General features: G+C 47.1%; 1 protein-coding gene and 1 long non-coding RNA gene across 4 annotated transcripts in view; one reads left to right on the top strand and one right to left on the bottom strand.

Moving 5' to 3' along the window:
- Positions 1-7,068, top strand: part of LOC146602097 (uncharacterized) — a 63,001-nt gene extending 55,933 nt beyond the window's left edge. Inside the window, exon 3 of the long non-coding RNA XR_014898067.1 lies at positions 6,888-7,068. This is a non-coding gene — a long non-coding RNA (uncharacterized LOC146602097). The remainder of the gene's footprint in view (positions 1-6,887) is intronic.
- Positions 7,069-30,970: 23,902 nt separating this feature from the next.
- On the bottom strand, positions 30,971-59,536 carry GPR20 (G protein-coupled receptor 20). Of its 3 annotated transcripts, XM_085326383.1 has the most exons (3): positions 59,453-59,529; positions 45,373-45,469; positions 30,971-32,330 (listed from the first exon to the last, which is right to left on the bottom strand). In XM_085326383.1, the coding sequence occupies exon 3, from the start codon at positions 32,307-32,309 to the stop codon at positions 31,248-31,250; it is 1,062 nt and encodes a 353-aa protein (XP_085182509.1). In that variant the 5' UTR covers positions 32,310-32,330; positions 45,373-45,469; positions 59,453-59,529; the 3' UTR covers positions 30,971-31,247. The 3 variants fall into 3 exon arrangements, with proteins under 3 accessions (XP_085182509.1, XP_085153814.1, XP_085153894.1); XM_085297688.1 differs by lacking the exon at positions 45,373-45,469 and having other exon boundaries at positions 59,453-59,536; XM_085297768.1 differs by lacking the exons at positions 45,373-45,469; positions 59,453-59,529 and adding an exon at positions 41,449-41,486.
- Between the last annotated feature and the right edge of the window lie 2,913 nt (positions 59,537-62,449).

Here is a 62,449-nt window from a genome sequence, read left to right on the forward strand (position 1 = left end):
TAGGGACCGTGTTTGAGATGTCTCAGGTGTACTTTGTTGCCTAGCAGATATGGAGTTACCTTTCTAAGCCACCATTGAGCAATCAGCAAATCTTCACCTGTCCAGATAGCAGCTCCTGGGCACCTGAATAGCACAGCTCCTGGGCAATGCTGTTCTCTGGTGTTTTAGCCTACAGCCAGTTGGTGGGATGCACAAGCAGTGTCTCATCCCCAGATTTGTTCTTGGTAGGGCAGAAAGGAATCTTTCTATAGGGACAAGGTTCAGTCCAGGTTGGTTCAGCTGTGGTTTGTGAGTGCAGACTCCTGTGTAGCAACATCTTTCTTCATCATGAAGGTGTTATACTGCCAGTAGAGACTRGATTTTATCTGTTTTAGGAGTTATAATGGAAATATTGAGAGTGGTATGAATGGAGAATGAATGGGGATATTGTGTGGAGGCAGCAAATGGCAAGAGAAGGGCTGCACAAATGATAGGTGTCCATGATGCCTAGATGAGCAAGTCAACAAGATTCCAGCACATCTACGTGCTGGACACCCAGGCTAGGAGACAAAGGCCAGTGAATAAATCCAAGTGATTCACAAAAGTGGGACAGGGTGGAGAGATCCATCACTGGCAGCTCCTCCAGGGGACAAAGTGTATGATCAAATGCAGCACATTGTCACCAACCTAGGAGGAACTAAGAAATGTGATAAGGACTTGGTAGTCACTGTCCTTTGTCCTCCATGTCATTGCAAATGATCCTGGCCACAGCACCTGAATACACATACTTCGGTGCCTAAATGCTGCACTAGGACAAATGAATCTTTGTGCTTGGGGGTATGTGGATATGACTGTGTCAATAAGTAAAATTGCTTTTGTTTAAAAATAAAATCACCTTCTCTTCCTGAAAGATGCTTCATTGAGATTTGTAAACTAATGCTACAATGTTGCAAAATTATTTCTTATGTGTGCATGGTGGGATCATGCAATTCGTACTGAGGTGAGTACTGCTTATGCCCACTCTTATGTGCTTGGAGCAGAAAAAAACCTGAAGGGTGGTGAGTACCCACAGCCTGAGATGTGACATTCAAAGAAATTGAATGAGGGTGCTGGGGCAGGAATAAGCCTCACTCATTTGCATTTCTGGAGCCGGGGAAAAGCTCTCCTTGGATATAAAATTGGATGTGAAATTGCCTTTGCCTCTGAGTCATTCCTGAAATCTCTTCCATTGCTGTTTGTCAGATGCAATCACTCCAGAAATAGCAAGTAGTGGCAGAAGCAGCAGCTGTGGCCCAGGGAATACACTGTAGACTTCAGGAAAATGGTATCTGTAATGTGCCCARCTGATGCAGAATTAATCAGGTTTGAAAAAAGAACACGGCTCTTGCACCCCGGGGGACTGTAACTAAAAATTCCTGCCTGTACAGATCTTCCTGTTGTGCTCCTTGACATAACTTCTAAGAGAAATAGTTGAGTTTATCTCCTACAYTGCCCGGAGACCTTTCACATGGAAATAGTGGGATTAAGGAGATTAAGATTTAGCTTCAACTTGGATAAAAAACAACAAAGAGGAATGATTAACATGTGAAGTGGTTCCCAGTCATTAGATGTGAAGTCCAGTCTCCTTATATTGCCTCTAGTGAGAGCTTTTCTATTGTGTGCATTGCTGTCACATCTGATCTCATAAGAGAACAGGAGAAAACCAAATGGTTCTTTAGAGTAGGGTGCACTGGCTCTAAAGCACTGATGGTTTGGGCCATGGAGAGGGTATGGAGGGGCAAAAGGARGGTGGTAAGAGTTAGGGGATTAATGTGGGGAAGGCTCCCCTTGTGCACAATGGGAAAGCAGGAATAACAAGGCCAAGGAGGTACAGAGCAGAAGCTAAGGGCTAGCGTCTTGGTTTGAGGTGAGCAGAAGGAGGAGGAAGAAAATAGGAGGCCATGGGCTTGGGGGCCTGGCGTGGGAGGAGAAAGGGGACGCAGGAGCAGGTTGACGTGAAGGCTGCTGCATTGTGGTGTTGGTGGGCAATGCCTGGGGGTGASAAGTGGCTGCAGACCTGTGTGCCCTCTTACGGATCTAGACCRGACAGCAGATGGTGAGAACTGGAGTTAAGGAGGTGAAGGATGTGAGCAAATGTGTCTGTGATGATGCAGGTGGGAGGGTGTATGTTTGGAGAGGTAGTGATGACAGGTTGCTCTGTGAGACTTTGGGTAGCAATTGTGGGACTGGATGGTGGTGGGGGAGAGACTTCTCCATGACCCCTCATCTTTGTTCAAGTTTGTTTACCTGGATTTTGATGTAAGAGCATCAAATCCCCAGATTTAGCTTAGATGAGAGAACGACTCCTCTGAACTTTTACCACCATAGAGCTGAATTTGAATTAGGGATTTTAGGGGTGAGAAGATTGGGTAATTTTCCCTCTTCAAGGACACACTTCCAGTTTATGTGGGTTCTGGAGTGGCAGGGTTTTCAGAAGCAGTACCTGGGAGTCAAGGCTGAAGTGCTCTGATGAATTTTCAGAAGCCMTTAAGTTCCTCTGGGCCATGAGTCTCACTCTCGAACCAAACACATCCATCAGATGGTCTCCAATAYGCCAGATAGTCTAGGGAGCTCCCCAATCTCCCACCTGCTGCATTCCACACAATTTGGATCCTGTGAATGCAAACATCAGGCAGTTTCCTGAGAAACAATGGCAATGAGCAGAGGCAGTGAATACAACGCTGGACTCGCTTAGCCTTATGCATGCTTTGATGTCTCTAGAGCTTTGCCCCATGCATACAGGGTCATGTTTGTTTTGCTCAGTCCAGGGTGCAGGTGTTACGTGCTCTAATCCAGAAGCTGTGCAGCCCCCTTGTTCAACAAGGAAGAGCTACCTGGGCTGATGCAGGGAATTACCTGGGGGTTTGCTCACTAGGACCTGTGAGCTGACCTGCTCTTTGCCTGGAGGGACAGACAGAACGATGTCCCTCAAACCTGAATGATTGGAGTCTAGCCTGGTCATGGGGAATTTTCCTCAGGAGGTCAGTCAAGGTAGGTTAAAAGCAGAAGCCCTTCTTACTGGCAGAATTAAGTGCTGAGCTGCTTGGAGTCCTGGGAGGCTTGGTCAGGCTTGGCAYAGGGATCCCTGGGAAGTTTATCTTTCCTGTTTCAGAGGAGATCTTATTCCTACTCTGCAGGATTCGACCCCTCCTAATGAATCCTGGCCTGCTTCCCCGAGCAGCTGGCGGCTCACAGGTTTTGGTGCTCAACTTCCCTAAATTCRGTGCAACATACGAGGAGAGAAAAGGGCATGTGATCCTGGTTTCAGGCCCCACGCATCCCTGTAGATATTAATGGTGCTCTGGAGATTACAAAATAATGCAAAYCAGTTTCAAACCTGTGTCCTTTTGGCCCAGTCATCAGATCATTGCTGGTTTCTTCATAGAATAACTTGGTGCCTTTTTGTGCTGCACTGTATGTTAGATGAAACACAGATGTTTTTTCTGGCAGTGAGTCATTACTATAGTTGCAGCTGTCAAGAAAGCTGGTGTTTTTGCAGCTGAATCAGGCAAGTAGCATCTCTGAAAACAYGTAAGTTCCTGCGCTTTGTGGGAGACTGGGGACAGCTAGACGTATCAGTCCCAGCAAAGGGATCGCTCCCTGTGGCCAAAGCAGTAATAAATCTATAGTGAAGGGTCTTTGAATCCCTTCTTCTCTTGCCCAACAGAGGAGTGCCTTACTTCTTCCAGCTCTGCCTCTTTAACTTACTTGGTGTAGGAACTTACCGTGTGACCTCATACAGGAGAGCAAAGTGGGGCCTTGCTGGCTTCCGAGATCTCCAGATGCGACTGCAATAGTAGTTCTGGGATCACCATTCTTGCACATGTGAATTGCATTTCCAAATGCTCAGGGGAAAAGGGATTGGGATTCCCTCACCTCTTTGCTGCAAAGTGAACTTGTGCTAATGGCTTTTGTGATATGGTAGCAGTGGCTTATCTGCAGCACTAGACCTTCACAAAAGTTTCCAGATAGATTTGTTGCTCACTCTCGGCCTKGCTGGATTCTCATATCCCATTCCTACCAACTCTGACACTCACTGTAGTKTTGGTGTTTACAACCATGCATTGAAATTAAATGGTGTTTGCAGAGCACCAAAGTACTTTGTGAGCTTTTAAGCAGAGCACACTCTGCAACTGCAGAGAGAGAATCTCTGCATTCWTCACTGGAGCTCAGGGCAAGAGAAAGGCAGTGAGAGATAGCATAGGAAGAAATGAGGAAAGTGGGTGGGAGAAGCAGCATATCCAGGGAACCTGAGTACAAGTAGTTTGTGCTAACAGTTCTTGTGTGTCAGAGGAAAGATAAGGATAAGGGAAGTCCTGCTTGGTGTCCAAGAGATATACACAGAAATGTRTGGTCTCTCCATCGACATTTAGGATATCCAGTCCATCCAGGACGTCCTGTTCTGGGGCAAAGGACAGGACTTTTTGGTGTCTCAGGCTCTTGCTGAGGTTGGTCCAGGGCTATGTGGTGTGGAGGTGCTGGGGGGTTGTGGGCTATTCTGGCTGTCATGTGCAGACAAGATGTCTCAAGCAGTGGAAGTCCTCACAGCCCTGTGTTTGAGGACCTCCTCAAGAAAGAGGGAGGAGACCTCTGCCTGGGTGAACTATGATTTAGCTCAACTTCAGCAGCTGATAGACAGCTCCTGGAGAGGAAGACCTTGTGTTGAAACAACAAGTCTAGGCGTAATTTGCCCTAAGAGCAAACATTCCCTGCTGAAACATGGGTCAAATCTTGACTTTTCTTGCCTCTTGCTGTAGCACCGATTAGCAAGTATAAACGTGGTTGCTCTTAGGGAAGAACCAGAGCTGTAGCATTTTCTCTGGCCTTAAAGACAAGCAGGAAAGAGTCTCTGGGACTTTCAGGGGTTACCTTTATTTAGTTTAGAGGAACAACAGAGGGCACAAGCAACGTTGCTACCCTGCCAAGAGCATGCACTGAGAGCTCACACCCTTGTATAAACATTACAAGACCTGTAATAAGAAGATTAAGCTGAGGATGTTGGAAAAAAAAAAGAAAGGAAGGGAGAATTATTGAGTTAAAGCTGCATGTGCATACATAGGAGACAGAGAGAGTGAGGGAGAGTAATTTCCTGCTCTTGTAAGGAGGGCATGGAGGTCTCTGGGGTGAGAGCATTTTTGCACAGTGTAGGGGAAAATGGTACATGCCTCCAAGGAATATTTCTGTTCAGCTCTCCTGGAGGAGCAGCCCTTGTGGGGAATAGATGCCACCATAAACCTAAAGAAAGGAAGCTATCTGTAACCCAAAAAATACAAAAAAATATTTTCCATGCCACTCTGGGAGACCAGGAAGTTATTTTTGGTCTCTGTAGCGCACTGAGAGCAATTGAGAGCATGTGCAACAACAGCAGAGTTTTCAGCAGCTCCCATTGTATTTGCTCCCATTGACCTTATCACTAATAGGTGCAGGATGTGAATTATAACAACTATAACAGCAAAGATGTAATCAGAGAGGCTTGGAGACAGCTCGTCTGCTAGGGACGATCAGTTGCCATAACAAAGGCTCTTGCATTGCTCCTTCTGAAGTGGAACATCAGCTAAAACAAGGACTCTGCCACTTCTGTTGACTTCAGTATAATTTAGGGGCTAAATGACTTCACCATTTCCCTGGATGTGGGAGGAGAGGACATTTCTATGATTATGAAGGATAGCGAAAGTCATGTCATTGTGCTCCTGGTGAAATGCACTGATATTCTGAACAGCGCACAGGCTGGGAGACTAAATGTTATTATTAGCTAGTATTGATGAAGTCATCACACAAGGCAGGGTTGTACCAGAGGCAAAGGATTCAGATCTTCCCTGGTTTACACCAATTCAAACAACCTTGGTGGTGCTATACTCATTCACACCAGCTCAGACCCAGACTCTCTCCCAGAGTTTCCATGAGGTGTAGCACCAGGGGTTTAAACCTTACAGAATATTATTTCAGCTCTTTCTTGGCTGATATGATTCACACTGATTTTGTAGGGGAAAAAGCCGCAGCCTATGTGAGTAACTGCAAGAAACTAATGTCTTCCTTGCATTGAGCAGCCTGGCCAAGTGTGCAAGAACTGAGTGACCTCCTTTCCTATAAATGGGCCAAAGGAAAAAGATCTAGTGCTCAGCAACATGTAGTTTTTGCCTGCTAGAGAACCGGCATATCAGATCAGCCCTCCAGTTGAAGATGTAATGGAGAGCCTGGCCAGGCAGAGATTTTGCAGAGGGCCTCTGAACAGCTTGGAGACACAGATGTCTAGCCAGGTCCCTCTCTCTGCCCCTTGTTTTTGTYGTAATAGTCAGGGCTACGATCTGGGAAGGCGCTAGAGGAGGAAGTGAGTCTCTGGAAGTTGTATGAGCTGATCCTTTTCTTTCATTCTCCTGTTTTCTCTGTGCTATGAAATCCTCTTTGAGACAGGGACTACCACCAGCTGTGCGGCTATACAGCAGGTAAGGGAATGATGGCAGTCTCATCTCTGGAGACAGCTGAGGAAGATGGTCTGAGCCTTAGCAGAGGAGACRAATGTAGCAACTATTCTGACAGAAACTCCAGGACATAAAGGTTTAAAAGGGAAATGAGGTAAAACCCATGCTTTGTAGTGATAAACATGCATTTATCTGTTTCCATGTCTGTGGGTGGATTTAGCAAAAGATGGAAAAGAAGCGTTACAATCTGCAAGTGTCTGTGTGTCCAGAAGGACAGTGGGCAAACGGACTTATTGACGGGGGTTGGAACCAGCACACAGTGATATCATTATTGTCAAATGTGTCAATACTGATGACTCTATTTATTTATTTATTTAAAGCAAAGGACTCGTCGTCATTTGAACAGGATAATTTTTTTTTCTCTTTGACACTGTCTGATTTACATCACAGCACCTGGATCCAAGATTGAAAAGTTTGAGGTGGAGATGCGGATCAGCCAGGAGGAAGATTTTTCCAAAGTGCTAAAGAAAGAAATAATGAAGTGAACTGAGGATTTAAAGCCTCATGTGCTTTGAAAGAACCCTGTGTTTCGTTTTGACCAGAGAAATTCCATTCAACTACCAGATATATGGACCAGGTAAGCAAGTCCTAGGCAACTCACTGAGCCTTTGCCGAGACTTTGTGATGTTTCACAAAAATCACTAGATTTTGAGGTGGAATTGAGCACTGTTTTGTAAGAGGAGAGACAAGAGGATTGCCTGGCAGGTGTCTGAGCAGACCTTTGCTACAGATTATCCTACGGTCTGACCCTCAGGCCAGATTTCAGCCACGTTCCATCACTATTGTTCAGTTCGTATCACTTACTTAAATGGACTATTCAAATTTGCAAATTAGCAAGTTAATGCTTCAGATTAGGAGTTATGCCCCCCAAAAGGAGAACGAAGGCAGGTATCTCTCATTTCAGTTTGCTCCCCATGTAAACAGGCTTCTACTTTTGGCTAATGTCTGAGTTCCTCTGGACAGATCTCAAGGAGATCTCTGAGCCCTATAGCTTTTGAGGTATTGTAACACATCACTGCCCTGCTGGTGGTGTCAGGCTGTCCTTCTGCAGAGCTTCATGGGGAGAAACACAGCATATTGCATGGAATGATGAAGTAAAGTCCTGGAGGCCTGGGAAGGCATGGGCCACACGCCTGTCTCCGGCTGTATTACAGTTCTGTGATTTTCTGAGTGCACTGTGATTTTCTGTGTGTGTTTCCTTAAACGAATACATCTCAGCAAACTCTTGCTGCCTAGTTTTAGGGCACCGTTAAAGAGATTTGGCTGTGATACACCAATAGCTCTATTTTACAAGAATATGGGGTTGTTGACTTGCTATTTGCAACTATTCGTTTCTTCACATGATCTGCCTTCCGCAATGCATCCAACGCCAATAACATCTTCAGGGCTTCGTCTGCGTTGCTGCTAAAACTTTGCTGGATCAAACTGCTCTATGGCTTGTGACAACAGGATGATTTTTGGACTCAGAAACATAAAGATCCTCATCATAGTCTGGTAATGAGTACGAGGATAAATGATCTGCTGGATGTGTTCTTATTCCTTTCCCTATCTCTCCTGAAAAGGGATGCTTCTGATGCAAACTGGTAGTGCGCATAGTAACAATGGCAAAGATTTAATTCATGATCTTAATGCTGGAAACAAAAGCATTTAAAGAGATGTCCTCTTCTCCTCTAATGAAGACAGCGAGTCTATATGTAAAACTTAGAGGAGGATCTAGTGATCTTCAAGAGACCTCCATCCTTTGCACCACAGAGCAAGAGTCAGTCTAAGGTTTCATAGAATCAAAGAATCATTAAGGTTGGAAGAGATCTCTGGAGATCATCTAGTCCAACCTCCCTGTTCAGCAGGGTCACCTACAGCATGGTAGACAGGGTTGCATCCAGGCGGGCCTTGAAGATCTCCACAGAAGGAGACTCCACCACCTCTCTGGGAAACCTGTGCCAGTGCTCCGTCACTCTCATAGGGAAGAAATTCTCCTGCACGGTCAGGTGGAACTTCCTGTGTTTCCTGTCACATGGGGCAACTGAGAAGAGTTTGTCCCCATCCCCTTGACACCCTCCCTTCAGGTACTTGTACACATTGATGAGATCAGATCCCTCCTCAGTCTTCTTTTCTCCAGGCTAAACAGGCCCAGCTTTCGCAGCCGTTCCTCACAGGGCAGATGCTCCAGCCCTCTGATCATCTTTGTAGCCCTACACTGGACTCTCTCCAGTAGCTCCATGTCTCTCTTGTACTGGAGAGCCCAGAACTGGACACAGGACTCGAGATGAGGCCTCACCAGGGCTGAGGAGAGGTGGCAGGATCACCTCCCTCGACCTGCTGGCAACAGTCTTCCCAATGCACCCCAGGAGACCATTGGCCTTCTCGGCCACAAGGGCACATTGCTGGCTCATGGTCAACTTGTCCTCCACCAGAACTCCCAGGTCCTTCTCAGCAGAGCTGCTCTCCACAAGGTCAGCCCCCAGCTTGGACTGGTGCCTGGGGTTATTTTTCCCTAGGTGCAGGACTCTGCACTTGCCCTTGTTGAACCTCAGGAGGTTCCTCTCCGCCCAGCTCTCCAGCCTGTCCAGGTCTCTCTGAATGGCAGCACAGCCCTCAGGTGTGTYAGCCACTCCTCCCAGCTTGGTACCATCAGCAAACGTGCTGAGGAGGCACTCTGTCCCCTCATCCAGGTCATTGATGAAGAAGCTGAATAGGATGGGAGCCAGTCCTGAGCCCTGGGGGACGCCACTAGTGACAGGCCTCCAAGTAGACTCCACGCCACTGATGACGACCCTCKGAGCTCTGCCTTTCAGMCASTTCTCAATCCACCTCACYGTCCACTCGTCTAACCCACACTTCCTGAGCTTCTCCAGGAGCATGTTATGGGAGACAGTGTCAAAAGCCTTGCTGAAGTCAAGGTACACAACATCCACTGCTCTCCCCTCATCTACCCAGCCAGTCGTTCCATCAGAGAAGGCTATCAGRTTGGTTAAGCAGGATTTCCCCTTGCTGAATCCATGCTGGCTACTCCTGATCACCTTCTTCTCTTCCATATGTCTGGAGATGACATCCAGAATGAGCTGTTCCATCCGCTTTGCAGGGATGGAGGTGAGGCTGACTGGCCTGTAGTTGCCCAAATCCTCCTCCTTGCCCTTCTTGAAGACTGGAGTGACACTGGCTTTCTCCCAGTGCTCAGGCACCTCTCCAGTTCTCCAGGACCTTTCCAAGATGATGGAGAGCGGCCTGGCAACAACATCCGCCAGCTCCCTCAGTACYTGTGGGTGCATTCCATCTGGGCCCATGGATTTGTGGATGTCTAGCCTGCCCAGAAGGTCTCTAACCCTTTTCTCCTCAACCAAAGGAACGTCTTCCCTTCTCTGGACTTTCTCCCTCACGTCCAGGCTCTGGGATTCATGAGGGCTGTCCTTAATGTTTGGCTATTCCTAGCTGTCTGCATGGACCTATAGTGGAGTAAGGCCGTATCATGTAAACGGGGGGGTTTGTACCTCCTAACTCACTCCCAAGTATCAAAAAATGCCTTAGAATATCTTGTGTTGATCTACAAAAAGTTCTAGGACTTTGAAAACGTCAGTAGTGAGATCTGTGCTCCAGACTAGAGTCGCACCAGTCCATATGGGCTGTCAGGCTGACCTGAACATCATGATGCAGTGTGGGGCAATCCCAGGAGCAAAGTTTATATACATAGATAAATATATACACAAAGTTTTATATATATAAACTGCACCACCAATTGCTGACTTATGTGGCTTCCCAGCCGTTGCAATAAGCCAAACTCCCAGGTTCTCCAGAGTGCCGCTGATTTTTCCATTTGCTTGTTTCTCCCAGTGCAGATGGTGATGGGAACTTGGTGACAAAAGCTAGATCCAGAGATGCAGCTCTGGTGACCTCTAAGTCCAAAAATCTGGGAATGGTGTAGATAAAGGGGACAATTTGCAAGTAATATAATTCTCTGCTATATTGGCCACCTATTACATGTGAATGTTTCCTCTCTGCACAGATAAGGTCTTGTGCTGCCCATGGGGGTGCTTACAAATAATATGATTTCACATAGACTGAACATGAGCTTTGCAACAGAGTAGCAAACTTCTTTTATTTGTATTTCTGTCATTTTATTAGCCTGCAAAACCCCTACAGATATATACTTTGACCACTTTAGGAGGCTCTCAGAAGCACTCCTCAGCGATTTGCTGTGGAAATATGCCTGTTTTCCGGACAAACTTTACATGCAATATGAGCTGAAACTCAAATGCAAATTCATGGTGCTTGATTCAGAGCCAGGGGAAAGCTCCAGTTCAATTGCTTCAAGGCGCGTCTATGTAGACATAGGCAATTTGAGGTTAACGGAGATGAAGCCACTACCAATTTCACTGATTGATTATAACCTTGGGTGGACTTGAACCTTCTCCCAGAACCAGAATTTCAGCTGAAGCACACTGGCTGCCTGTACTGCAGTAGAAGGGTGAACTCACCAAGCAAAATACTCTAGCCCATGGGATCTTGCAGAAGTTGGAGTTTTAAGATAAATGCACAAAGGCTTCCTTCAAAAGATGAGACTCTTGCTTCGTCTAATGAAATAGAGTTTCTGATGAAGACGGGGCTTTTATGGAGATACAAATCAGCTTGGAAGTTCCTGAGAGTGCAGTTTCTAACCCACGGGAAATTTGATTTATATATACAAGCAGATGCATAACTAATACTTAAGGAAAATACAGTAGCAGCTATCACCTCCCTGTGAGTTTCCCTTCACATGCTTGACAGTTCTCCTGAAGACACCCACCATGTCTTCTGTTTTGGAAGCTAGTTACATGTACTCAGTGAGCTAGTTACATGTACACGGTGATGCTTTGCTGGCTCTTGAACAGTCAGCAAGGAAGGTTACTTGAGACATAGCTGGGCCTCCTCAAAAAAACCATTTGCAAGTTTTCTTCTTCCTGCCTTCTGCGGGGGTCATCCTTTGCTGATGAGGTTGACTCGGGTGCTGCCTCTTCTAGGAGCAAGGGAGCTGGCCTTTGTGCACCCTCCCACCCCATTTCTGTCTGTACAAAGGATGTGCCAAGAGGTCCAAATAATGTCCAAGCTAGGATATCCCATGCTATCACAGGCTGAGTTGTTAATGCTCCCTTCAAATGTGGCCTGAGACTTGCCAACAAACCCAGAGCCTTGCAGGACACTCTTTTTGCCTGACACCCCTGCCCCATCCATTCTGCTCCTCCTCCTGGGTGGGGGCAGCTGTATTTGCCCTGCTATGCATGTCTCTGACCTCCCTTGTTGTGCCTCTGGTACTAACTCAGACCTAAAGGTTATGTTCAGCTCACCAAAYGGGTGTGATTGGTAAGAGGATTAGGTAAATCTCATGTTAGCAAATGCAGGGGAGAGTAGATACAGTCGAAGTGGGTGCCAGGTTTATGTTGAAATCATCTCCACCCAGGATGTAGATAGCATCCTACAATTAGCCAAGTTAATCCTTCCCACTGGGGTTTTCAGAGCTCCTTCCCAAGTTAGGACATCTCTATTGAGGAAAGCCATGGCATAAGAAACCAGGCTGTGGATTTGAACCCCTAGTCATCCTTCTGTAGCTCTTAGCACTGTGGCTTTTGCACAAGGAATCTTTTTTTATGGATTAGTTTAATTGCCTTCTGAAATAAACTAAAGCTCATAGAAACCTGTGGTGTGAAATAAAGAACCAGCACAGAGCCATTATGGGGGAATTCACCTGTACAGGGCCACTTTTGCAAGTTTAACTGGATTAACCAAAGGGGTAAAGTGGGCTCATTAAACTGGGTCAAAGTGAGTGAAGCTACATAGAAATAAAGTTGCTTTAATTATTATTCATAGTGTCTACACAGCGGTTATGTGGTTTAAGTAAGAATGTGTCTCCATGTAGAATAAAGCAAAAAGTCTGTAAGGATAGGAAAATGTTTTGGGGTAGAGGATACAAATGGCCCCAGAACCTTAATGGACAGCAGTGCCAAAGCTGTATCATTTCTCCATAAGGTTATTTAGTCAGATGTAGTCATTCACTACCCTGCCTCTATGGAGTCTAGATTTTTTGTGCAAGGCCTCCTGTCTATGAAATAGCAGGAGCCTCCAGGACACTGCTTTGCTAAAAGGAAAAAGGGGAAAGAGGGCAATTTCTGAAGCTGTCTCAGCACTGTGTACAATCACTTCTTACCATGATATCATTATGCTTTTCTGCATTGACTTGTCACTGAAACAAATCAAATCACCAGCCAGGTGAGCTCCCTGCCTCTGTAGGATGGGTTGTAAAAGAGGCTGCTATTGTCAGAGGTTTGCTCTGTTTTGGGTGAATTGCTGTGTCACCATTTCATTGTGGCTCCATGTTTTGAAATATGCTCTGCAGCTGCTGCTCCTTCTCCTGTTTTATTTGGAGTGAAGCTGCAAGGAGTCATCATTGGCCATTTTCAGTGTTCTTCCTTTGTGGCAATTTGCCCAAAAATGAGATGAATCACAGGCAGGTTACATGTCCTGTCCACGTGAGTGTGAATTGAGGGAAGGCTCCAAGATTACTGTTGATTTTCTCTCTGAATGGCCCACTGAATGGTGCATTTCACCAGGGCTGGGGCTGGAGGCTGGGATGGCCTTCTAGCCCTTTGAGTYCTAGTGAAAGGGGAATGAGCTATTGTGTTCTCCTCTGCCAGCTGGTAGCAAAACCTGTTAGGTCTGCCTGACCTGTCAAATTGTTAGGGTTCAAATGGATTAGGAAAGGAACGTCAGAAAATGTTCCCAGCATACGGATGCCTCATGGCCTTGCAGCAAGCTGTGTCACRGAGAGAGCGATGTGCAATCAGGGATAGAACAGGAGATAATGGAAATACTTGCTCCCTTGCTACATTTTAAGCCACAAAAATTTCTGTGTCTAAATAAAACCAAGGAGGAATTAAGTATTGAGAGTTATAATCTAGCTTTCAGAGTATTGCACATATTGCATTCAGACTGTCCCTTGGATGATCAGGGAAAAGGAAGATCAGTTTTGTGAAAGGAGCTTGTGATCACTTAGTCAACCCAGGCTGAAAGATGCTCCAGTGGCTCTTTGTAAGTACAGTGGGGCATATGAAGCATTTATGTTAAAAGACAATACTAATGGAAGATTAAATGGGAGTAAATTGGACATGGGCATCTTTGGGCTGAGAAGGAAAATAGTATTTCTAAGCCTCATGGACATCCTAGGAAACCTTTCCAATGAGAGGCACCAAATCTATTTCAATGTGGAATGGGTAAAGTTGAGAAAGTAACTGCACAATAGTGAAAGAGATGAAAATTGGTTGGATTAGGCTTTGGAATCTGTTGATATCCCCAGCAAGGTKTTGGAAGGGGGTGATCAGTGCTGTTGTTGTTGGTTTGCTACACACTGTTCCCACAGTTTTGAATTATTCCCATGTTTCGGAGTTTCTGTCAGGAGGAAGGAAACCTTTTCTCCTTGATGCAGACTTGGCTTTAGGTTTGTTTTGTTTCAGGGGCTCTTTTCTCTCCATTCTCTGGAAGCAGCATACTGGCCTGAGTGAAAATAGGCTGTTGTGGGGAGGACAAGCACTCCACTCGTGCTCTTAGTGGGAAAGAGAAATGGTTTGTGTGCCCTCCTTACCTATGCATCTAGGTTTTATCCCACAGTCAGATATGGTGTCAGAAAGGAACTGGGCTGGGTGAACTGGGCTGGGTCCTTCCTTTTCTGTAGCATAAGGGTGACATCATCTGACAGGGACCCAAAACCTTGGCAACACTCTTGCTGACTTCTGCTTTTTTGCAATGGCACATGGTTGTTGGAGGCATTCGATCCTTTGTATTAAAAATTCCACTTTAACTGTGGGCTGCTTGGATGCTTTTTTTTGTGATTTGTGATGCATGTGGAGGGGAGTGGTAGAGCAGGACTCTGAATAGACTTTCTTGGGGGCTCTTTCAGATACAGTGCTAGTGCTTGCAGGAAATGGGTAAGAGGTCCCAGYTGGTCCAGTCTGGAGTTACACTCCAAAGTAAGTGAGTCACAGGACTGATTTCTGGTGACGTATTTCTGTCAGGGCCTTTTCCTTCCCTAGTGACTGGTAACCAAAGGAAATTCCAGATGAAGACATTGCCTAACTGGGAGCACTTTGAAGGGACAAGTCATAGCTATTCTTTCCTTGGTTTTTCTAGCAGTCCTGTAAGATGACAAATAAAATACGGTTTCAGACAGGAAAATATTATCGTCGAATGCAGTGTATAACTGTATGGGTTTGTCCTGGAGCTGAAAAGTTTCCATATGTGCTCTCTTTSGTATTAGTGGCCTCAAAATATTTCCAAGTCCTGGCTCCAGGAATGTACCCAGGCCAGGTATTGATAGTATTTCATTTGGAGACCTAGGTTTGTACCTGTTGTCCTAGGATGGGTAAGAGTCCCAGAGGATTAAAGCAGCTCTAGCCAAGTGGGTCTAGGACACAGTAATACAGACTGGTGGGTAAGTCAAGACACAGCCAGTGATATTCCACATATTTGCAGGAGGAAAGGGGCCATTTAGATTGAACCAGGGCCACAGCGAGTACAGAGYGACTCTTAGTGGGAAAGGCTATTCCATGGTCACCTATGCAACAGTGTTCCAAGGCAAGAAAGCAGGCACCCTTCCGCACAGSTGTCAGGATTGTCCAAAGACAAGCAGGGCTTGTCACAGGGCTACATCCCTTCCATAAGCTTATCTAGAGGAATGCACAGCATCTCCCAAAGATGGCTTCCAACTCCAACAAATTTTTCCAATTCCAACAAATTTTGCTACCTTGTCATATGCCTGGCTGCTGCTGGCTTCGGGAGCAGTGCAATACACAGAGAGGCTGAATGTGTGGGGCCAAACTTCAGCTACCTTATATGCTGAGGTAGATGAAAGAGACCCGCCTTCCTCACCTCTAGGACTGAGGAAAGCAGGTGGGGTGCTTGGATCAATCTTTGGGCTCTTCTATCATGGAGCCCTACTCCCTACCTAAGACTGTGATCTAAGGGGTTGTCCCCCCTCTCAGATGGGGTCTGATCCCTGCCACCAAGGAGATGGGGRAGCTGCCACTGAAGGGAAGCTGGTCCTCCCACGGAGGGACAGCATCTGAGCCCCGTTACCAAGGGAAGGTCTGAGCCCTGCCATGAGAGACGGAGGACCTGTCACTGAGGGATGGGGGAGCTGTCACCAAGGGATAGGGTGCAAGTCCTGCCACTGAGGGGACAGACGCACCTGCTGCCGAGGGGATGGCGGTCCTGTCACCAAGGGGATGAGGCCTGAGCCTCACCAAGCGGCCTCAGGTCATCACCAAGATGGGGACCTGCCACTGTGGGACGGGGTCTGAGTCCTGYCACTGAAAGGAAGGGAGTCCTGTCACCGAGGGATGGGGGCTGAGCCCTGCCCTGAGAGGATGGGGGACCTGCTGCCAGGGGGATGAGGTCCTAGTCACCAAGGAGAGGGGGACCTGCCACTGAGGGGATGGAGAACCTGCCGCTAAGGGACCCGGGGGAGCTTCAGCCCTGTCCCCAAGGGCCGGTGCCGCCGCCGCTGCCGCCGCCGCCGCGACATGGCGCCGCTCGCGCTTCCCGGCAGCGCCATCTCGTGACGGCGCGGCAGGGCGGGACGGGGAGGGAGGGGGCGGGGCCGCCTGCCCCTTTCCCCTCCCCCCCCGCGCTGTGCCTCAGCGCCAACGGCCGCGGGCGCGGCGGCGCTGCGCGGCGCGGCGCTTCACCCCCTCAGAGCGTGTCAGCCACTTCTCCCAGCTTGGTATCATCAGCAAACGTGCTGAGGAGGCACTCTGTCCCCTCATCCAGGTCACTGATGAAGAAGCTGAACAGGATGGGAGCCAGTCCTGAGCCCTGGGGGACGCCACTAGTGACAGGCCTCCAAGTAGACTCCACGCCACTGATGACGACCCTCGGAGCTCTGCCTTTCAGACAGTTCTCAATCCACCTCACTGTCCACTCGTCTAACCCACACTTCCTGAGCTTCTCTAGGAGGATGTTATGGAGACAGTGTCAGAAGCCTTGCTGAAGTCAAGGTACACAACGTCCACTGCTCTCCCCTCATCTCCGAGCCAGTCATTCCATCAGAGAAGGCTATCAGATTGGTTAAGCAGGATTTCCCCTTGCTGAATCCATGCTGGCTACTCCTGATCACCTTCTTCTCTTCCATATGTCTGGAGACAACGTCCAGAATGAGCTGTTCCATCCGCTTTGCAGGGATGGAGGTGAGGCTGACTGGCTCCTCCACCATTTGTGACAAGAAATTATCATCAATACATTACAGGAGCCTCCTGGACTGTTTGTACCTTGCTGTGTAGTCCTTCCAGCAGATGTCAGGGTGGCTGAAGTTGGCTGAAGTCCCCCATAAGAACCAGGGCCTGTGATCTTGAAGCTACCTCCAGCTGTCTATAGAAGGCCTCATCAACTTTTTCTTCCTGGTCAGGTGGCCTGTAGTAGACACCCACAACAGTGTCCCCCATGTTAGCCTGCCCTTTGATCTTTACCCATAAGCTCTCAACTGCCTCCTCCTCCTCCACCCCTAGGCAGAGCTTGATGCATTCCAGTTGATCTCTCACATAAAGAGCAGCTCCACCACCTCACCTTCCTGGCCTGTCTTTCCTAAAAAGCACATAGAAAAGCACAAACCATGCATGAGACCTCAAAGCTGCTTTGGGCTCTCGTTGAGGGAAGGACGGTCCAAACTAAGACTGGTTTTCTGAAGGTGGAACGAGGCTGTGAATCTAGTCTGGCCACCATCTGAAGAGAGGCTGGATACCTGATCTCCTGCCTGTGGCTGGGCTTCCATGTGCCTTTCAGGAAGGCAGCCAGGCGTGAGAGTCCACGAGGCCCCTTAGAAATTCAGTGGGTGACTCCCTTCAGATATTATACATTCATCTCTTTTCTGTCTTGGGTTTCTTCTACAGCAGGCGGAAGGTTTGACTATTCAGATGTGCTCTTGTGACAGCGCTCATCAGAAACCTTTTTCATATACGTTAGCCAAAATTCTTAACCGAGATGGCTAATGGATGGATGCRAATACAAAATGTGCTTTACTGTTAGCAGAAAACTGCGCTTATGTGGTCTTATGTGCAGGAACAAGCCCGTATTTGTACTGCAGAGTCTCTGTGGCAGGAATGTGACTTGGAAGTCACAAAATACAGGCTCTTGACAGCTGTAGGTCCAGGGCTTGAAGAAGAAACTCAAAATTTAAGATGAGGAGTTCAGGTTTCCCCTTCCTTCCAGCAAAATAGGATTTTAGTTGTAATTTTCTGTCTAGCTGGACCCTGGGAGTTCTGATGGGGATTTCAGAGACTGTTCAGCAGAGGGCAGTGGTTGGTTTGGTCACTACTTGGCTGTCTGCTTCAGACCTCCTAAACCACTGCCATGGTCTGGGAGCCTTGGAGGTACCGCCTTTCTGTCTAAAGCTCTGCTGTAAAACAGTACTGTTTGCTTAAATCTCTGCTCTGCAGGGTATCCAAAAAGGCTATAGAAAGTGACAGTGCAAGCTGGTCCTCTCTGCTCAGCAGTGATGGTGAATCAGTGAAATCTCTTGAAGATGGTGAATCCATGAAATCTCTTGAGGAAATTCAGCAAATCTCCCTTACTCCGTGCTAGGCTGTTTTACAGAAATAAATAAATAAAAAATTTCCAAGGAACAAATTACGATTCCTTGACCTGCTTTAAATCTGGTGATCTATTGTAGCTTTTAAAGAAGCTTGACATTTTGTTATCTGCCAGTGTTTAACTGAAATAGACCCCCCCCAACCAAAGCTGCTGTCTGTGTTTATAAAGCTTCCCTAAACGGTATATGTAACCGCTACTGCTCATGTGAGCAAAGAATACCATGGAGCGTCTCATCGTCAGGGCATCCTGTTCCCGTGGGAAGGGAAGAGACGCGGGAAAATGGAAAAATTCCTGCAAAACAAGGATACCAGCCACCTGGAACAAGCAGCGAGTCCTAGGTAGCCTTGGGAAAATTACTTAACCTTACAAAAATTGGTGTGGGTCTGCTCTGAGCTACTCCAGAAAGCCTGGGAAGAGAATGCGGGGGGGACACAGGTCCTGTGATGGTCCCTCTGTGGCTGCTGGCATGTTGGATGCTGCTGCGGGAAAGAGGCCAAAGCCAGAGGTTCCCAGCCAGTTGCTCCATACGGAGCTGATGACAGGCAGCATGACGCCGAACTTGTTGGCTGCTCCGTACCAACGTATGTACGTACAGAGCAGCCTTGAGGTTGGCAGAGGAGTCCCCTTTTGGATCCCATCTATGTGTGTGGAGCGCTGGTCTCCCAGGCAGATTCCAGTTCACTACTGGGTGCACTGGTGTGATGTGAGTCTGGGCAGAAAGGGCAGCTCAGCCCTGCYGCAGGTCTGAGCAAAACCAACATGAAAAGGAACTGCTCCAGTTTGATCATGTTTTACACAGCCCTTTAACTTTAGTCCTTAAGCAACTTCAGTGCCACCTTAGTGAATGAAGGTGCCATTTAGCGATAGGAAAGGTATCATGGTCTGGCCTTGAGTGCAATATTCAGGCTGTTCACTTGTGAGACTAGGGCTGGAAGAGAGGAGATGGGAAAACGGCTGCAACACAGATCTACAGGCAGAGCAAAGCACACAGCCAATCAGGCARGCTGGGAGGGCTGGGAATGAAGAAGCTCAATAGTAAGATCAAGCACTTCACTAGGACCTGCTTGTCCAGCTCARCCCCTGCATCACACCGTGTGCCTGCCGTGACCCCTTGCCCATCCCCACATTGGCTGGACATATATATATATWTTTGTATGTAGTTATCTGAATCTGATTCCTCTCTTCCAAAGCTCTGCTGGCAGGACTGATCTGTGGAGAAGAGAGGAATCAKGACTAACTAATTGTTGAGGAAAAATTAACTATATACATCCCAACTGGGAAGAACTGTGAGAGCCTGCAAAGAYAGGAGGTCTGAGGCACACGGGAGGCCTGTTGAAATGCCAAGGGCCAGATCCTGCTTGATGTTGTGTGTCCACTGTTCCTGCTGCAGGCAAAAGGGATGAACCACTTCCTAGGAAAAGGCCCAAGTGTAAAAAGAGCCAATAGGATATTTTCTYCTGCTTCCCAGCAGCTTTTTCTTCTCTCCGGTCGCTGGAAGGGCCTCAGGCAGGCCGTTTCCTGTGATTTTATGCACCACTAGCTGGGCAAAGAGGCTTCCCTGGAGAGCTATTAAAACATATTTAAGCCTTGAAGAATGATTGTGGTGGGGGAAAAAAATGCTGCAGACCCCCTGTGCAGAGTGCGGAGGGAGGAGGTGGTGCCGGGCAAAATAAGCTGTGGTTTTAACACATCCACCAGAAGCCCCAAGGCATGCTGCTGGATGCCAGCATACACATCTTCACTGGGAGTAGCTGCATGCCCACTTGGGCCTTTGGGGGGGGGGGAGGAATGTGGGTGATTCAGCTACATACCAGGAGTCCTTCGTTTTCCTAGCTAGATGCACAAATCTCTTTCAGGTCTGATGACGTAGCTTGGTTTCTTCTCCAGATCTGGGCCTGATCCTGCACAAAACCGGAAAAGAGACTGAACTTCCCCTGCTTTTTCTGCATAGCTGTACTGAAGCTGATGAGTTGGCTCCCGTCTTGCGGTACCTGAGCATTTCTCCAGCCTTAACAGGAGACTGCAAGCAGAAGTGAGCTTTTTCTGCCCTGCTCCAAGCCAAGCATGGGCAGAATAACCCAAGAAACCTGCTGCTTTATAGGCGCTGGTCTTACTTGTGTCCCCTCTTTCCATCCTCATCCCTTGCTTCTTGCAGATGGAGTGAGGTTGGAAGCAAAACTTGCCTATGTGAAGAGAGAATTCAAGCTGTTTTCCCACCCCTCACCACTACTGGGAGGCAACTGCATTGGGATGGTAGACGGGGTTTCAGCTCTTCTAATGCACTGTGAAAAATCTGGATCTGGGCTCARTTACAGCTTTGTAAACCTGGAAATAGCCTGCATGCCGTGTCTTCTTCCTGGCACATCACCCTGTTCCCCATCCATGTAACAGTGTTCCAGGTGGGCTCTCTAYTTCCTCTTTAGTGAGATTATACAGGGTTCTGCAATAATCCTTGTTGCACAGGCCACTCCTTCCAGGGGGGCCTCCAAACCCAGCAGGATGGCCACTGGGCAGTGGAGACACATGCCAGCCAGGGCTGTCTAGGAGGCACCTCATCCTATGGACTGCAACAGATGAAGGAGGCTTGATTAAAAGCTTGTGGTGCTTTCAGTAATGAGACAGGCTTGTACTCCTTACTGTTTTGTTTTTGTTTTTTTCTACAGAGTGTTCAAACACTTTTTATGCTGTTTAAAATCTGTGCTCCCTGCTCCAAATTGGTTTTTATGCCTTTTTGGATTCACCAGGGTATGTAACGGAAGAGCCAATGTGAGCAGAGAAGTTGCAAGGAAATTGTTGAAATAAGTGAGTGAGAGACAGCTGTGACTGGGWCTGGTCCTTGCTGCTGGTCCTCAGCACACTCTGGCCCATCTGGAGAGGTATGCGGCCTTCCTGGYGGAGAGATTGGCACTGGGACCTGTAGGGCTGTGTAGAAAATATCTAGATGAGAAGCAAAACAGAGAGACTGTCACCTCATTTAGCTGATCCCTTGCTTGGTAGCATGGATACTCACTATGAGAGTGTTTTTCCAACTTTGGTGTCCTCAGTAAAGACAAGTTGTCCTGGACATGCCAGTGGCAACAGCGGGCCATGCTGCGGTTGGAAGGGGACCTGAGGGACCCTGTGTGCCTGGGGATTTCTACTTCTTTCATGTCCCAAAGGAATACACTGTATTTCCTCCTCCTTCAGCATGCTTCTGGCTCTGGCTGTTTTCCATCCTTATGGATAATCCCATGCAACCTCCGTGCAACCAGCACAGCATGTGATGGTATCCCACGCTAGCCGACACTGTACTTTGTCTTACAGTAGCCTTTGGATGACCCTCTGATGCAGTGTAGATAAATGCATGACATCCTGCCCTAGGGACTGCATGCTAAGACTGTGCCTCAGTTTCTCTCTGGCTTTCAGCCCACATCTCCCTGCCATAWCCATGGTCTCCTAGTCTCCCTATCTCTTTGGGGTTTGCACCCTCACAGCATGGTTCTTCGAGCCCTCTCCCCAGCCACACTAAGGCATTTTATTCCGCTCTTGAACACACATGTGGCTACACTGTTCCTTTTAGATTTACAGTGTGTTTGTTTTCACTGCTTCTGAGGGTCTGTGGCTTTGGATGTTCAGGTGCTTTGGGGTTTGCTGAGGCTCCAGGACAGGGGACCCAGGAGAGCTTTCTCTCATGAGGGTGCCATCACTGAAGCTAGAGGCAGGGAGCGCTTCCAGGAATAGCCCAGGACAGACCCAAAACCTTCCACTGAAATCCTCCCTGGCTGTCAGTGGGTGCTGGATCAGAATGTGAGTGATGTCTGATTTTTATCATGTAGCAGGAATTTGCCTCATGAGGCCGGTGTGTTCARCAGCCCACAGGCTCCTACTCCGTGACACAGATGAGATGAGTTCTCTGCCTGGAGCTGTCTCTGCTGGGCTGTGTGCCCTGTTTTTCCAACATGTGATTGTAAGAGTAAACATGCTCTGCGTTGCCACCCACGTGGCCCTGTGCACCTACACCTCTGTGCAGGTGTCCTGCCCCACTCACCCTTCAGGCTCTCCTCCTGCTCCCTCATGGTTCAGTGTTGCTGACAAATGGCTCTCCGGTATACTCTTTGGCAGAACCAGTTGATTTTTCTTGCCCTCAGGAGGTTGCAGGACAAACAGCTGCTCTATTGATCGTAAACACAGAATTGCAAATGGCACGTCCCCATCCTCTATCCTGGCAGCAGCTGCTGCTGGATTTCACCACCGCAGCTGGAGAGACAGTGTGCAATGAACAGCCCCCCACAGTCCTCGTGGGCTTAGAAGAGCTAAATGCGTGGCTGCCAAATGCTGCAGAGCATGTGAGTCTTGCAAAGCAGGACCAGCCAGCCGGCGCTGGGGCTGAAAGGGAACTGCAGGTGTCCGGGATGCATGTTGGTACTGGCAAACATGGAGCTCTTAGTGGTGGGTAGAGAGGCACCATGCTCTCATAAGGACCTCCTTGAGGGTCAGTTGTGTCCCTCTGTCCATCTGCATCACCTCCCTATCTCCCCCAGTGTAAAGAAAGAGTTTAACCTCAATTAAATCAACTGATGGAATAACATCTCCCCTGCTCCTGCAAAGTAGATAGGTAGGGACCAGCTTCCACCTCCAGCAGATAAGGGCTAGAATGGCAAGGCACGAACATGCTTTTTTATACAGCAAAGTATCCCCTGCAGGAGAGGAGCAGACCTTGGTGTGTAGTCATAGAGCTACCTGGAAAGGACAGATATGGGTGATAATCTGCCCAGAGCTGGCTGAGGGGGCTCCAGGTGCATTGAGCAGAGAGGTGAATGCTGGGGACATTAATGGCAAAAATTGGAGAAGGGAAGCAGTATTGCCTCTGAATCCTGCTTGAGAGAGGGCAGCGCCTTTCTCTGATGTCTCTACCTGGAAAAGAAAGCTGAAATGGCTGCAGAGAGCTCAGAAAATAGCCACTAGAAAGCCTGAGCGTGGTAATCTGCCTCACAGGAAGAGACAGAGTCATTTAATTTTTCAGAGTGCAGGGGTTGAGTGTAGTTTACAAATACCTTTGCTGGGAGAAAGAAATCTGGCGTTGGGGTGTGTAGTAATCTGTTAGACAAAGACAGGGCAAATCTCTCCGGCTTGGAGAGCAAAGAAAGCACTTCATCTTTTCTAAACCTCAAAGAGACATTGGAGTGACTTCTCTAGGCAAAACTGGAAGCTTTTCTGTAAAAGGGGCTCCAATTTAACGCCAGGATTACTGGATGAAGTTATTTTGTCTYCATTACGCATGCAGTAACATTAGAAAGAAGTTCTGCAGGCTTCCAAGTCCTGCCAGCCTTGGGATGCAGCAGGGTCTTTGTGCCTGGTTTTGATGTTTTATGGGTTAATACACTACAGCGGCTTGCTGAAATCTGCAGGCCAGGTGAGGCATAAGCAGTAGCAGAACTGTTAGGATTGTATAGATAAAACATCCAATAGTTTGCTTTAATTATGACAATACCAATTTGTTTGCTTTATGCAGTGTTTGTCAGAAGATGAAGCATGGTTACCAAAATTATCATGTAGACTACTCTGTATATAATAGCAGGCCAAGGGRTTAGAAGAGGAAGGATTTCCGGGTTGGGTAGGAGGCACAAAGTAAAGCTACCAGATAAACAAGCCATAACTTCTGTCAAGAACCTATCAGCAGATTCCCACCACATGTGCTGCAAATGGGCAGCTGTGCAGAGAAATCCATTTGAATCGGCGTCTTGTGCACTGCAGTATTTTCCAGGCCATGCTAGCAGGATGGCATTTCCAACTCTAAATAATATCAATCAAGAATCCAGGCCCTGAGAAGCTTGGATTCAGGGTAGTCTGTGAGGAAAAAACTGCAAGGAACTGGATACACTGCTTTCATCTAGGYGCCTGTCTAGTGAGATTCACAAATTAATTTCTAGGGGTCCTTCTCTTGTTGAAGAGATGCTGTGTCTGCAGGATCAAAGGAAGGATGAGCTAACAGCTGGGCTCAGGCCCAGGGTACTGATGCCGTTCTCTGATGCCGTTCTCTATTCTGACATGGACTTTGCCTGTGCAAGTCCCTTTCACCAACCTGCAGGAATCTGCCCCTTAAGCTATGTAGTGACAAACAGGCATTTCTAGGCCTCTTTTAGATACATGCCTTCRGAGGAGGTGGAAGTAAGGCTACTCTGAATGTAATCTAGGGGTATCGTTTTGATGCTAGGTGTGTAAACATTGCAGAGGAAATTTTGTTGAGTTGCTTTAAGGTGATGTCAGAAAGGCCCCATGCATGTCCACTAAGGGGACACAGAGGGCTGAGGGGTCTGTGGCAAGGGAGAGGGGAAAGGTCTTCAGGATCCGGGATCCTGGAGTGAGGCAGAGGTGCAGAATAGCCAACCCTCAGCTATACCTAATCTGGGGCTGGAAATGCCGGCTGCTACTTCTGTTTGGTTGTACCTACTGAAAACAGTAAAGGTTACATGGTTGGAGAAAGATGTGTTTGAATCAGACCTATTGATTGACTTTTTGACAAAATCAGGCCTATTCTGGCAGATCTAGGCATTCTTGGAGCACTGGACATCTCTACACGTCAGAGTCAGCCAGCACTCCAGTATACAATCCATGACTGATAAGGGAACCAAACTCTGGATTACATTTGCCCACCGAGGCATGGCACTGCAGCCTGTTGTGACTTCCACCCACTTTCGATGAACTGCTTTAGATCAGCTCTTCAGAAAGCTCTCCTGAAATGACCCTTTGCCTCCTGTAAGAGGTCTGYGCATTGTAGGACATCCACTCAGTCTTAGCTTGTAGTCAAGAGCTCAAGGAAAGCCAGATTTTCACATCCCCTTCAGTCCTTTTACAGCAGCTGCAAGTCAGATGTGTTACCTGAGAAAATTGGACTGAGCGAGTGATGCTGATGTAAGGAGGCAGGTAAAGGGATTTCTTTGTCCARCTCAAACTGAGTCAAAGGGATATAGCACGATGTGGAATGATGTGGAAAATGCTTCTCCGTATTATCCCTTTGTTTCATCTCTCCTTGAGGTCTTAAATATGTTCCATTTTTTTTTGCTGGGCTGTTGACAGTATGGCCTTATATTGTCAAGACAGTGAAGAAAGCAGAACAGCAAAGGCTGCCAGTTGTTTAATTTCTCACTATTAATGGAGCTTAATCTAAACAGCAATGGCAAATATTTATCATTGCATTTCTGTAGCCTCATGTTGATGGGTATGATGGACAGCACTCTGCCCTTGGCAGTATCACTGGGTTTATTATGGCAAATTCAAAAAGGGGAGTGGAGCTGGGAGAGGGCTACTTACCTTYTGGATGTGATGGCAGGAACTCCGCTCTGTGAGTTTTTGTTGAGACTGCAATAAGGTGAATAAAGATGTTCTACATGTAACCTTGGCTTAATTTCATCTGAGGGGCTCGCTCTTGGAAGTATGGGCAGCTGGAGAGGAGAACATTAGACCCATGTTGGGCTGTGGGCTGTACACGTGGTCCTGAGGGAAGAGCCACATCACTCTTGTGATAAAAATCAAACCATACCTAAATTAATCTAAGCTGGGATGCTACAGTCAAGCACGTATCCTGAAGGACAGTTTCATGAATTAAAAGCCTTGATATCCTGCCAGCGCTGGCAGATTATAAAAAGATTTAGGGAATCTCATGTCCCTGCCAGGGAAGTTTTGGTCAYTTTTAGTGTCTGCTGGGTATACGGGAGGGAGTGAGCCAGGCCTGAGYAGCTCACAGCCTGCAGGTTCCATGTGTCCTGCAAAGCCAGTTCTTTACCTATGGAATTGTGTGCCATAAAGACTCAGGGGGTCTAACCCCTGGTTTTCAGTTTGGTATGGGACTTGCATGGAYGATTATATGGACAGCCTGCAGTCAGCAGAGGAAGACAGCAGTCTGCACAACTAAGAGAAGAGCTGACACACTCCCTGTGGTGGACAGAAAGCAGGATTGCAGGACTGGGAATTTCTTTTCAGAAGAGGGCTGGAGACCTGGGGATGTACAGGGACAGGGTCTTACAGCAAAGATGGGAGAAGGGTGAGTATTGCAGGGGATRTTCCCTCCTGGATCCACATCCAACCCCAATAGCCAAACAGAACCCACCTCCAAGCACTGAGATACTACAGCTCATAACTCTGATCATTTCCCATGCTTGAGTTCATTCTGCAGTCTCCCAGTCTGCCTTTGCCTGGGATGCCTATGCAAGGCATGGGACGTGTGCTATGCTGTGACATTTCAGGTGGCACCATCTRGCATAAAAGCTACTCATCACCTCCTGTGATGACCCTGCTCATCAACATACAAAATGGATACTAATACAAACCTGTGAGTGCACACACAACATGCAGACAACAGTAGACCCCCACTCATACTCTCAGCACAGCCTTCCTGAGAGCTCRGAGGATAAAGGCCCTCTCCTTCCTTTCCAGCACACAGGAGACATTCCCCTCCTCTCTGCCAAGACCACAACAGTTCCCACAGCTGTGAGGAGATCACTTTTGTCCCTTTTCTGGGCCCCACCTTGGGAAGGGGATACAGCGCTCTATTTTTTCTTCCTAAAATGGGAGTCTTCCAGCTATGATCCAAGCACTGTAATCCTCCTAAGAACTCCTGTTTTGGGACTAACAATGCCCAGATGGGGAAAAGCAAGCCAAGTCCTCCCTAGTATTCCTGTGTCATCCTTTGCTAGATATCAGCTCCCTGTGTTCCCTGGCTGCTTTYCCCTTTATTAGCTTCATCGTCCTTGTCCTCACCAGCCCTCCCCTCCATTGAGCTTCACTTGTTTAACCCGTTGGTTCCCCCTCCTTTCCTTCCTCTCTTTCTGCTTTGTCWGGGGCTTTGGTCCCTTTGCAACATTTTCCTCATCTTCTCCTGCCCYGAGGCAGCCTTGTCCTGTCCTCCCAATTCCTTCCCCAGACCTACTCCTGCCCTTATACCTGGGAGGAGACAGCTGGCAGGTACAGAAGAGGCAGGGAAGCATGCCAGTATTTCTTTGGTGCTAACACACCTGGCCTGTGCTGATAGCCAAAACAGAGGAAATTCCACCTTCCCCTTGCATTCTACATGGGCCTTTCTGCAGATCAGACCCACACCTGCTACTGGTACTGGTTTGTTAACACATGGTACACAGGGTTGCATCCAGGTGGATTTTGAATGTCTCCAGACAAGGAGACTCCACAACCTCTCTGGGAAAGCTGTTCCAGTGCTCTGTCACTCTTGCAGTGAAGAAGTTCTTCCTCATATTCAGGTGGAACTTCCTGTGGTTTGGTTTGGGCCTCTTACCTCTTGTCCTGTCGCATGGCACCACTGAAAAGAGTTTGTCCCTATCCCGTTGACACCCTCCCTTCAGATACTTACAGACATTGATAAGATCTCTCCTCAGTCTTCTCTTCCCCAGGCTGAAGAGGCCCAGCTCTTGCAGCTGTTCCTCATAGGGCAGATGCTCCAGCCCTCTGATCATCTTTGTGGCCCTACGCTGGAGACTCTCCAGTAGCTCCATGTCTCTCTTGTAGTGGGGAGCCCAGAACTAGACAGCGGCAAGATCACCTCCCTCGACCTGCTGGCAACACTCTGCCTAAGGCACCCCAGGATGCCACTGGCCTTCTTGGCCACAAGGGCACACTGCTGGCCCATGGTCAACTTATTGTCCACCAGGACTCTCAGTTCCTTCCCTGCAGAGCTGCTTTCCAGCAAGTCAGCCCCCAGCCTGTGCTGGTGCATGGAGTTATTCCTCCCTGTGTGCAGGACCCTTCACTTTCCCTTGTTGAACCTCAGGAGGTTCCTCTCCGCGCAACTCTCCAGCCTGTCCAGGTCTCCCTGAAGGGCASCACAGCCCTCAGGTGTGTCAGCCATTCCTCCCAGCATCAGCAAACGTGCTGAGGAGGCACTCYGTACCTTTGTCCAGGTCACTGAYGAATAAGTTGAACAGGACTGGTTTCAGTATTGAACCCTGGGGAACTCCATTAGCTACAGGCCTCTAACTAGACTAAAGCCATGTGTGGAGTCAGGGGCCCTGTTCTGGCACAAAACTGAAGATTTTTGGTTTTGCTGGACACAGCTAAGTTTGTAGTGTAGCTGAGGCTTGGCTATTCTGCACCTTTGCCTTGCTCCAGGTTCTGAACTGAAATGCACACTGTAATGGGAAATGCCTTGCAAAGACAGAGCTGTTTTGAAGCACAAGTTTGCCGAAGGCAACGCAGGTGAGACACACAGCAGTGAAAAAGGCTAAACTTTATTTCTGGACTCCCATCCAGTGGCATGCATCAGGTAGCCAAAAGATTATATTTCAGTGTCTCGTGACTCTGGCAGCTGATCTTGTGGTTACTAGAGATCTCTTGTCAAAACAATGGCTGAGATCCCAAGAAATACGTGTGAGATTTTGCATGGTATTTTTTGTTAGCCCCTGGGCAGCTGGTAGAATAGGATATTTCTAATTCTCTTGATAGGATTTTTGATGCACAAGAGAAGCACAGTACATCAAAGAGGAATGAATGCTGTAATTCCCTTGAAAGATYGGGGCTTTTTACAGAGCTCTTTATTGCTGTTAAGCTCTTTAGGGAATGCTGTATTCTGTCTACCATGGACTTGGCCGTGAGAGTAAGATATGCGACGCCCATCTATCCCTATTACTATTTCAGTCTTTGGCTAATGAACCAGATCCTCAAAGGCTGTTAAGTAAGTAAGTGCCTGATTTCATTTGAAATCACTAGGAGTTTGGCATTTAAATCTTTAAATGCCCCACATAAAAGCCTGTCCTGCAAAAGCTGATGTGCAGAGCTCTTTCTGGTTTTATGGCAGAGACTACAAGCAGAAGGCTAGGAGGTGCAAGCCTTGCAGCTGGGTTAGCAGAAATAGGCATGCAGAGAAACAGAGAGATTAAACTGTGCCAAAAGGAGCAAAGCCAGGGCCTGCCTACTGGGAGCAATGCCTCCCTGCTCCGCAGTCTTTGCGTGCATTTAATGGTATATGGAGTTTTCAGGTTGCCTGTGGAGACTTTCCTGCTGTTTCTTGTGGGGCTTTGGTTGTGCTGGTCTCATCAGAGAAAGGGCAGATGAGGGAAGGAATAGGACTATTGCAATCTCGTCAGTGATCACTGCAGAGCAGAAGATACCTTGAACAACAGATGTATGGAGCAGGTAAGGGACAGAAASATAACCCAAGTCTCCAGAAATGTGGAAGAGAACTGAGGGAGGCTTTGGCAGCAGTRGGAACTGGCCAGTGGCAGGTGTCCACCAAAACTGTGCCATTTGGTTGCTGCTGATGACAGTTGAGTGTTTGTTCTGATTTTCAACAGCATGCCCATTAATATGAGCAGAAACGGCTGACCTTGAATAAGTCAGATAAGTAGCAACTGCTGCATCCTGAGAAAAAAAAGAGATGTGTAAATAACATGGACTAACCAGACAATGTAAAAGATCACGGAAAAATAGGTTGGTTGATGACTGCTTTACTCTCTTGCCATTTTTTTGGAGCCTAGGATCTCTGGATAAGGTAATAGACATTACCAAGTAAAAAGAATTGTCCAGTCTCAGCTGGGCTTTATGGGAAGTGAATAATACACAATTCAGACTATTACAAGACTATTCTGCTGTCTTACAGCAGAATGAGAGAGCTTCAACTAAGAGCCCATTTAGGGACTTAAAAATCTAAGTAAAAAAATCACAGAGATTTTAAACTGGCCTCAAATGAACAACTGCACTGAGAAAGCTATTAAGGCATTGCTGTATAAGGCAAAATATAGTTTATGGCAAAAGAAAGGGAGGTGTGAAACTTTAGCTCATTGGAATAAAGAAGCTGAAATAAGCTATGCACTTAGTTTGCACATTTGCTCCTATTCCTCTGAGACAGTTTTGGCAAAAGACAGTACTGCTAACAGCTCTGTGCTGGGAAGCCCGTTTTCATTACAAACGGCTTCTCTGGCTGGTAATGACTGTGAGCCTGCTGTGGGTTGGTGGGCATGAGCTTCTGTGGGTTGCGGGGAAGTGCAGAGCTCTGATGCATAACAGATTGTCTCCGAGTCAGGGGYTGGTGGAAAATGGTGGCAGAAATGTGAAGTGGTTAAGCTGGCTGAGAAGTCAGAGCCTAATATGTGGTACAGTGTAGGCTTAAATATTTAACYATCATTCTGGAGAGAATTTGCCCAGCATCTTTAACCTCATGTAACTTTAAAATATGGGTCTTAAATCATCCAAGAGACTTTATACTGGGCTGAATTTTGACCTAGATGCTTGAGATGGATTCTTTTCTTTCCTTTGAAGCATCAATATTTAAGCAAGTGAGGGGGTGTATTGATTGTGGGAATTAGGATGGCAAGCCCTAATTTCACAGTGTGCCAGGAAGGGAACTTAAGCAAGRGTAGTATAGCCTCACAGTCTGGTTCTGCTTTTCATCTTGGATACTTTTCAAGAARAGAGTGCAAGTACAGAACAACAGAGTTTGCTGGAAAGCATGTTCATTTTCACAGTTTTTTTATATTTTTGTCTACAGTTTAGGGGATTTAGTGACTGSAATGAAGGTGGAACATATCCTTAASCTCTCCTCAAGCCTGGACAGTATACAGGAAAACATACACCCRTGTGTATTTTTTCCGTATAGCTGAAGTAGTGAGAGGAGACATTRCTGCTTAACTTTATCTTCTCTTCCCTGAGAAATTTTGGAAACAACTGCATAGCTGCAGGTGATAAGCAGGTTAGAGTATTTTCTGTCCCACTCTGCTGGCATTAAAATCTTTGTAGAGGAAAGCTCTGGAAACATCTCTGTTATTCTTTACTCTTAAGCACATGCCCAAGGTCTGACAGCTTTTATAGAAAACAAAGGGATTTACTGCTTTCTAAGTCATCCTAGGCGTGTTGCATTACTATGTCAAACAGGAAAAGAAAACCACGGTAAGGACTTTGTTGCTAGCAAAATGTCTGTATTAAAATACAAAGAAAACATTCCTATTGGGAACAGTAATTAATAGACTCTCTTTTGTATTGGTACTAACAGCACTGCAAGTTCTTCTTTCCAAACAGACCATAATGTTCTTACAGAATAAATTTCATCACTGTCATTCTGAACTTTAGCCTAAAAACAAGGAGGTCAAAGACGATAGTACCATGCATCCTAGCAATATTCCAGCATCGTTATACTGGCTTACTGCACCATGTCCCATCAGAAGTGGGTTAGATCTGGGCACTGCTTGCTGTTGGCAAGCTCAGAGGGCTTCCTATTGTGTTTGAGAAGGCAATGATTGCATTGGAGCCCTTGGTGTTCTTGTTCATACCCAGAATGTCCACACTGGTTTGTTCTGGCTCGGTTTTCCTGAAGATGTTTTTCATGGTAGACTGAAAGTTATTGGTGACAAAGCAGTAGACAATGGGGTCCATGCAGCTGTTGAGGCTACTCAGAGTCACTGTCACATGGTAGACAATGAGGCTGACATCATGGGGCATATCTTGGTTGATGGAGATTGCTACCTGTCGCACGTGGAAGGGAGTGAAGCAGATCATAAAGATGATGAGGACAGTGATTAGGAGTTGCACAGCCCTCATTCTCCTCTCCCGACTCTGGTGCATGAGGCTGGGCTTGGACAGAGCACACATAATCCTGGTGGTGAAGAAGATGATTATGATGAGAGGGAAGAAGTACTCACAGACCATCAGGGCCAGGATCTTGGAGAGGCAGCAGTGGGCAAACTGTATTGCCATGCTCAGAATGGAGAAAGTCACCACGGTTGCAAAGATCCAAATAAACACACAGATCCCCTTGGCACAGGTGGGGTTCCTCCATTTACGTGAGGCCTCTGCCTGTACGATTGCAAGATAGCGATCAACACAGATGCATGTCAAGAAGAGGATGCTGCAGTACATGTTGACAAAGTAGCCAAAGATATGAACCAAGGAACAGTTCAGGCAGTCTCCTGCACTGTAGAACATGATGAGCCGCACAGGCAAGGAGAAGCCCACCAAGAGATCCGTAACAATCAAGTTGATGGTATAGATAACGGAGGTGGTTTTTGTCTTGGTACGGAAGCAGAAGACATACAGTGCCAGGCTGTTTAGCACAACCCCCACCAKGAAAATGATGGCATTGACCACCATCAAGGCAATCCACAGGTTGTAAAATTCACTGTACAGTTCTTTGTCAGGGTGGATGAACTTGGAGAACAACTGGAGGCTGGAGTTGGGTCCCTGTGTAGAGTTGATAGGGTCAGTGACTGACATTTGGGTGGAGGAGGTCGGCATGGTCACTAATTTCCCAGAGATCTGGAAGAGAAGAAACAGAGAGACATTGAAGGGTATGTCAGCATTCTTTTAGGGCTCAAAACATTGTCCCCTAAGGACATTTTAATCAATGTATTTGCAAATCCTCAGTGACAGTGTATATTGCTGTAGTTTCTAGCATTTCACCTGTCAAAATATAAAGCGGCAGGCTGAGATTACCAATAATTGCCTACAAAATATCTATTTTTATAGCTACTGTCTTTCAGTGAGTGTTTCAGAGCTGATGCACAATCCCCACCTCAAATTGCTCTTCCCCTTCTCTGGCACAAGTATTTTTAAGGACAGAGCAATAACAGAGAAGTGAACTGTGCTGAAGGGAGCAGAAAGGAGAAAGGACTGGGGTGGTAGGATGAAGAAGTGTGAGTCATACTTGGTCACACAGCCCAGTGGCAAATGACCCAGGGAAGTAAATGGGGTTGCTGAGGGCAAGCAAGGTGCGTGGAGGGCTCATGGAGGGCACTGCACATTTCCTGTCCTGACAGGGAGAGTTGGACTCCAATGAGGCTCCTAACAAGTTTTGTTTTCTGAACATGGCACTTGCTCTTTGACTACTTCTTTCATCAGAGCAGCCTCTTCCTAGCTGGGTGCTCCCTCTGTCCTGCCATGGGAGCAGGGTGGTGCTGGCAGCCAGAAGATATTTGGCTGACCTAATGGCACAACTCTAACCCCATCATGTGACTCCTAAAATATCACATCCATTTCCCTAGCCAAGTGATGGCATGAGAGTCATGTGTAGCAGCGTTTCCAGCAACTGTGAGACTTGCCTAAAGGCAACTGATGGCTGAATTTTCCAGGGAAGCATGTGCAGGTTGTGTGGCATCTTCTAGAGATTTGCGCTCCTAGGAACAGCAGCCGGGAGATTTCAAACCAAGGATGTCAGCTGCTACTCCTGCCAGAGTTTGACAGTTTAATTTGCAAATCATTCCTGACTTATACACTATTTTAAACTGATTTGTATATTAAAAAGATAAAAAAGAGCCCAATATATACAGAGACTTGGCTGGTTTCAATAAAAATAAATGGTTGAAAAATGTCTGGAATATCTCAAAGTGGCTGAGCAGGACTGTGAGGTTAAAAAAATCAGCTTGAATCAGCAGAGAATGATGCTGAAAGACTTGAGTTATGAAGGTTTGAAATCCCTGCTACCAAAGAGCCAAGTAGGAAGGTTTAGGAGACAACTAGCTGCAAGAACATCTTACAGTGCTCACAGAAAACTTGGTGTGCCTGGGTTGGATGTCTGAATGGGGAATGTTGAATTGCTAAGCGGGTCTGGATATTCAGCTTGCCTGTGTCCTTTGGCAGAGAGCTGACTCTCTGCCTGGAGTAGTCCTCTTTGCTGTTTCTGGGCACAGTGAGGATGGTGTCCCATTGGCTGTGAGATGCTTCAAGTTGTTAGTAGCAGAGGAGGAGGCTACCTGGGCCAGAAGTTATCCAGTGGCTCTGTAAGAGTTTCTGCTGGCCAAAATCAAATGTTTTGTGGGGACTGTCCTAACTAGGTCCAGAGAGGGTCACAGCTGATTTTGGCCTGCCTGATGAGTTCCAAAGCTCACCTTTCTTGCCCAGCTCCACCAGAAACCTTAGTGAGCTAATGATATGCAAATTTTTGCTAGCCATAACACTCAAGCTCTTGGATGGCTCCACATCTCTTGACAGAAGTAGAAGGTTTCCAGCTCTTTAGGATAAAAAGTTGGGGAACTGAGATTTAGGAGAAGAGATTTTCAAGTCCCTGAGCCAATGGATCTTCAATAGCCCCAGCCTCTACAGTTTGTATCTTCAGAACAGACAGCTTGGGATTGTCAAAATATTTTTGTTTCCAAATTTGAGCAAGATCAAATGCTAACAGAACTGTATCTTCAATTACTATGAGATTTTAAAACCTGAAAAATGCTGGCCAAAGGTGGCCTTTGTCTTGGTTTAGAGTTACAGTAGTAACCCAGGGAAAGAAAGACTTTTATAAGCGCAGTCACAGACTATTGTTGGAGCATGTCTTAGAAATGCCAGCAGAAAGTGATTTTTCATTTTCTTTCTTTTCTTTTCTTTTTTTTTTTTTTGATATTTTCTGCTGGGTGCACTGATGTTTCTGTAAATAAGTCACTGATCGTGAGTTAGCTCAGGGTAGGAAATCTTGTACTTTCCATCTTGTGGATAAAAACATCTGTCAAAGTCGTGTGAATTGAGGTAAGAAGAGGATTAATAACAAATCATATTTAGGGTCTGAATGGTAGGGAAGGTGTATGAGCTTTCTAGTGGCATATGGGCTGAAGACCTATACTCCTGTCTCACTGCCTTTCAGCACAGTAGGAACAGGATCATAGGATCATGGCAACATTGGCCATGAAAAGGACCCTTGGGTCCTCCCTTGGAAAGAGTCCTACCTCCACCCTCCCTGCAATGCTCTCCCAGTGAAGTAATTTTTCTTAGTGTCCAACCTGAACCTCTCAAACTGCAATTCCACAGAATCAAAAAATAACTGAGGTTGGCAGAGTCCTCTAGTGATCATGAGTCCACTCCTTCCCCCCCCCAACTCAAGCACAGTCAGCTAGAGCAGGTTCCTCAGAACTAGGTCCAGTCAAGTTTTAATGATGTTCAGATGGAATTTACTGCCTTTGTGCCCATTGACTCTTGTCCTGTCACTGGGCACCACCAAGGAGAGTCTGTCTCTCTTTTCTTTACTCCCTCCCATCAGGGGTTCATACACATTGATAAGATCTCCCATGAGCCATCTCTTCTCCAGGCTGAACAGCTCTCTTAGACTCTCCTCTTACAAGAGATGCTCCAGTCTGTCCATGTCTGTCTTATCCYGAGGAGTGCGGCATGAGACACATGACTCCAGATGTGGTTTTACCAGGGCTGAATAGAGGGGAAGGAACATGTCCCTTGACCTGCTGGCAATGCTCTGCTAATGCACCCCAGGATGCCATTGGCCTTCCTTATCTCAAGGGCTCATTGCTGGCTTATGTTCAATTTGTTGTCCACCAGGACCCCCAGGTCCTTCTCTGCAAAGCTGCTTTCCAGCTGATTGTCTTCCAGTGTGTACTAATGCATGGGGTTATTCCTTCCCAGATGCAGGAGTCCTGGCTGTTCCTGTTGCTATATCATCTGGCACTGCAAAGAAGAGTTTGGTTCCCTCATCTTTGTAATTGTGCTTCAAGTAGTTGTAGGCTATGATTAGATTCCCCCCTATGCTTTAGTTATACTAAACAAGCCCAACTTCCCTACCTTTCCTCACAGGATTTGTGCTCCAAGCCCATGACTGTCCTGGTGACTCTCTACCAGACCATCTCCTGTTTTTCACCATCCTCTCTGACCTGGACAGGCTCAAGTTGGGCTAAGAGAACCTAATGAGGTTCAATAAGAGCAAGTGAAGAGTCCTGCACTTAGGGAGGAATAACTCCATGCACCAGCACAGGCTGGGGGCTGACCTTCTGGGAAGCAGCTCTGCMGAGAAGGACCTGGGAGTGCTGGTGGACAAGTTGACTATGAGCCAGCAATGTGCCCTTGTGGCCAWGAARGCCAATGGTCTCCTGGGGTGCMTKAGGMAGAGTGTTGCCAGCAGGTCGAGGGAGGTGATCCTGCCCCTCTACTCAGCCCTGCGGAGGCCTCATCTCAAGTCATGTGTCCAGTTCTGGGCTCCCCAGTAGAAGGGAGACATGGAGCTAGTGGAGAGAGTCCAGCGTAGGGCTACAAAGATGATCAGAGGGCTGGAGCACCTGCCCTATGAGGAACGGCTGTGAGAGCTGGGCTTCTTCAGCCTGGGGAAGAGAAGACTCAAGGGGGATCTGATCAATGTGTACAAGTACCTGAAGTGAGGGTGTCAAGGGAATAGGGCTAAACTCTTTTCAGTGGTGCCATGCGACAGGACAAGAGGTAAGAGGCACAAACCGAACCACAGGAAGTTCCACCTGAATATGAGGAAGAACTTCACTGCGAGAGTGACAGAGCACTGGAACAGGTTGCTCAGTGAGGTTGTGGAGTCTCCTTCTCTGGAGATATTCAAAATCCACCTGGATGCAACCCTGTCTAACATGCTGTAGGTGACCCTGCTTGAGCAGGGGGGTTGGCTAGATGCAACCTTACCTATTCTGTRATTTTGTGATTCTGTGATCGTCTTAAATGGAGAAGTTCTAAACTGGACACCTCACCAGTGCTGAGTTAATGGAGTTAGTAATGTCCCTCAGTCTGATGACTGAGTCTGAGGGACATCTGAGTGCATCAAATATAGCACAGTGTGCAGTTTACCTTTTTTTTCAACATCAGTGCACTGCTTGCTGGCATGTATTCAGMCTAAGATCCACCATAAGAGGTTCTTTTCAGTAGAATAGTTCCTGGCCTGTGTTGGTGAATAGGATCATAGGATACGGCCAGGCAGGCTTCTGGGAAGGACTAAACAGTCAARGTGTGACTGTCTTCCTGCCCTTCTCACCCTGAAGAGTGTGGGGAATAAAGTATATTTGGGAAATGGTCAAGTCAGCGCTCCAGGTGAAGAATCTGGTTATTCTGTGTGGTTCATTCAAGCCAGGTCAGTGTGAAGCAGAACACTTTTTGAGCAAAACCAGAGACTAGGATGGGGAGTTTAGAAAGGGTGACATGATGTTCCCTCTATAAATGTTTCGAGAAGTGGCTTTACTTTCATGAGGGAGCTTAGATCTGCTRGTGTGGAGTGCAGTGATTGTTCTAGTTTCTTCCTGCCTGTCATCTAGGCTCTGGAGATGGTGTCAAAGAAAAAGGCAGATTTCAAGTATCTTTGAACTTGGAAAGATATTTAAAATCAAATGGCAATTTGTACTTTTTAGGTAGCTACTCAATTCCATGTATTTGAATTGCTCATTGGCGTGGCTGGGACTCATCCATAAAGCCCTCCTCAGATCAAACCCGGTGTTGGGTTATGTGGCAGGAGTGAAATCCTGAAAGCTGGGATCAGAGCACCTGTAATGTCCCAAGGAACTGCTCAACAAACATGAACAATCCTAACTCACAACCACTTCTGCACTTCTTAGGACATCTCTAGCAGAAACCGGATGTTGGAACATCTTGTGTTTCAGGAATGACTGGATTACCTCACTCTGCACTGAACTCCAGTGGCAGCCAAAGTAGCACATATGTTCACATTATTTTGTCTGAGTCTGATTGAGCCGGCAAACTCCTGGGGGAGAGTCTTGTCTCTTTACATTCTGTGCCAAGCATGCTGTCAGTGAATAACAGGAAAAACTAGACCCAAGACTGGCTGAAGGTAAAAGAGTTGGAACATCTGGTACCTGAGAAAGATGCATGTGGAGAATGCAGAAGATGGCCCCATTTTCTAATGACTTTCTAACGATTTTCTCAACATCTCATCCTCTCTGTTTGTTTAGCACTTTAATTACCTAATAACAAAAACAAATGAGCAGATGCCTGGATCTTCTCCCAGATTTCCCTTTGCAGATGCTGTCAAAGGGAACAACGTGGAAGGTTCAGCACTCGTGCAAACTTTACTGTTTCTTGAGTGCAGCTTGAGCTTGTGTATCTATGTTCATATGCATGGGGRAGCAATTGGAAAAGACAAAATCACCTATCCCACTTCTTAGCAGGCACTTAAGGATATTGCCTTGAGTGTGCATTTGTCTGTTTTCCTATTGTACTTCTAAGGTACTGACTGTGCACTCTGATTTTACAGCCTATTAGCAGCTTGCCTCCTCTGGGAGATTTTTCTTCAGTCTTGGATACCTTCTTATCAGGAATAGCCGACATTCATCTTGCATTTTTCATTTTCTGCTTCAGCAAAATTAGTAACTTGAAATTGATTCAAATGTGCCTCATCCTCAGATTGCTATTGAGGTGTGGAGGCCACTTTACAGACTAATAGAATATGATCCCCTATGAGTATTGCCCATACATGGAAATTAAAATCATCAACATAAAGAGTGTGCTGCTTACGGATTCACCCCTCCCACTGAATCCCATTTACAGTGAAATAAACCGTAGTTGTTGTAGACTGCTAAAAAAACAACAGGTAGCACTTTGTCTGCCAGACTGAATATGCAATGAAGATGTGTAAGAACTGGTACCTCCTTCCACTCCATGGCTGCCCTTCATGGGCTCAAAAGCTAAGCAGTTTTATGCAGGGAAGCCTAGCGAGTTTAAATAATTCTGAAGATTTCCTCACTGACAGGCTCTGAGCTRTCTCTTAGTCTGCAGTGCAAAAAGCCTTCCTCTAATCAAATTATTGCTGATGGATGGTTGGGTGAGTGGCCTTTATTGCTTTCTTTGTGAGACTGCTCTCATCTTATGGTTTACAATCAGAAGGGATGGACTGGCAAAGTAATAGCATTCCTCTGAGTATTCTTAATGAGATGGAGYTGGACCAAACCCCTGGTTAACAGCTACTAAGTATTTTTCCATTGTGGGTCTCCAAGCGCTTGACAAAGGTACATTGCCCCATTTTACAGCGGGCTGAGCAAGGCACAGAAAGGCAGCGTGACCTCATGTCCAAGGAAAAAGCAAACATTTCTGAAGGTTTTCAATTTGAACCTCCCTCATTTCTGAGTTCAAAAATTCCCACAGCCAGGTCTCTCTCCATGATCAGAAATACTTGTGCTGATGTTAAGTGGGTAGGTTGAGTTACCCATAACCGTGGAGTGGTGACATACAGCAGTCACTGTGGGTCATGGCTAAACACATGGGAAGCTTTGCAACCCTGGAGACCTCTGTTTTGTTATGATCTCACTGCTTATTTCACTCCAGCTTGCAGCTATAGCATGAACTCCTGCAGACCTATGGAACCACAATTATATTTGCTTCATAACAGAGCGAATAGCCTCCGAACTGCCTCTCTCCCTAAAACCTCCTGAGAGCCTTCCGTATGCTTAGCCCCTCAGATTTCCATGCTATCTGTCTTTTGTAGAACTGGTAGTCTGCAAAGCCCAAGGTGGGTAAACATGCTCCACTTCTGAGTGCTGTCCGAAAGTGACATTTGGCTTGGACTGTTACATTGTACCTTGCAGGCTGGATTTTGTCTGTCTGGCCTGAGAGTGTAGGTAGCATTTCCTTAAAAGTACAGCAGGTATCTCAGTAGAAAAGGGATAGGGAGAGGGACAGAGATTTGAGGTTGACCTGGTTTCCCTTGTTCTGATACAGGTCCCTGTTCAGGTCTGGGAGACAGGGACCTGCTGTGAAATACTTTCTCTTTTTATGTGACGCAACCAGTTCCATCATTCTTGGGCCAAATAGGAAATGGATGGATGCTGTGCTGAAACTGGACCCTCTGGCCTCTTCCCTCACTCGCGTACTGCTTGGCATTGCATTTGTTCATTTAATATGGGCAGCTCAGTGCTACATCTGCCCCAGGAGGATTTTCTTGACCGTCCTCTATTTCTTTCCACCCAAGTTTTAGTTCCATATCATAGAATCATAGAGTCATAGAATCAGTGAGGTTGGAAGGGACCTCTGGAGATCATCTAGTCAACCTCCCCGCTCAGCAGGGTCACCTGGAGCATGGTAGACAGGGTTGCATCCAGGCAGGCCTTGAAGATCTCCACAGAAGGAGACTCCACAACCTCTCTCGGCAACCTGTTCCAGTGCTCCATCACTTTCACAGTGAAGAAATTCCCCCTCACGTTCAGATGTCAGCCTTAAATCTCACCCTCCACTAGCAGAAGTCAACATGAATTGCTTCCTTGACCCAAGGGATTTTTGGATCCGGCTCAGCAATTCAAGTAATGGGACACAAAAGACAAGGCGGGTCAGGCAACTAAGCTGTGTCCAAACTGCCCTCCAAAAGGGTTATTTACTGGCATGTGCAGATAGGATCTTTGCTTGTGGACACAGAGAGGGAGAACCAAGAGATGTGCACTGTGATGGGAAAGATGAAAAGGGCATTAAGAAGTGAGAGCAAGTGTTATTTTGTATAAACAGCTTTTCTCATCTCCCTATCTTCCTGAATCAGAACATCTGACCAGGCAAACTGACTCCTCTATCATTCCCTCTTTCCCCATCATCTACTGCAGCCGACTAATGTTACTTTGCTGCTGGGGAYGGCAGCAGCATGTGTTTAGTTTTTCCACCTCTCCGTGTTTAAAATTCCCTGGGTGATTTATCATTGTATTTATAAACGAAGGGTTAAACTTTCTCTCTTTCGGTTTAAATTGTATGATTCTCCTGGCAAGCTCTCGCTCAACTCTGGCTCAAACAGGCCAAATATGGTGTTTTTGTGCATGTCGAGGACTTTGCCCTATACGTGGTAGTGTTCATTCTGTGTGCCTCACTCGCAGCATGAGGAGGATGGGTTTACTAAGAGGGAATTGAGGGAGAAAGAGAAAGGGAATTAATCTAGCTGCCGAAGGGAAGCTAGCTTCCATCTCATCACCAAGCTCTGAGAAAGGAACTAATGTCCTGGGGAGAAAGATCCCATCCCAAGACAGAAAGCRTCTTGTTAATGGGCACTTCTGGCAAAGGGCAGCCTTGAACTTAGCAGCCAATTTGTCACAGGGGTTTGAGGGACGTGGTTGCAGAGGGATGTCCTGTGGGATTGTCACAAGCACTGAATTCCCACTGGTCTCTGAGCGGGGAGCCTTGCTCCTCTGCAAAATCTCAAACAACTGTATTTTGCATCTGTGGGTGCSTAAACTAAACACTGCTGGTTCTCTGACCCAGCCTACCCTCTCTAACTGGCCCTGATGAGTTTGTGCTGAGGAACATAATTTAGGGTTGTAAGAGGGGAATCATGCCTCAGGGAAGCAATGAGGCTATTCCTGGGGCAGGAGRACCCAGTATTTGAGGGCATCAGATCTGTGCTCTCACTTGATCTCTGGGCATTGATGTGGCCTAGAAACCTCCAGGTCTGYGGATGATTGAACAGTGTGTGTGAAACACCTGACTCCTGGAGAATTGCAGTTGGAAATAGTCAAACACGGTCCAAAGTAGGAATTTTTCTTTGCCTCTAGTGCTGTGGAAATAAAGGTGCTTCAGTTAGGCAAAACACACTGTTCTGTGAGTGTCAGATGAAATGACATCTGCTTTCATACAGTTTCATGTCTTGCAGGATTAGATGAATGCTTTCCCCTGATTGGTTTGCTTATTGCAATTTTTTCCCATGTGGAGTTTCTGGTGCTTAATGAGAACTCACGTTTCAGCTCTTCCCTTGGCTCAGGCACTTGTTAGACTTTCTCCTCTCTTTACTGCCTAGTTTCTTGAAAGCTGAGGTGATCTTTCCCTTCTGCCAAATTTTGGGTGAAATCAGCCAAGAGATTGAAAAACTGTAGAAGAACAGAAGAAGGCATAACTGACAAACACACGAGCATGTACTGAATATGACCAGATAATCCTTGTTTCCTCAAATATGAAACTACAGGGAGCTTACTAGCCCTTTTTACCACATATCCTCTGATTTAGGTTTTTATTCCTGCAAACTCTCAATTACTTTGGCACTAAAACACTGTAAACAGGGCTGAGTGGTTTCTTTGCAGGGAAAAAAACATTGCCTGTCTCCTCCTTGCTCTTTGTCTGACTGCACTGAAGTAATTTCAGATTTACACTAAATCATACCTTCCTTAGGGCAGAACCAACTTGATTGAGGATAAATATTCACTGATTGCCTGATGTCTGCACTGTTCAGCCGCAGCTTGCTTCTCCATGGGTAATGGAGAGCATGACGGCCAGCAACTCCTAGCCTTGTCTCTCTCGGTTTGAGTAGCCACATACTGAATTCCAACCAGAGAGCCTTTGGTTGGAGCTTAGAAGAAGGTCTGAATTCYCTTGCACAACACCAAGACAGATTAACAACTTCCTACTGACTTTTGCAGCTCAAATGTTGCCTTTGAGAATCAGATATTCTATCTGGCCAGAGTGAAAATGTGGATGTCTAGCCCCTAGCATGCCCAGAGGCTGTCCTTTGGGTTGTGCAAGCCGTCACAGCCCAAGGATGCGTGGAGGCTAACACGATGTTAGTCTTTGGGCTGCTGTTGCTAATATGCCGTTAAGCCATTTGCCTCCTGTCTTATGATCCTAGGTAGTCTGCACTTCACCCTCCATCTCTAAGGCCCTACTGTGAGTCGGATGTGGGTACTGCTGGGAGCTGTGATTTGATTTCTGCCCACTCTGCTGTGTTCAGTACTTTGTGTGCACATGAGTAGACCCCACATCCCCAGTAAGTCTGAGGCCAAAATCAGGTCCTCTGTAAGCGAGGGATCCTGCTGCCTGGTTCAGGCAGGGGCAGTCAGGTTGCAAAAGCCTGTGGGTGCCTGAGCAGCAATTTAGTCCAACAGCTCCTCTAAGGCCCTGAGGGATCATTGMCAGTTAGAAGAGAAAGAATACAACTCTCTGAACTGCATTTATCTTCTTCACGGAGCAAAATGACCGAGATGTGGGGCAGAATGCTCAGCCTGGTCCACAAGCACTCTCTCTGCATCTAGGTTTGAACATGTTGGTTAACACCAGGCAAGGGATCAGCGGTCCCAGACAACCCAGACATGAATGGAAAATACGGAACGAAGCTCCCAAAGATACACAGAGCAGGAAATTCATTTGCTGACAGATCTCTTAGGGGTTTATACCTTCTCTATACTCATTTGTGGCAGTAATGCTTCAGCCTTCGAAAGAAGGAGCCCAACTGTGTGCACTGGTTTAAGTGAACACAGAAGCAAACTTGCACATACAAGCTGCAGCTCCCTGACTGGCCTCTCTGGGCTCACACATGTGCACATGGCAGTTTTGGGGGAGCCACAGGCCCCTTACAGGTCTCTGATAAGGCTTGCCTATAAAGTTCCTCTTATAAGTGCTAATAAGTACCCCCACTCACTTGTTCATACCGAGTTTTATAGAAAAGTCCCTCCTGAAATGTTTAGACTTCTAAAATGCCTTATTGATACCATTGCATTTTTCATATTCCTCTTCTCTGCATTACCAGATCTTGGCCTTGGAATGACAGAAATATTAAGTGCCTTGGTGAATACTCCATAAATCATGCTGTTAGCATTTAAAAGTCCAATATCTCATAGCCTGCCAGGGCTAGTACTAAGTACCATCTATCACGAAGAAACATGGAGTGACATCTCTGCAACAGATACTCTTTCTAACTGATASAAGAAATCAGAACATGACTTCCCTCTCTGTTCTTTGTGGGCCCATATAATGTGTGGGGAAAGTGCCTCTTTTTGGGGAAAAACATATTTTTCCAACAGGTTTTAAAATTACTTTTAGGCTAGATCTGGAAAGAAACTCATGCATTTGGAGTGATACAAGTACAGTCAGTAGACATGGATTTATGACTGTCTTCTTGGGAGGTAGTAACATTACAAGAGAAATTAATTTGATCTTTTTGGGGATTACAGTAATCCATCTAGCAGCTCTAGGGTGCCTAGTACACAGTACTAGAACTGTCGGTTTGGAAGAATAGCTGTCATGGCTGTGTACAAGGAGATCCCTKCAGTGAGAATTGCCATATAGTCACATACAGGAACTTCACAGACAAGAGAAAAAAATATTGAGAGAGATTTAACTGAATGATATCTGGCCAATGCATTGTTGCTAGCTTCTGAAAGAGAAGTTTTTAATTGCAAATCTTTGAGCAGTTTCCCTTCTTTCTGCCTTTAGCTGCCTGTTTGTTTTATCCCTTGATGAGATGCCTGAGCAGGACAGTGGGGGAAGAGCAACAGCAGAAGTTTGCATTTGGGGAATACCTTGGGTTCTGCATGGCCCAGGGATGCAGRACAGAAGAGGGTAAGCTCCCTCCCCAAGGAGCACAAGGAAAGGAGAGCAATCAAAATGCAGGTAGGGAGGAGATGAAGGGGAGAAGCAGGGGAAGAAGAATCAGATGTACTCCCACTTCCTGGTGAAGGGCAAACTGGTTTGCTACAGATGCTATTCTCTGCAACAAGGTGCACACTTCAAGTTGTGCTGCTCTCTGGGGTGTAGGGGAAGTGGAGGCATGGAGCCATGCCCTGGCTTGGCCCAGGGAATTCAGCAAGGTGGGAAACAGCCTCAAGAAGCAGACATTTCCTGTCTCCTAAGCCAATTCCCTGCACCCTGAGGGCAGCCTCCAGTCTCCCCTGCCTGCTTGGCCCGGGGTTGGTTTTCAAGGTGCTMCCAGGGTGGATTGCCAGATCTTAACCCTTTGGGAGACTGGTTTCTGTTGTTTCCTTAGCTGGGTACATGTGACACTCTCTGCTGTGCACTCCTTCTTCCCTCGATTTGCAAGTTTTGGATAGACTGGGTCAACCTGGCGAAAAGTTGAGCTATTGGTGGGTGTAGTGCCAAGAAAGGAGTGAGCATTTCTGAAGGGTATAAAACACACCCTGCTTAAGGATCTTGGAAAGAATCTGTTTCTCTTTGAGCTGACCCAGCAAACTGATTCAGGGAAAGAAAATAGCATCTTCCTTAGAGCTGAACTCGAACCCTGCTGCATGGCTGAATATGGCTAAAACGTCCCCAGTGCTGGCTGATCCCATGAAAGGCATATGTCTGAGGAACAGTGCATTATCTCCTCTCCTAACTTCCAAAATCTCCCTGAATCATTCCCCCAAGATTTTATTAGGACTCGAAACACCCTGATACAAACAAGCCATCATTCCTCACCTGAGCTAACACAGTACTTCACAGCCATTTCAAACACCTTTTCTCACTCTCCCATTTCCTTGGGAAGCAGGCAAATATCATAGCATTGTCCAGAAACCAAAGTGCAGAGAAGCTTGTGCTGGGAAAGCCCTTTTGCAGCCAGGGGTGGCTGCTGGTGCAGCCTGGCTCTCTGAGGACAGGTAGCTCCTGATGAGCTTCAACACCTGTTACAGAGTCAGGGGCTTGCCAAAGTCTTCTTCCACATGTTAGATGTGGGGCCCTCTCCACCTCACCTGCAACAGCTCACAGCCCCACAGGGCTTCCTGCCATCATAGCCATGCATTCTGCAGCAGCCTTTGAGTTCGATCTCCAGTGATTCCCTCCAGGCCCCCCGCTGCCACCTCTCTGATATCATGCCCCCCTTTCTTTCTGGCACATAACCCAACACGTTCACTGCAGCAGTCCCTGCAGTATATTCCTTCACAACAGATTGACTTACCTCTGGCCCGATCTCCCTTCTATGTTTGAGGAGCTGCCGTTAAGAAAATTTCCTCATGGACCTGAATGTTATCGCCCCAGGAAAGAGACATCTGTTCCTATAAGCAGAACAACTGGAATGACTACAGAATATGAAGAAATGTCTAATCTCTCTCTCTCTCCCTCTCTCTCTCCCTCCTCTCTTCTAAATATAGCCTTGCAACTAATGGGAAAAAATACACACGACCAAAAAAAAAAAAAAAAAAAAAAAAAAAGAAAAGAAAAAGAAAGGGGGGGGGGAAGAAAAGAAAAGACAAAAAAAAAAAAAAAAAAAAAATTTCCACTTGTCTTCAGTGTTCAGAATTTCTCCCCAAACATCTGGCTCCTTGCCTAAGTCTCTCTGAAATTTATGAAGTTTTGGAAATGCTAAAGAGCCAGCCTTCCTCACAGTATTAATGCCTGAACATTGCTAGAAAACTAAAACTGATGCCGCTGACCCCATTCATCCGCTGTGTCAACTTCCCTATGTCTGCAGGAACAAACTCCCCTTGCTGAGCACTAACCAGCTCGAGGCCACTGCACTATGACTGAGCCATTGCTGTGTGACATGGGAGGAAAATACCTCTCTTTTCACCTTCCCAATACGAACTGTGATTAGACAGAAGTATCTCTGGAAGTTGGAGGAAGGTGCCATATCAAATGCCGTGACGCCTGTGACATGCTGTAAGCCAACCCGGTTGTCCAGACCCCAAGAGGGGACCTGTCATGGGGAGATGAAGGATGACCTTGTATGCTTTGGTGACTTCTGGCTGTACTGAGCTGGGAGAGAGTTAATAAGATCTGCCCAAGCCATGGCCATAAGCGACTGAGTATATATGAGATGAGAGTGGAAATGAGAGTCTGAGGTTCCACCAAGGAGCCCACCAACAACTTGCCACATTCATCCATCCTCACACAGCCCTTACCAACTGGTGGTCCCATCACTGTGGGTATTGGGATCATCTCAGAGCTGATGATCAAACGGATAATCCCCCAAACTTCTAGCTCATGATGGGAGACTCCCTGGTCTAAATTGGGTAGCAACACATGCCATCTTTTGTGTGATATGCGCAGATATTACCGCCAGGAGGGTATACAGTAGTTACAGAAGTCCCTTCTGGGAAAATGGGCAGAAAAAAATGAAGTGAGAAGCTGCATCAGATACATTTTTTTAGAAGGATGAGGAGGGTGGATGCTAGATTTTAGTGTCAGGCCTGGACTGCTTTTTCCCTCATCCTTTAGATAAAGACAATGCTGGTGCCAATGTAATAAATGTGCAGGATATGGCCCGTCACAACACAACAGGATCAGCTGAGAGGCATTGAATTCCAGGTCAAGAGGCCAAATCCATAAATAGAGGAGAGGTAAACTCCACACATGCGTGTCTCACTAGAGCACAAACAGTAGCTATGGATATGAGAGAAGGTTGACCTCATTTTCTGGAATTAGTTTTTCACCCTTGGATCTTTCCCAGGAAGGCTGAGCTGATCTTTTTTGTCATGTTATTTTATTGATTTTCTATTTTGAGTTTCTTCACAACAAGGGGCAAATTCTTCCCCCAATTTCAAGAACATCCTCCCTGACTTCACATGCTCCTCATCCAGACATCTAGCCTTTTACAACTGACATTCAGCTCAGGCACGTGTCTGGGCTCTCATCTACTTTTCACTTCCTTATGACTTGGAAAGCAAGTATGACTGGAGGGCCTCCATGAGTTATCTCTGGGTAATAAAGTTGCCTTCACTTCATTCCATGCTGGGAGTTAAATGGGAGGAAGAACGAAAGAGAAGAAACCAACCTATGATCCGGTGCTGGGCCAGGAGACTGAACTTGGATCCTATCTTTCATGTTACTTATGGTGACAAACACTTGAGTTCCCCTCAGGATGTCACCAAAACTTTTATTTTTAGAGAATAAATCTTCATGAGAGGAAGTCTCTGCAGTTACAAATGCAAGTCTGAATAAAGGAGCAGACTTTTCTCCAGGAGGAGATATTGGTACCTACACTCTGTTCACCTGATCTGGGATTTCCTGGCCCTTGCAATGGCTTGTTTTTGTGCTTTTGCATGATACATGGGAGCTTTGTTCTTATCCCTCATGCACAGCAAAATGAGTGCTCTGCACTCCCCCACTATCCCAGCCTCTCCCTCCTTGCCGAATTTAGTGGYAACAGCTGCAAAGTTTCAAGTTGTGCCTGAGATAGTGCAGAGCATGCCATATTGGGAAGCAGATGCTGCTGTTAAGGTGGAGAAAGCATATCCGGGCTCTGGGACATGCTTTGTCCCAGACCCAGTTCTCACAGTTGACTTCAGGAGAAGTTGCAACTGTAGCTGATGAATGAAGAGCTTCTATTGTCTTCTGATTTTAAGACATTCAGACAGAAAGGGAAAAAAGAGTGAACTTTTTAGTTAGTGGAAAAATCTCCAACTTGCAGTAGATGTCTTGAGGCTGTAGGTGGTAGAAGATTCTGGCTCAGCTGAAATTAGCACGTGGGAGAAGGAGTCAGAGCAGGAAAGGGTGCTACTGGCCCATATTAATTCTTTAACTGCTTCCTGTAAAATAGTGATGGGACAGGACTCTGCTAAAATCTGCTGTGTCACAGAGCAGCAAAGCAAGAAGCTGGGCAGCTGTGGAAAAGGTGGGTAAAAGGGTGATACCACACAGTGTTCTGTGGAGAAGTCTTCTCTGCTGTTGTCAGAAGGGTTTCCAATCCTATTCAAAGAGCGGAGTTGAGTGTTCTTTCACCCTTCACCATATGAAAGGGGGTGGAGACTGCCACAGCACAGTGAGCTATTATATTGTCAAGATGGGCTCAAGGAACATGGCCATATCAGTTTTCAGGACATCTCTGCTGTCCAGCTCTGTAAGGACCCATACCAGAATCTATATCTGAACATGCCTGTTTTTTTCAGAATGTTATATCTTGTCTCTGTTAGACTGAACAAGTCCTCAGAAATTCATTCTGATCTTCAGTGGCAAGAGAGCTTCTACTCAAGAAGCTCATGGACCTAGATCTGGAGAATCAGAGCTCAGAAAGCTGACAGGCCTTAAACATGTTCTTGACTACGTGGAGGACACAGAAGAGTAGGATCCTTACTGAGCTGTCTGGGAAACCATTTCTATCATCTACTTTAGAGAAAATAAGCTCACCTGGCTGTAGATCACTTCCATTGAGCCTCCTCCTATCTTCTCACCAACACAGATGTTTGAGATATTTTCCTACTGTCTGCTCCTGCACCAGAGAGCAGGAGAATTAGAAGGGAAATGGGAACAAGAAACATCCACAGTCACAAACAGGAGCCTCTCCTCAGGAGACTCCTTGCATCGGACTTTGCCCACCTGATGCAGTTGCAGGGTTGATGGAGAGGCAACACTGGATGTTCTGTTTCCAGTCGTGCAAGTAAATCATTTACCATAGCATATAAAGTAAATGGCATGGAGAAGGATCTATGCCCGTTTTACTCTCTATTTCCCACAGTAAATCTGCCCTAGATGTTCCCTAGGCCTCTGTAGTGTTCATAAGCACTAGAAACTGCTTGTGTCTGTCACTATGACATGCAGTGCCCATGAACCCTAAATTCTTGATTCTCTACAGCATCCAGGGCCATTGTTGGATGCTGTGAATCAAGCGCAGGACTGAGGACCCAGAGAACTGGTTTGGTTGTCCTGGATAGCCCAAGGGCAGAGGCTGTGGAGAAGTTGCTGTACTTGATCCCSTGAACTGATCTTTCACTGTATGGTACTGTGAGACCACAGAGGAGAGCTGCTAGGAAAGTACTGCATGGTATTTGGTTTAGGGGGAAATGTGGAGACACTGAGACTGTCCCCAGATGTGTAAGAATTTCTTTTTGTAAAAAATGATGTTGCTTGGTCAAGTGTGTTTCAGCCACATCGTGCTTCCTCATCATTAATGAGTGAGACATACATTCTCTTCCCTTGGAAGGCAAGCCTTGGACAGCAGTGCAGAAATATTGTCAAAGGATGAGGAACAAAACACTGGCTTCTGTTCCAGCCCTGCAGCAGAGCGCAATGGAGCAGGGAAGGGTCTGGCAGGTGCCAAGCTCCTGCCTGACGGACTAAATCACCTGCCCTAACTTTCTCCACTCTGACAATGAGGAGTGGGGAGAGAAGCAGGTATTTGACTGGAACAACTTGTAGCTATTCTGAGTTACTGGAGCCCAGAAAGGCCAGGGAGAACCTCATCCTCATCCTACATCCAGCCCTGACCTTCCTCATGCTGTGGGTGGCAGTCTTCCTGCTAGTGAGGCATTGGGGATAGGGATGGGAGAGGACTCAAACGTTGGATTCACCCTGATGAGCTCCATTTACTCTAGCTGAGTCAAAATTGGACCCTGGAAGGATGCCAGCACTAAGACGGGTGCAGCACCCAGTGTCCATGAGAGAGAGGCTGGGGTGGACACAGCAAGGTGTGCAGGAAAAAAGGAGTTCACAGAGGATCTGGCCTTGTGGTTTCTCTTTGGCAAGTTCATGACACTCAGTCCTGCTCCATTGCTGGTGCATGAAGATAAATCACACTCTGCTTTGGCAGCTCCTGACCCACAACCAGCTGATGCTGGAATCTTTTTCCTGAACTATACTGCTCTATCATATTGATGATTGGGACAATTTCTGTCCCATGGGAACCAGTGGCCATATCACCAAGATCGAGATCTGCCCTGCTATGCAGCTGCCTCTGGGAAAGGGATCCTGCTGGCTATGCTGGGAGACCTGCTATGTAGTGGGCTCAAGCCTTTAGTTTGCATCGCTGCTCTGCTCCTCTCTCACCMCAGCCTCTGTGAAAGCAGTAGTGAGGAAATGGGTGGATTCTGAAAGCAGATCTGGCATTTGTCTTGATCCCTTAGTAAAGTCCATGGGAAACCCAACTGAAAAAAACTTGAAGTTTGGGCTGATACCAGAATCCAAGATAGTCAGTAGTCAAATTTGGGCTCGTGGCATTTGTTCCTTTGGATCCAAGCAGAGAGAGATGTAGCTGTAGTTGCTGGGCTGTTGAAAGGTCATTCCCTGCTGCTCTCTGACATGATGATCCAGGTGTGCCACACTGGGCCACCTGGGGAAGGAATATTTTCATAATTCCTTGGGATCTGAATCCTGAAGCATTATTATTCCTGATGGCTATTTCTAAGGTGCCTATTTATAGGTTTGGAGGGCTGTAGGGAAGGATCAGAGCCCTTTCTACTGAGCCCTAAAGAAAACCTGTGGGGAAGAGACAAACTTTGTCYCCCAGAAATTGCCCCTCTCCTGATKGCAGGATGTGAGGTTGGGGCAGCAACACAAAAGGGACAAGGGAATACRAGCATCTTCTGTCCAGATAAAGAAGACTTGGACCACTCTCTCCTGGTCACATTCAGCATCTCCAGGGTTGATTGTGTGGCTGTCAGCATGGGCAGTAGAGGCAGTTTCTAACCATAAAAAAGATCCAACTGCCTCTGTAATTCCAACTCAGCAGTGCTCAAAGGCAGCTCTACCTACCTAACATAACTGGCTCAGCAGAGAGCAGTTGGCTTTCCCTACAAAGGCACTGCTCTGAGATCACAGTCAGTTCCCAGAGCCTGCTGGGCTGTCAGTCACCATCCTCAAACGACTGCAAAGGCCAGAGAGAACATTAGCGCATGGCCCTGCCTCTGAACAAGCTCCCCATCTGTGTGTTTATACAGAGAGAGAGATCAGATAGTTGCCGTATGGGGGCCTCTGCTGATGGGATCCTGCTGTGATTTGTCCATTTGATGAGGGACAGTGAAAGATAAGTGCTTTGCAAATGACAGTCACAGCTCCCATTGGGTGAATCAGGCACGGGGGAGCAAGTGTGCAAGAGCCAGTTTAACTCCTGCCTGCCTGCCATATTTTTGGGAAGGTACTCTTCTGATCGTTGCCTTCGCCTGCATTTCTCTCCCCAAGTCATGGCATTTTTGCAGGTGGATCTATTGAGTTCAAAAGGAGGAAGATGCCTGCAAAGCAGAAGGAGTAAGCTGCTCCTCTGGGACACCTTGAGGTCTCTTTTGGATGACTGGTTTGGAGTGTGCTTGATCCTGCCTATGTCTAGTTCTTGCATGACCAGRAGCGTAAAGCTGGACATGCCCTGTACTAGTATAAATATACTCAGTGGGAATGAGTCTGAATCCCTTTCTCCAGTCTAGTCTACCTAGATCACCACCACTCTTAAGAAGTAAGATTTCTAACAAGGTTCCTTGGTCAACACACCAACAAAACGAGCTGGAGTGACCCTTTGAGCACCCAACAGGGTCTGTTATGTCTCCACTATGTCTTGTGATCCAGCCCTTGTTGGGGTCCCTCACCGGATCCCACTCCAACCCTTTCATCCCCCCAACAGCCCTGGCCAGCAGCCACTTCTTATTCTTTTCTTGCTATTTTTTTAAAGTTTCAGGAGCTAATTGCCAAGAACACGATGTCCAGTGTCACAACCTCACTGTGAAGCTCTCTCCATTCCCAGCAAAATATTTCCTGCTGAATTTGTTTGTCACCGGGCACACAGGGACACTGGCACTTGGAGGGGGAGGCTGTGCAGGCAGCCAGGGCTCTGGCATCGCTTGGGCACGCATACTCTGAGGAGGTCAGAGCTGGGCCCTGCGGAGTGGCTCTTGCCCGGCTCCGGCTGGAGGGCTGCAAAGCAGGAGTCAGCAGGACACTTGGCATGGCTGCACTGGGCTGTGGCTTGAGGGTTGTTGAGAGGGTCACCAGGCAGCTCTCTKGTGCTCTGCTCTTGAGTTTGGGGAGGTGGGAAGCACAGCGTGGCCAAACTGAGCAGGAAAACTTGGRACGCTTGTAACGCAATGTGAGCTGCAGCCTGCAAGGCAGCACAGGAGAGTCAAGCTGTGCCAAAGCCTCCCTCACACCTGAGGCAGCCCTGCCCACCCCAGCATATGGCAGGAGTGTGGTGGAGGTCCCAGACCTCACTCTGAGCAGATGCTGTGCCACAGAGGTGCTAATTTGGGCTGCTTCTTTCTTGCCCATCTGGCTGCAGACTCCTCTGTGTCAGATCACTTCTGCCCTGGGCATGGGCCAAGCAAGAGAGGTTTGCTCCATCTTGGGGATTGATGAGGACAGAAGGGTCATTCACAGACCCATGGAAGGGAATTGGCAGAAGCTGCAGGGCACCACTTTGGTACCTCCACCTGCTCTGATGAGCAGTAGGAGTAAACTTGGCAAAGGCAGCGGGATGCTTACGCAGACAAGCAGAGGTCCTTTGCTGTACAAGCAGCCCGGCCTGTGCCTCAATGCCATCTAGAGTCACAGCTCCTGGGGGGAAGAACACCTGCAACTCAGAAAATCTGGTCTTTGGACCCACGGTCCTAAAAGGGCTTTAGATAAAATCACATCCCCTCCTTATTTCTCTGCAACCTGGACATGCTAATCCTCTCTCTGGTGTCTTCTTTGTTTGCCTGCTCTGCAGAGGTTGCAAGCGGTTYAGAGCAGGGCTGCCTTTTGTTAGACATGCACAGAGCTCAGCGATGCTCTGATCTGGAACAGGGCAGCATAAATCTAGTGGATTATCATAGGAAATTCCACTGTGATGAAAAACCCTAGAAGAAAAGGAAGAAAAGAAAGGGCCCCATTGGGGGGGGTGGAGGGGAAGAAATAAAGAAAAAAACCTGCTGCTGCTGCCTAGTTACAAGTGGTTCCTAAAACTGCTGCCTCTGGAAGAAGCTGGTACAATTGCTCATTTTCTTCTGCTATTTTGGAGGGGGTGTATTCCTTTGTGTCTTCAGCTGTTTGGAATTGCAATTTGAGTTCCTTCAGGCAGTCTCTGCTCTTGCAGCGAGCCCGGTGTGAGGGGCCTCATCAGGGGCAAAGAGCCACCTTCTGGGGAGGTGCCTCAGTTTCCCTTTTTTGAAATGACCCCTATAAACAGAAGGATGCCCTTTCCAGAAATGCCCTTTTCAGGAGAAGTTTTCAGGAAGTGAAGGAGGGAATTGCACATGCAATTTAAGGAGTTTTCTTACTGGAAATTGCAATGTCAGAATAATCAGTTTTCTCTTAAAGGCAAATACTGGGCAGGAGAATATGACAGGTACCATTTCTGGTGCTTGTGTTTTCTTGCTGCAGAATTGCATACCCTTTTGTCGTGGCCATGAGAACCCTCCGCCGAATTTCTCAGCCATTTGAAATCTACCACATTTTAGCTTGTTAAGCCTCAGACATTCCCCTCTGCAGTAACACCGCTGCGTGCAGTATCAGCCACGGGACTCTGGCTCCTGCTTGGCTTTTCTGGGTGTGATGGTTTGCTTGCCATGCACAGTGGACCTGCTGTGAAGCTGAGACAAGTGCAACTGTTCAGAAATTCCTGGGGATTTTTTCCCTGCCTGGAACAAGGTTATAGACAGAAACAGCTTCACATTGCAGGTTATCAATGAGGCCTTGAACTCTCTGAGATGTGAGCCATGGATGGAGGGATATGGGGAAGACTGAGATCCTTCTCTAATTTACATTTATGGGCTCAAAATGAGTTTTTTTGCTAGGAGGAAAAGTGCAACTTCCCACTGCTGAACAGTCACTCATTCCTTTCTGTAGCTTTGTTTCATTGCAGATATCTTCAATTGCCATTGTGTTSGAGGTGCTATGTGGTGTTAGTGTCACCTCTTTGATACCCTTGCACCATGGTCTTTTGCATCCTCTGGAGGGATTTTTCTTCCAGAAAAGCACCTCTAGATGCAATAAATACTGTTATATGGGATAATAAAAGGGGCATGTGTCTCTGTCTGCCTTGGAAAAGGTCCAAAGCAAAGCAGAGAGAATGACCTTAAGTTCAGCAAACATGTCCCGCCAGAAGAGACAGATGAAACTGGGATTGTCTAATCTAGAGATGCAATGACTGAGGGAAGACCTGATAACAGCTGCAGAGATGTCCTCTCCTTGGAATGGCTCAAGGTGGGTTCATCTCAGCTGGCTTTGGACGTTTGAGAGTTACCACCAGCTCCGTCCAGCCAAGGTAGAGAAGTGGGTGTTTTTGGTGGGATGTCTCTGGCCCCTAGCCTACATAGTGACAGGGACACTGTGCAGACAGGACTTTAGCCCATGCCCTGGGCTTGCTTAGTTCATTAGTACAGGTGTAGACTGAATGACCAACCCAGTCCCTGGCGGTTCCAGGATAGAGATCTCCTGGTCAGAGAGGTCCTACTCCTCATGTCTCCTGGGGCAGGAATATGTGATCAGTAATTGCTGTCCTCTGTCATACAGAGTGGCCAACCTSGCCAGCCAGATGATCCTCCCACAGCACCAGGGCGGCAGGTTAATCCCATTGCTGTAACGCAACCTAAGTGGCATCTTCTTTTGGGCAAATTTTGCTGGCTTCTTTAAAGCAAAAATCCTGTCTGCTGCAGTTGCTAAACTGGGCTATGCTTCTTTGAGTGTCTTTCAATTTTCCAAGAAAAATAAACCACAGGCTCTGTATTTTTAGATATGCCATCTGATCACAGGCAGTCATATATCAGTCCCAATACTGTGAGTCAAGATGCTGAGCTCCACCGCCAAGCTCCCTCGGGCAAGAACTAATGGCTGGAGCCATCTCGAGTGTATTAATAAATCAGTGCATTTAAAATAATTGTGCATTTTCCTAGGTAAGCTGCTCACAAGGAGTAATACTGTTGGGATTTATTAGTGCAAGTATCTTAGTAGCTGTGGTTCCCTGAGTGAACTTAATACTGTTGTGAGGGGGAGASAAACAGCCCTGGTATGAGACAGACCTAATCTAGGCAGGGGCCGCATGACTCCCCTTCCTTTTCCTCTCTCGCCTGCTTCTCTGGTTCCTGACGTCTGTCCCTTGCTATTTCAGTCCTGGGTATCCTCCGAGGTGGCTGCCAGTCCAAATGAACTCTGTGGTCCTTCACGCGATGGTGGGATGCCACAACCAGCTCTCTTTGAGCTGCTGGGACAGAGGTGGGAAATATAAGGCTTGTGCATCAATCCTTCAAAAACTGTCTGGTCAACCTGGCCTGCACAAGTGTGTGCAAACGTGAAGTTATCAGTGTATTATAAATCTCTGTCCCTCACTGGCTTGCTCCACCCCTCACAAATCTGAGTCTCTAGCACCAGTGCAGCCTGGAGACAATTTTCTGTGCATTTGATCAAAGCAGCAGGAAGCCTTGAGCCTGGCACGTGAAAAATGAAATACTTCATTCCTGAAAGTTTATTTGCTGAGCTACTTCATCATGCTAATGACAATCAATTTATCCGCATAATTGGTTACTGTAGACAGTGTAACACCACTTGGCAGTCTGGATTTATCTTGGAGATATATTGCTTGGCATATTCATGCAGGGCAAAAGGAGCCAGCCTGGCTACTAGGGGGCTGCAGCTCTGCATAAGAGCCAAGCAGGTAAAACACGGCAGCAATAATCCAACTTTCCCTCTCCATCCTGCCAGAAGAGTGAGGATGGGTGAGGATGGGTGATCCTCACCTTGGGGTGGAGATGAAACTGAACCTGGCTAATGTCCTGCTAATGAGCTCGCTAATGCCTTGGCCTCCCTTCTGACATGGATAATGACAAGTCAGGTAGTGTCAGACATAGCGAGGGGGTGTACGCCGCATGGCTCCGTTCACGCTGTCCACCCGCCGGCTGTCGGCAGGCAGGCAAYAGCAGGCCTGCACTGGACCCCGGCAGCAGCACGATCAGGGAGCAGGGGATGGGAGCAGGTAGACCAGTAAGACAGGAGTTTGTTTACCTATTGAGCAGAGGGGCTCACTGGGTGAGAGCAGCTCTRCCCGGTGGAGCTCTGTGCCCACCGTGTGCCACATAAGCCATCCATTGGCAATCTCTTGCCTTCTGCACCAAAGCGCTAGAAACCTTCTTCATCTCATACAAGAAGCTGATCATCTTGCTGAGCCTCTCTCAGCATCCTCTCCTGTTATGCTCCAGGTTTCCACTTTACTTTGTCCATCTGGGAACATCACTCTGAGAGTGTGTACTTGGGTTACAAACACCTTCAATGATCTCTGCCTCAGTCTACGTGCTCAGAGCTCAGTGCAGTTTCATGGCCAGCCTTGCTAATGCCTACCCAGGGCATACAAGCTGCTTTAGGTTAATTTTTTTATAGTTGTCTAGTGCCAGCATCAACAGCATCCACAGATGGTCCTCACCCATGAGGCCAAAGTCTGCTTGTGACAGCTTCACTGTGGAGCAGCTCCCCAAACAGACCCAAATCCATATCTCCAGATATCCCACGGAGAAGGCTGACAACCTCAAGGTATGCAACGATGGAAGCTGTCTACTGCACCACCACTGCAGGAACCATAGCCCCACATGCATTAGCCTTAGGGGCATCTCTCTGTGCCCCATCTTTTAGGAAGGCATCTGACTAGAAAGTGGCTGAAGTTATGAAGAGGAGGAGACATTTAGCAGTAAATCTTTTTCACCTGATGTGGAAGAAGTCACCCTTTCTGTTGTGTGATAATGGCTGTAGTGGCACTTTCTGAGTGGCACTCATCTTTAAAAGATGAGATACACATCTTCTATGGATTATGTGTAAGAGATAATAAAGAATTCAGTTCCTCTGTGTTTATGCACTAACGGGATATCAACCCCAGTAAATATCACACTGAGACTGAACAGCAGCATCCCTGGTTAGCATCATCCTGATGGATGACATCATTTCTAGGGGTATCACAGCCCAGCTCGGGCTAGCCCTATCTAACCCACAGCTTTACTGATCCAGCCTGCTCTGGCCCTGGGCCTCACCTTTCTTCTTCACTGATTCATCCTTCACCTCGGCCCAACTTCTTCTGCTTCTGGATTGTGTCATGCTTGGCTGAGCTCTGCCTTGACTCTCTCAGATTTACGGAAAGGAAGTTTCTCTCTGCTAAAAAGTCAATAGGATTTGCTCTGTATGGGTATCTTTAATTGGTTGTTTCCAGATGGAGTAGCAACTACAACTAGAAGCCACAAAGAAAAATGCAATGATGAAAACTGGAGGAGAGGGGAGAGAAAGAGAGAGCAAGAAGGGAGAGCAGGGTCTTTAAAATATTTACAGAAGAACCAGCATTCCTCTGAAGGGGCTGCAGACTTTACCATAGATGTCATGGGATGTTCACTAACCTGCGTATTTAAATAATAAATTGTTTAATCTCTCCCTAAACCTAGCAACTGGGCATTTATAGAAACCTGCTATAACAGTCCCTGGTGTAAAGGAAAGTCCAAACAATGTACACTTCGTGTGTTTGTGTGCGCTACTCCCATGGGGGATTTTTGGCTCCCATTTTAAAAACGGGCTCAGGAATTTGGATGTCTCCAGTTTTAGATGCCAGGATTCAAATGTCCTTAAAGGGTGAGCTCTCCCTGAACGTGCTGAGCACCTGCCCACTAAAGATCCATATTTCAGTGTCTCACGCTGATGAAAGTTCTGACAGCCAAAATCTCACAGATCTTCTGAAAAGGTGGAGTGCAGGGTTTGATCTCCCCCCTGCAAGAGGCTGTAGGTGCAGGACAGCCCTCATCCCTCCAGGAACTGCCTGATCCCAGGAGATGTCCCTCCAATTGGCAGGCTGCGATGCAACCCTGGGGACGAGCACGTAATGGGGAGCAGAGCTGCTGCAGCACTGTACGTGCGTGTGGTGGGATTTATTGCTCTGCTCAGCAGCCTCCCCGTCTTGCTTGCCTTGTCTCCGGGAGAACGTGCTGTGAAAGATGTTTCATGTACAATTCCTTCCTTGGCCYTTGCTTCCTTCTTTGAAATGAGGGAAGGAAGACTTGTAGGATGCTTTTGGCACTTTTGCACTCTACAAGGAGGGAAGAAATGACTCCCTGTCTGTATCAAGTATGTTATTTCAGACAGACTRGTGAGATTGAGAAGGAGGTTGAAACAGAGTTAAGCAAAACCTCAGTGAAATCARAGAAATTGAGATGCAGCATTTGTATCTAATCATGAGCAACAGCGGTTGCCTTAGTGGTTTTCAGTTGGGACTGTCACGTGCATGTAATAAGGATTAAACTTGTGCACCCACTCTCTTTCATTTCTGAATGGGAGAGTTTTAGTTTTTGCTGAAGGAGCTGCCATTTCAGGAAAAGGACTGGCTTTTAGCTTAAGAAGAGAAAYTGGCCCTGGCATGCAAGAAATGTTGGAAGAAAAGGCGCCTCATGTTACCAAAACACAGCTGAACTGAGTCCAAAGAGCTGCATTTCCAATCCATCACACTCAACTGCTTAGTTTGTGCTCTCTATACTGAACGGACCGAAATGTAGCAGACCCATCTCAGCTGCCAGTGGCTTGCTGATGGGGCTAGCAAGCCATTCATCCCTCCCACCTACRCAAACCAACTCTGGCCCTGCCGCTTTCTTCCACCCACAGACAAAGTGCCCTAAGCATGGGCATTTCCATACCATTACCCYATGGGAATTTTTCTGCTTCCTAATCCTATATTACAAAGTTCATCTTGATCTATCTCAGACCACCTTTTCATGGCCTGAGTATAAACCCTTTGCACAYAGCTCAACATCTCTATACAGTGACACCTGCAAGATGCCAAAGCGTACGCGTAGCAGCACTTGGCAGCAATAGGCAGTATATGAAGATATACCAGGCATAAGCAGTTTTACATGCAGAATTCCCGTGGGACAACGCTGCCTGCAGCCTGCTTTATATGCATAGTCATGTGTGTGTCCTCACACACCCATAGCCTATTGAGATAATGGACCGGTACAAGTTTATTTGGCATCCAAACGGGCCAGTTCAGCAACTAGGAAAAACAGCCACATTGAAATGTTCTCTCCCTTTGTGCTGATGCTGGGCTGTTAAATCCCCTGATCCTCCCCTACCTGTGCAGTACTTGGCATGTGAGATGCTCCTCGCAAGTGCCATCCCCATCCACATCATACTGCCCGCTTAGTGCACGGAGCAAACCAGTTCAAAACCCACGTGCTTTGCACCCGACCTGGCTCGCAAGGAGTCCCATCCCCGTCCACATGGCTTCCAAAGAGCCCGTGCAGCTGGAGCCGGAGCGCACTGCCTTTCCGAACTGCAGCTGCTGAAACTCCCTCCCTCCCCCCTTGCTGCCTGCCTCTCCGAGCCCTGTGCGCRCCGCAGCCAGTACTTACGCAGCTCGAATGAGAAAGCTCAGCTGCCGGTCTCTGAGCCCGCTCCCAGATTCGACAGTGCGCTCACTCCCCGGCGCTCAGCCCGGCACAGTAATACAGGAACCAGACCTCTTTGGTTTACTTTTACATTGACGTCAGTGTCTTTTCTAGCCTCCACGGCTCATTTTGGTAAAAGGATGTCTTCAGGGTGGAGAGGAGGAGTGGGGAAGGGAGAGGAGTGAAGAGGAGCTGGAGATGTGTTTTTGTTGACGTAGCCAGCTGGGGTAGGAGGATTGAGGGCTAGCACTAAAAGAGGGGGTGCATATTGGGCCCCTGCTGACGCTGTGTGTTGCTCATCACCCGTACATGGGTATGCTGGAGGCCTGACCCTCCTGTCTGCTCGGAGAGCTGCTTTCTCACCTGCACCAACACCTGACTGGGAGCACAAGCCTGGGTCCCCTGCCATGGGCCGCCCTCTGTACCCAGGTGGTGGTTCAAGGGGAGAGGGAAAGAGGGAGTGCGGATGGACCAAGGGAGGCCCAGATCAGCATTTTCCAAGCCTACAGGTCGCCACTTCTCATGTCCAGATTGAAGCACCTCGATAACTGTCAAGGCCATACAGGGCGTTCACCTCTCCCCAGCTCTTCTAAGGTCAGAGAGTACTCATCTCCTGCAGAGATCTGCCTGGGTCATATTCGGCTCAGCATTCATCCTGGGATATTTGCTGCATGGCGTGCACAACCTTCCCTGCTCTCTGTCCACCCACGRTGCAGGGGACGTGTGCATGGACATAGATACACTGTGCAGGACGTGCACAAGATGGTGTCTGTGACAGATTCAGAGAGATTCACCACCAGAAACCGGGGAAGCTGCAAGGATGATCATTAATGCTGAATTATTCACACTTGTATTTAGGACTTCTTTCTGCCTGGGAACAGAGCCAGATTTCTTTGTGTGGACAAACAATTTCCAGTAATTCCAGCATGCGTCTTTCATGCCCTAAATGCTATTAGATTTTTTAGGTTAGTGGGTAGTCATTCACTTGGGTAAGATGATGCAAGCACTTGAACACTTGGATGTTAAAGCAGCGTATAACAGCTAATATGGAACTATTTCTAGCGCTATTGCACAACAGCAATTAAACCAGTGCTTTCCTTGGGTCATGGATCAACTTTCTGTGATGCATCCTTAACATAACTGGTCTCTCATCTGTTATTAGACTTTTAATATGCTACGTTGGTACAAACCATTCATTGGAAGCCTTTCAAAGCAGATGTTGAGATTAAAGTGTATGAATCTGGCACCATACCTCACAACACCCCAAGCACCTGGTGATACCAGTGTAACTGGGTTGGCCAAACCTTGGAAACTGCAGTAATACAACCTCTCAGGGAGCTGGGTCTTGTTAGCAAGGAAGTATCATCTGGTACCACCAGAACAGCTGGGCTGCACTGGGCTCTGTGCAAACCAATAGTGAAAAGATGGTTTCTGGCCCCAGTGAACTTACCACTTCTACAGAGATGGAGAGACAAAAATGGGAAGCCCAAGTAATAAGTAAGTCCAGTTCCTTGGTCCTTGGATCACATGCTGTGTGTCATAAATAATATTAAAGTCTTAAATATTCCCAATGTCCTTGTCATAACCAATCCAGTCATGGCTGAAGAATGACAGGATCTTGTAAAAAATGGAGAAAAAGGTCCTGATAAATCACCATATCTGTACATAGAAATGTGTTAAACCTTAACGCCATTTCAGAGCGCATACAGATTTTTTTCCAAGTTGAAAAATCCATCCAAAGGTCAGTCAGAAACAGGAATAAAAGTGTCTTTGAAATCTCAAGCTGCTGTAATAGCATTTTTGGCACTGAATGACAAACTTGAACAGTTGAGGTTTACATGGCAGATCAAGTGAATGTGCATTTGTCTATACATTAAATGACCCAGCAGTGGCCCTTTTTCATTCCACCTCCTGACCTAGCAGACTATTTATAGGTTTTTACTACAAATGGACCTCCTGAACAGAAGAAGTCAGACCAACTAGCTCTGAAGAAACCATCACGGTGGAGCTGTGCCCATAAGCCATCATTCCCAGGCATCAGTCCCATTTCAGAGATAACCTCCTAGGCAGCAGGAATATTAACCCTTCATCTACCTGACAGAACTCCTGGTCTTTTTACTGTCTTTCACAGCTTTTGAAGGACATGAAGGGTTTTGAAGGGTTGTTCAGGGAGATCTCATGATCCTGAGGGTCTGTGGCTTGAAAGGGAATTGTGGCATATCCTGGCTAGGGCTCTAGTACAGACTACTAGGGAAAGAGATCTATCAACCACTACATGGAGGGCATCTGGCCCTCGTCTAAGTGTAGCCAAAGCACTGTAGCTGAGTATTCAGAGCTATGAATTTGAATGAAAAGCCTAGTCCCTGATGAACAGATCTTCCCTTTCATCCAAGGATGGAGGGGATTTGGAGGCTCTTCTTTGTCAAGCCTAGTAGTTAGGAAACTTCGGCTGGACATYTGGGTTGCAGGCCTTGTTCTTTTAATTATGGAAAAATATATTCTGTGACTGTTTTTTTGAAAATATCTTAACAATCATTAGAGCAGGGTTTGCCATGACATCTCTTCCATCATCTCAGTTAAGTGCCTGCACAATGATGTCCTGGCCTGTCTGGCCAGGGAGTCCTAACAGAAACTGCAAGAYTTTTGACAGAAGTGATTATGAGATCCTCACCTCTGGACAGGTAACYGAGGGACAGCAGATGTGAATTTGAACCTCTTGAGGTGCAGGAGGGACTTGAACTAGAAGATTTGCAGTGGGAAATCTTTTTTGACTGAATTTTGGAACCACTGTTTAAAAAATCCAAACAAGCAAGTCTTCTTCATCCTTTGCATGCTCTTTATGTAGGCCTGGCTGAGCTAAGGTACCTCCTGGGCTGAATTGCCACAGATCTGAGCAAGGCTAAATGCTGAGATGAGTCTGGAGAGCAGACCAGGGCTGACAAGAGAGATCTAGGCATGACC

This window comes from Rhea americana, unplaced genomic scaffold, assembly GCF_003343005.1.
Source record: "Rhea americana isolate MKP2758 unplaced genomic scaffold, rheAme1 scaffold_0, whole genome shotgun sequence".
Taxonomy (NCBI): Eukaryota; Metazoa; Chordata; class Aves; order Rheiformes; family Rheidae; genus Rhea; species Rhea americana.